Source organism: Dreissena polymorpha, chromosome 3 (genome assembly GCF_020536995.1).
Source record: "Dreissena polymorpha isolate Duluth1 chromosome 3, UMN_Dpol_1.0, whole genome shotgun sequence".
Classification (NCBI taxonomy): domain Eukaryota; kingdom Metazoa; phylum Mollusca; class Bivalvia; order Myida; family Dreissenidae; genus Dreissena; species Dreissena polymorpha.
The window spans coordinates 6014321-6086409 of NC_068357.1; the positions used below are offsets into that span (position 1 = coordinate 6014321).

The 72089-nt window shown below is 34.6% G+C and overlaps 2 protein-coding genes and 2 long non-coding RNA genes across 4 annotated transcripts; all 4 read right to left on the bottom strand.

Moving 5' to 3' along the window:
- Nucleotides 1-800: 800 nt before the first annotated feature.
- LOC127875385 (nucleolin-like) lies at nt 801-12202 on the bottom strand. The gene is made up of 4 exons (XM_052420426.1): nt 11934-12202; nt 11814-11893; nt 11049-11265; nt 801-951 (listed from the first exon to the last, which is right to left on the bottom strand). The coding sequence occupies exons 1-4, from the start codon at nt 12200-12202 to the stop codon at nt 801-803; spliced, it is 717 nt and encodes a 238-aa protein (XP_052276386.1).
- A 33290-nt stretch (nt 12203-45492) lies between these two features.
- LOC127875391 (uncharacterized) lies at nt 45493-47127 on the bottom strand. The gene is made up of 3 exons (XM_052420444.1): nt 46254-47127; nt 46026-46133; nt 45493-45572 (listed from the first exon to the last, which is right to left on the bottom strand). The coding sequence occupies exons 1-3, from the start codon at nt 47089-47091 to the stop codon at nt 45493-45495; spliced, it is 1026 nt and encodes a 341-aa protein (XP_052276404.1). The 5' UTR covers nt 47092-47127.
- A 4060-nt stretch (nt 47128-51187) lies between these two features.
- LOC127872841 (uncharacterized) lies at nt 51188-54715 on the bottom strand. Its single transcript, XR_008045804.1, has 3 exons — nt 54592-54715; nt 54338-54451; nt 51188-51315 (listed from the first exon to the last, which is right to left on the bottom strand). It is a non-coding gene; the product is annotated as an uncharacterized LOC127872841 (long non-coding RNA).
- A 1417-nt stretch (nt 54716-56132) lies between these two features.
- LOC127872846 (uncharacterized) lies at nt 56133-60209 on the bottom strand. Its single transcript, XR_008045809.1, has 3 exons — nt 60074-60209; nt 58181-58369; nt 56133-56252 (listed from the first exon to the last, which is right to left on the bottom strand). It is a non-coding gene; the product is annotated as an uncharacterized LOC127872846 (long non-coding RNA).
- Between the last annotated feature and the right edge of the window lie 11880 nt (nt 60210-72089).

The following is a 72089-nucleotide window of genomic DNA, read 5'->3' on the forward strand; positions in this document are numbered from 1 at the left end:
ATCAAAATCTTCCAAATATAGAACCATGTTTAAGAATGTCATTTTCATGCAATGAAATGATAAATCTAAAAGGCTAACGATAATATGTTATACTTTAAAACACAGTGTGATATAAAGGAACTATAAATTACATCTTTTTACAACCTTATTATAATTATATTTGAAACAAAAACTGAATTATTTACCTCATTAATTTGTCCTCGTTTTTAAACAGGTATCTATATTCTTGTGTATGTTACAAATATATGACGATGACGAAATAAAACGTTTAATATGACGTCGCGCCCAAATGGACGCGGGAAAATAAATGATGTTAACGTATTTTACACTCCCCAACATGAAATTATTTATATTTCATATAAGAACATAAACATAATAAACACATCAGTATGATACAAATACATTACAAAGACAACTAATTTAAACAATTGAATTGCAATTATCTTAAGAATTTCTTTAAATCAACAGCAAATATATACGAAGTAAGTGTTTTACCACTATTATTCAGATGGACTCAATACAACAGAGTACGAAATATTATTTCCACAAAAGTAAATCATTGCAATAAACATAATGCTACGGCAATATCAAGTCAATCAAATCAAATAGTCATTACTGTTAATTACTTACTTAACTGTATCTAGATTGAACATTCAAGCAAGCACAATTTTGTAATAGGATTTACAAATTCGGAAGTACGAGTTTTTACCACACAGCTACGGACAAGTCCATCCCGACCCTCCAATACACTGATCACCCTGCCCAAAGCCCACTCACCCTTGGGACGTTTTCTTTATTGATTAGGACGACATCTCCAGACCGAAGGTTGGTTGTCTGCCGTTGCCACTTTTGCATAGCTTGCAATTTAGGCAAGTACTCATGTAGCCATCTTTTCCAGAACACGTTAGCCAAGTACTGCACTTGTTTCCACCAACTTTGTGCTTAGACATCCTGTTTAGGGAACATAAATACAGTTACCTGTTTAAAAACGTGGACCCAATAATCGAGAATTGTAACAGTCCCTGTTCTTTACATAAAAAAGGGAAGTCGAGTATGCGGTATCGGTTACGTTATTTATTCATCCATATAACCGTGGCTACCGATTCTCTGCAAGAGAATATTTGACATTACATAAAAACCAATCAAAATCTTCCAAATATAGAACCATGTTTAAGCATGTCATTCTCATGCAATGAAATGATAAATCTAAATGGCTAACGATAATATGTTATACTTTTAAAACCAGTGTGATATAAAGGAACTATAAATTACGTCTTTTTACAACCTTATTATAATTATATTTATACAAAAACTAAATTATTAACCGATTATTGGTTCCTCGTTTTTTAAACAGGTAACTGTATTATTGTTTATATTACAAATATATGACGATGACGAAATGAAACGTTAAATATGACGTTGCGCCAAAATGGACGCGGGAAAATGAATGATCTTAACGTCATATACAGAGGGGAGGTCCAGAGCCTTGTCACGCTCGGGCGTTTCTCATCAGGCTAGAGGTAATACGGGCTGCCCCCGATTGGCTGTCCACGTGAGGTTTGGGTTTTAACTTATGGGATCTCAACGCAATGTTAACATAGGTCGCTGATTCGCCAGTTGCTATGATAGAATCATAGGCAGTCAGTTTCGATGAGAGTTTAAAGGGGCCTTTTCACACATTCTGGCATGTATTAAAGTTTGCCATTTAATGCTTTATATTGATTAATGTAAACATTGGATCTAAAAAGCTCCAGTAAAAAAATGAAATAAAAAAAGTTGCCCTCAACTGGGCTCGAACCACTGATTCCTAGAGTCCTGGAGTAAAAGTCTAACGCTTAGACCATTCGGCCATCCGTGCTAATAAAATGAGTGACGTATTTTAAACTTTATATAAGCAATCCTCGTAGTTTCACAAAATATAACGACAACAACAGAACTTTCCAAATTATTCAATCATTTCGCGTTGCAACATGTTATAATTTTCAGGTTTTTAAATCGTCAAAAAATGCATATAATGGATATTTTAGAGCATGGTTAATGTTCAGTATAAGTGTTTCCTCACAAATATCATTAATAAAAAGAAAACTTGCGATTTTGAAACAACTTTTTTTTTTTAATAAATTTACCAAAACGTGAAAAGGCCCATTTAAATGTTATAAAGTTATGACGAATTTGTGCTTATGTTAACTTTTTTTTATAAGTTATTGACTATTGATCTTTTAATTGATGGTTATTCACATACATGCATTTTTATAGAGGTATTATTTAGCGAAAGAGACTCGAACATTTTACTCGACGGAAGAAACTCCATACACATATCTGTCTCGTCTTGCATACACAAGTGATTACCTCTCTTTTGATTATATGTGTGCTTCCATAACCCAAATGCCACAAATACAAATTACATTGTGAACCAAACACTAATGTATGGGTACATTTGAAACGAAAAGTGAAATGTGCTGTGTTTTTGTTTAAATTTTTCATTTACGTTTGTTAAAGACGACAGCCTTTTCTCTCTCAGTTAACCTGCTTTAGTATAAATGTAATCAGAAATGACAACAGGTATTGTAGTCATAAGTTTAATGTATTCAGTACAATTTGTACAAGATATATTGTTTTACTTGAATATAATGTTCATCTTAATTTTGACGCAGACTTCAAGTATTCTGGTAAGTGTACTATGTACATGATATGTATATGATATAGATCTATTCATTGAGCATACTGCTAATTAATATTTTACAATGTTCCTCTAGATATTTGGATCGTAAATTGTAGGTACATGTTACAGAATTATGATATTAGTATAATCTACATTGTACATTACATTAATATGAATAGTATCCATTTTAATGTCTATTCATGTTCGTGGCAATACAAATTTAGTTTTACAACGCGTACCGCTTTTACGTTTTCAGTCAATATTCGCCTAAACGTATTGTATAGCACTACGTAATCATAGACTCTCGTGCTTTTCGATTTACTTCTAAACTTTATCATCCACGTTATCTTATCAATATGTTTCGATATGATCGCACAATAGGTCAACACACCTTGATTAGAATGACTGATAATTATGTTTTAAAAGCGTCGGATTATTGAAGAGCATACAACTTGCTCCAATAGTACTCGAAGCTTTAAATTGAAATTCTTAAACATTCCTACGTCTGTGTATATTCGGGCTACATTACGGGACAACGTTATTGGATTACAATTACAACTTAAAGAAATACAAACAAGTAATAGCTCAGCCCAAAATAATAAGCATGAGTAATGTACACTAACACGATTTTTAGCACATTTCACAAATGAGATTTAGACATAATTACTTCAGGACTTACTTTAACCAGTTTCAAATTACCATCAGAGTTGTTTTTAAAGGACAGTTATCGCTGTCTACTAAACAATTTGAATTGCTTAATACTTTTACTAGTTTTATGTCCCGTTCGAAGGCACAAATTCACATATTTGCGAGTTTATAATAATGTTATTTTTAGCCGTTTCATATGTATCCACAATGTTAATAGAAACGATCGAAATATATTTCATATTGATATATAATTGAGAATTTTAGTGTGTGTTTTTTTACAGAATACCATGAAGCTGAAAAGTATACATATTGCAAACAACAGTCACAGGTAGCTAACACTTGTTTCTGTTGTGGTAAACAACCGCATCCGAAGCCAATTCCGCAAAACCATGGTTTAAACAAATAATACCTACTCTATGATTGTATGTATTGTTTCTTTTTTTTAGAATTCAAGTAGTTCTGTTATTTTGCCTTAAATTGGTATTAGTTGTAGATATAGCTTTTTGTAGTTAATGAGCAGGTCTTTAAAGCAACAATATGATATATGTTCCTCAATTAGCGTGATTGTGAACATTCAATCAAGAACTCCTTTGTTGCGTGAATATAATTCATAATATCGTTTTCAGGTTCAAATTATATTTGGAACTATTAGAAAAGGAACATCAGAATAATATAAAATGTCAAGTAATCCAAATCACCACATCCTTAAATAAACGTTTGATATGAACTATTCCGTAGTGTAAAAGCGACGTCTTAATACTGCTTTAGCTTGTTCATCTTGTTCGGTAAGGGACAACTACTTACCGTATGAACATTTCTTTTTGTAACTTTGTACGGCTAGTTTTAACCGAAACAGTCCTTCGTATCGTTTGAATGCATATTTCAGAACAAATGCAATCCGGTCTCCTATTACATGCCTTCAATTCAAACCGATATTTGCCAAGGCGCATTACATTCAATAGAAATAGACGACCGGGTTTACATAGTTTTTTGCCATTTGTGAAGGAGTGGTTTTTGCGCTGGTAGGCTCTTTTATTTATAAATCGTAAAAATAGGGAAATATGAATTCCTTTATGCCACTTTTTCTATAAAAAAAATCGTATTTTATTGAAGATTTACAAACATTTATCTATAATCAGTGTATTATGATCATGGACCTTCAGCAATTTATATTAATAGATATGAGAATGTTAAACTCAAAGTTAAGAACTGAGACTGGAGTTTCATTGTTTGCTCAACGACTTCTTTATTTTTACTGGTGCCCAGTATTATGAGTGTATCACTAAATGTCATTTGCTTAAATTATGCGAGCTTAGACAAACTTAACTGCAAGTTGCTATATTTTTATATTTAACGGTTTTAATGTCTTGTTTTTACACACAAACTAAAGTTATTATTATACTTATGTACTACTGTCATACAGGTTTATCTAATTTATTGCAGTTTTGATTTTGTATGGTTTGTTTCAGACGAACGAAATATTTGCAAATAAATTATATACGACGCAACTCGGTACGTATGCAATTGTGTGGCCAATTTAACTTTTAGTAGAGGGGGGACTAGGCTTCTGGGACAGAACCGTTTCCCTTCCGTTTTCCTTCCGTGTCCCAGGAAATTCTATATATAAATGTATAGGTAAATAATATCTTTTTCAAGATATTATATATCCTTCCGTGTCCCAGGAAATTCTATATATAAATGTATAGGTAAATAATATCTTTTTCAAGATATTACATATTTCCGAAAGGTCAAGCTCGGTGCAGCATCCCATTCGCAAACGCGGCGGCTCGAGGACTTTTGACCACTACCATTATTCGTGAAGGCCTTTGAAAAATATTTCGTTTATATGTTTAATTTCAAAGTCTTGGTAAACAATGTCGTTTGGTTTGATCATTCCGAGTAAGAATGCCGTGGTAATAGCACCTTTGCGATATTTTTTCTCCTTCATATCACACTCTAAGTTTAACACGTATTTGTCAATCAACCTAAGTTGATCCCGTTTTTTAACGTTCACCCACTGTTTCATTGACTCTTTAATGGTTGCTTCCATCTTTTCAAACTCATCGTTTTTAGTCCAGTGCATTTTATTAAGTTCATCATGCAGTTGGACGCTGTATGTTTTTGGTATTTTAAACGTTTTATTGAATTTTAATAAGGTAGACGTTCCATCGTCTTTGTCAATAATCATACCACATTTTCCGAACCCTAGAAGCTCCAAATACCTCTTATTTTCCTTATCAGTTTCACGCTTACTACATTCTAGAAAAAACGGATAAAATCTCATTTTTTATATTAAGGATGCTTTAGTTAAATTAGTTTGATAAAGCATACATTTGCATATATTGAATACCAATTTCCTCATCAGGTGCACCTGAGCTTATAGTAAGTCTATAAAATTTATAATCATCAATAGTTGTAGAAGGTGGAAAAGGTGGTATAGAAAAAAACGTAACAGCAGAACTAGTACCATACAGCTTATCCTTAGATTGAAGAAGAATACACCATTCTCTAGCATTTTTGCTACCTTCAAAAATCCATTTTGTAATAGTTTTATCTTTTACAGCAAATATCGCAATTCTCCAAATTCTTACTGGTTCAGGACACTCAATTGTAATCGATCCTGAACCCCGAGTAGCCCACCCATTATCAGTAAGATTGTTAAAAGCATGATATGGTTTAAAAGATTGACCAATTACTGCGCTTGAAGTAACAATAAACCCAGTTACACTAACATTTCCTTCCAAAATAGGAATATATCCACTCAAACATGGCACACTTATGTTTTCTTTAGCTTTACTAATATGCTTATCAACATAGTGTTTAGTTGCAGCGTCTTGATCGTCTGAAGGATCCAATAAATTGATTATTTTGTTAGAGTTTATATTTAGTACACCTGTTAAAGCACCACCTGCTAATGGAAGATGCTTATCAACATAACTTTTAGTTGCAGCATCATGAGCATTAATAGGATCACCAACACTTCTTATTTTGTTAGAACGCATTTTTAGTTCACCAGTCATAGTATCTCCAGACTTTGAAACAGCGCGATTATCAACATAATTTTTCGTTGCAGCGTCTTGAGCATTAGCAGGATCCAATACATTGATTATATTGTGAGAATCCATATTAATATTTGCGTCAGCGGCATTTTTACCATCTCGCCTTATGAACGTATTAATGGCCTGTGATAATGTAACCCCTCCTGAAATCACTCTTGGCGACGATCCTGCGCTTGTTTTACCAAATATGTTTACAGACATTTTTATATACACATTTTTTTTAATACAATGAGTTTATTACATGTTGTAAGCTTACGCTCTCACATTGTTTAAGAATGTAAAGACATAGGTGACCACAAAATACCTCACCATCCGTTTGTACTCTTTCGCTATTATAATACACAGGATTCCTTATATAGCTGACGAGTTCAACAGGCGGTGCTAACCCATAACTGTCAAAGTACAGTTTTTCATGACCGTTTTTGATCCATGCAGTCCAGTGTGTACCATTTCCTCGCGAGTCGCATAGATTTAGAATTCCACACTCTACCTTTTTAGGGCTTTTCGGAAGTTCATCGCGAACATAGACACCCCTAAAGTGTTTAATTTTTAACTTTTTAGCGGCATCTATCAACTGGAAATTGGATAGAGGTTCGTTTGGTAAGACAACGGTATTAAAACTCATTTTATATAGTGCTATCAATGTTTTGTTTTCATTTGATTGTTTAGATACGTTACAAGTTCAAGTGGTGGCTCTAAACTAAAAGTGTCAAAGTATATTTTTTCATTACCGTTTTTGATCCATGCCGTCCAGTGTGTTCCTGGCATATTGGGATGACGTGGATAATTGTCGCGCACATACCTTACTCTAACGTTTGAGCTTTTTAGTTGCTTTGCGACGTCAATAAGTTGTGATGTGCTTGAGAACGTGCTGTATATGCGGATGTTGGGGACATCACGCCCACCCACGCTCTTAAACTTTTTTATTATCTTTTGATTGTCTGTGAGATTATTGCTCATCTTGTTTTTTTTCTTAGGAGGTAATGTCCATAAGCCATTGTATGAATACCGTCTTTTAGTATAATACGCTTATCATCATTTGCGCTAAGAGCTACCTTATTGACCGTTTCAGTATATATTTCATGCGCGTATGATCTGATAACGTTCATTGACCTTAGCACTTCTTGACGAGAAAACAGCGTGTTTTTATAATCGTTGTGTGTAATGGTGTTTCCGATAACGCTCTTTTTTACCCACTTACACTTTTTGTTTTCTTTTCCTTCATACATTTTACACGAATACAGTTTAGCTCTGAGTCCTACAAATGCCTCTATTTGTTTTCCAGCTGCCTCATCTTTGAACATTCCGAGAACCTTTTTGTTCACACCCGTTTTAATTCCGGAGGGGTGATCTTTTGGATACTCACTCGTATCAAACAGTCTTTCAACATCGTTTGAAATGTCTGCATAAAAATCTTTAGTTTTAATTTCGTAGACAAGACTGTCTGTGTCCGTAAACAATAGCTTTGCCTTTTGTCCATATTTAGCCTTGATGTAATTATAGTGAAACTCATACATTATTGTCTTGCTTAAGTCTAGAATAGACATTCCAAGATAAATGGATTTGTTATAACATAACTTGGTTTTTCTCATATGTACAGCTATTAAATTTTCATCAAATATAGTCAAGCGGTCGAAATTAACCTTTGCAAGGAGCTTTTCCGCCTGTGTAATATTATTAACCAATCGGATATCAACACGATTCTCGATGTTCTCCATTGTTTTTCCAAACACACTGTTGTTCATCAACTTGAAGAAGTCTTTTTCAAAGTTGTTAGTTGCAGCTGTTCGCAATTCAGTGTTCAAGTCAATATATGTTTTTAACCAAGGGCTTTCATCAAACTTAATTCCTCTGTGAATGTTGGTAACTCTGAGCCCTAGCTTTTCGTACTGCTGCAAGTTTTCATAATGTACTACATACTTGGTTTTGTTGTTCAAGTTTGGAATAAGCTTTTTAACTTTTGATCCCTCAGGTATAATGTTTTCAGGGGCTAATGGATAGTCATTATGAAGATCATGTAATTCATCAGGATATTCCAAGTCAACTTCTAAAATACACCCCTGTCCTTCTGTGCATGAAATGTTTTTCCAATCGTTAAGCTCATTTTCATTCATCCACTTAAACCCCCCGGTTGGAAGTGGCTTACTCATCGCGCACCCGTAGAGATTGTTAGCATCCAGATAAATGATAAACGACGAGTCTTTGCTTTCATCATAATCATCACTCATATACTTATTGTTTCCAATACCAAGACGCGTTGAACTTGTACTAACCCCACCTCGAATACCTTGCTTTAACATTAGCAACACGTCATTATCGTTTATAAGCTCAAGTTTTACCTTTGTCAACTTAAGACACGCATCCATAGATAGTCCTGGCGCTGTATAATACCATGCTGGATCTAGTTTATAGTATTTATTGCTAGCATCTCTGAAGTTTTCGAAAACGTCGGCTAGCAGCAAGACATCACTCTTTATGTAGAGTTCAAGGTAGTCTCTTATTGTTTTACAGCCAAAAGCCTTCCATACTTTGTTTGCAAATTCATAATCATCATTACAAATAGCCTTACCCGTGAGCTTTGAGTAGAATGCTTCCTTTGGGGGCAATGACGTTTCTGCGAGTTTTTCAACAGAGCTCACATAATCATATGGAAAGATGCCCTTTTGTTTCAAGAGTGTAAACTCATTACCGCTATAGACCTTAGCCAATTCACGAAACTGATCATCGGTAAGATTTCCTAATAAAGCATCCAAACTCGATTGCATAAACCTATAGGTATCGATAAACCTAATATCACGATAAATAGGCTTTTCCTGTCCTTTTTTGTTTGTATACGTGTCAACAACAAACTTCTTACAGAACGAAATATACTTTTCCTCGTTATTTGGAATGCAGCTAATTTGTCCTCCAATACTTAACTTTTTAATAAATAGATGACAGTCATATCCAGAAAGATTGTGTAGTAATACAGGAATAAATTTAGGGATTTTATACCCTAAATTACACTTTGAATGTGCCGCTCCTAAAAACTTTCCAGTCAAGTGACAATGATCGCGAACCTTTGTATAGCTATCAGTGTTGCCTTCTAATCTAAACTCGCCTTCATCACCTTCGCATATATGACATGTGGTCGCAGCATCGTATTCAGCTTGATCATCTTTTGTGAATATCATTTCCTTGGAAAATTTAAATGTGTTGTAAATATCCTTAGTGGTTTGTTCAACAGAGTTAACAAATAATTGCGCGACATCATCTGTTTGATTCTTAGCTGAATACACAACAGGCTCTCGACTATACAATGAGCCATCAGAGCATACCACGTGATAGCAAAACGCGCTAGGCGTATGCTTCTGGAACTTGTGTGTAAACGACGTCGCAGGATTCGGATTACAAGAACTTATAGGCTCGATAAACGATTCGAAGTCTGCATATATTACAAACGGAACCCCCATTGATCTACAGTAATGCTTGAAATACTCTGTGGTTCCCTCTGCTGGCATCACTATTTTCTGTGTGCTGTGTAATGAACAATATTCATTGTGTCTTTGAAGACCCTCAACTGTTCGATGACCTGTTAAGCACCTTTTACAATAATACATTTTATTGTGACCGGTTTCAGTTCGTCCCGAAGCTAATTTGTTAAAATTTTTAATCAAGCAATAATGTTTTGTTTTTCCATTTGAAATCATCAATAAATCAATAGCCTTTTCACTTTCGTTTTTACTTATTATTAGTGGGTAAATATCCTTTTCTTTAGAATCATAACCGAATATATTGATGCTCAAGTTGTTGCTTATTTCAAATTTACTTATTACATTTTCATCCACTGCAACTGGAAATTTAATACCATCCAAATTTAACGACTTTGCGTGTTCCTTTAATTGTTCGGTTATTCTTTCGGAATGTTTTACAATAGGATTTAATGCTCTCGTGACGCACCACTTGAAACATTCGTCATCTTCATTCTTTATGTTAATAATTGCCTTTTTAGCAGCCAACTCTTTCGGCAATGGAATGTATGATTTACCTTTTAACGGCTTATACGTACCGGTGTTAATTTCCAGTCTAATGACGGACTTTAGCCTCCAATTGCTTCCCTTCATTTGAAAATTTGCAAACGATTCCAAAATCCTATCTGACATTTGGGTAAATAATTCAGCAACATCAGTTCCCTCCAATACTATTTCAGTTCTCGAAACAAAGGGTATTTTTTCGATTACACCAGTTTCATGTTCCATAGAATGCCGCTCCATTTCACACACTAGCACTAGATTCATTTTTATTTGACGATGTTTGCTCATAAACTTTACAACTTCAGGTTTAACAATATCTAAAAATGTTGGAGCATCAGTTTTTTCAACCCCATCAATAACATATTGCCTTGCAAAACGTTTAAGTGCAGTTTTACTTTCTTTAATTACTATGGCACTTTCACTAATTTTAATATCACGTTCACTTCTTTGCTGCTTCTTATAGTAATTATTATAAATAGATTCGACTTCTGCTTTAAACGCATCAGCCATTTTGCTTATCGCTTTCCTTAAAGGCTCTGGTGTATGTTTAATAATCCAATCATAGCTATTTTTTGCAGCTGTCTTTACAGGTTTAACAGCCCAATCATAGCTATTTTTACAGCAGTCTTTACAGTCTTTACAGGTTTAACAGCCCAATTAAATAACCTATTTATCATAGTAGGCTTTTTAGCTGGTTCAGCCCTTGCATCCTCCCTCGCATTTTCCCATACATCATTATCCCTTGCATCCTTCCTTGCATTTTCCCATACATCATCATCACCCGAATCCTCATCGTTGCGTCTGCTCAGCCTCGCTATCAACTCAGCTTTTGTGAGCTTCGAATATCCGCACAGACCCTGATCTTTTGCGGCTTTCTTCAACTCTTTTACAGTTTTGTTATTCATTTTATATATATTAAAAAATATTTAGGTCGATTCATTTTTTTTAATGAGCATGTGTTTTGCTTATAAAAACATGACCTCATACCTCATTCCATTTACCACTTGTCCGTTGTTTCTCTTTTTTATATTACAACCAAGCGCTTTTATTGCTCGGTATTTTGAGTTATAGGTTGTTTCCTCTCCAGTTTCAACATTCGTTAATTTAACAATTACTTTAGGCGAAAACTGTATAGGTCTGCCTCGCGGTCTTTTTTCATTAGGTTCTGGTATAACAACATCTTCTCGTTTCCAATCTAGTCCGTTTTCCTTTGCAATCAACATTAACTCCATTATACTTTGATCAGTCGTAGCAGGAACGTCAATACTTTCTAGCATTTTAATTAATACTTTCTTTGTGTACTTCATTTTTTTATATAAAAAATAAAAAATACTTAAGCTAATTTATTGTTATGCTGCAGAAGGAATAGCACGATCTAAATTAGTAAATTAACATTCCATAGTATTCCTCTTATTCTTTGGGAACCCTCACCCTCATCAGCATTATCATCACCCTCCTCCTCATCATCATCCTCCACCTTATCATCATCAACAGGAAACCCTTTAGCTAACCTTTGTAGGTATGCTACATATTCTTGCTCAGCAGCCCTACGTTTCCTCACCCTTGTCATCATCCTCGTCCTCATCCATGTCTTCATCCTCGTCCTCAATCTTATTAACCTCCTCATCCTCTCGTTTGTTGGCTAGTCTTCGCGTGAATCTAGCACGGTAAAAACGTTCCCATCGCTCACGTTCCGCTGTCAAATACTGATTAATTTCCTTTTCCTCCTCGTCCCTACGTTCCCGATCCCTACGTTCCCTAAGTTCCCAGTGCAGCAGTGTCAAATATTCCTCCTTTTCAACCCTACGTTTTCGATTCATACGTTTCGTAAGATTCATATGTTCAATCATTGCTGATATAATTTTTTGCAATCGCTGCTCTGACTCTTGATTCATTTTTTATATAGTATGTTTTTATTATTATTTCATCACTATATACATTTAAGATCCGTCAGAGGTAAATTTTATCATTTGGTCGGAAATAACAACTGCGTACGCTTCTGTTTCCGCTGGCACATTCTGGTGGAATGTTGCTTGGATTTGCATCTCTACCGATGCATATTTTAACCGCTCACTTTGTTTGCTGACATCAAACACCATAATAGGAAACAGGTCTTTGAAATCCGCCGGTGTAATGTTACTCTGTGTTACCAGCGGATCCATTCCATAAAACTTTTCGCTAAATCTAGCCGCTTCATAGTAAGCTCGTGAGAACTTTTGGTTTGGAAAAGATAAGTTGTAATCAGCCTCAGGGTATCGTTGATTGTTAACAGTCACATATATGTTATTTAGATTGCAATGATCGAATATCGATGTATTTTTTGTTTGATTATTTCTGCGATTAGTTTGGAATCCTACCAAAATGTATCGCGGTTTTTCGGTTGGTGTTCTAACACTTAGTCTCCAGTTGAACGACGTAGATTGTGGAACTGTAATACTTTCACAATGTCTAGAACTGAAAGCGACGGGTAATGTTACCTTTGCCTGAATGGATTTGTACAACTGAAACTTTTCCATATCTGCAGGTAAAATATGAGGCATAAACCATGACATTTTATCAAGGCTTACTTTACCCTCATCTTCGTCATTGTGTCTAAAGATGGCATCGTTGTCAGTTTTTCTAACAAGTGCTAGCGTATGTTTAAATCCATACACAATCTTGTCATAGTCATCGCAAAAGCCGAAAATGTGTTTCAGCGGAACAACGAACGAAAATGTTCCCCTGGGGTTAGGCTTCTGAATAAGGTATGCCTGCCTGATTGCAAAGCCTGCGTTATCTGCAATTACAGCTGTTGCCGCCGTATCTTTAGTCCAAAGCTGATTGAGTCCTTGCGCTTTTGAAAAACCATCCGGATACTTTAGCATTCCAATCATGGTCGTAGCCTGTCCAGGATCATTCAACGATTCTATTTGTTGATCGGATAGCTTAAACGTAATATTAGAAAACAAATGCATAAGCCCATTGTTTGTTAACGATACTGCGTCACCGTCTGCGTATGCATCCCCATTAGCTTTAGTTAGTCTACCTTCAAGGAGTAGGTACGATTCCGCAGGATGAACAAATACATTATACAGCCCGATATCGATAGTTATGGTACCCGGCGAATTCAAATTCGTACCATTGACAGGCTCATACGCATGAAACTCATATTTTTCAATGGATTCGTCAATAGGTGCAGCTTCCGTAAAATTTAATATTTCGTTCGACATTGTTGCTATTTTAATTAGAAAATAAAATAAAAAGTTCTTAAGCCAGACGAAGACCGGATCCTGGGTTCAACCTTTTTACAAGATCTTGAATTGATATTGCATTTGCCCTTGCAGTACCTCTCTTCACCCCAACGCCGGAACCCGCAATCAAGTTGTTAATGTTTGTTGCTTTATTAGAACCCTTATTTACGAGAGACGCTAACGCGTCCCTCGATTCTTGCGTTATTTCGCGATTTTTTGGTGCATTATATCCATCAATCAAAGCTTTACTTTTGGCTATAGCTACATCTTTTCCAACATCAATAGCTTTTAAACCAACTTCTTTTACAACCGATTTTCCGGCTTCGATAGCCGTTTTACCTATTTCTGTTTTCGATGCGCTACTCACTTTTGATGCCACCGTTTTTGCGACATTTGCAGCAGTTTTCGCAGCCGTTGATCCTACCATTCGCTTAAAGAAATTTGAGACGGTATCAAACATTCCAGAACCGCCGATAACGTGTTTTTTTATGTACCTTCGTTTTACAATCATTTTTTAAATACGTAACATTAATATTTTATAATATTCTTTGTCTATTATCGCTTGTCTCAACAGTTCATCTGCTATGTCTATGATTTCTTTTTTTACTCCAGTATTACCTGCATTATAACTAATTACTCGTAATGTAAGCATTTCAACGAGTCTGTTTGGATCAGAAGGCATTAACGCTATTCCTTCTCCTTTCTTCTTGAATAATGAACTTATTTTGTGTGTCTTTTTAGGTTTTAAATATGCTTTATAGATTGGTTTAATAATTGTTCTGTACTTTTCTCCAGAACTTGATTTAACCTTTCCCGTGTCAGGATTCACAATAGCATTGGTGTTTAGTAAAATTGTTTTGTAGGAGTCAATGTCTTGTGAAGTATATTTATCGAAATCAGGGTATTTCGACGTTATAAGCTCCCAAAGTCCTAGGGTTCCATTATATTTTGTTTCTCCAACAATGATATCATCTCCAGATAGTTTAACCTCTGAATCTCCAATATAAAAAGCGCCACCTTTATCATACAGTCCAAATGTTTTATCGGTTAATTGTTTGCCTGCCATCGATCTCAAGTATTCAGTTGCTATTGAACCTAGTTCTATTAATGTTTCTTTCGGTCTTTTATCCTCTTCCGCTTGTATGCTTGGGTATTGAGGGAAAGTAATAGCATTAGGTGTTGTAGCTGCTAATGCTGCTGGCAGTGCTTGTATCGCACTTGACGTTGCTTCTTTTAACTCTCTTTGCGAATCGGTGATAGAATTGTAAAGTTTTGTTAGTTCTCTGTGTTGATCAATGTCTCCTAGCTTTTCAGATAAAGAGTCTTGACGAATTTTATTTCTTAACATAAGATACTTATGCACCATGGAGTCCCTTTTTTCCGGATCTGTTATCTTGAAAAACGACATTTTTAAATAGAAATAATAATGTTTTTAGACGTGATTTGAGACGTAATTTTTGACATACTTTTTGACGTGTTTTTCAACGTGATTTTTGACCTGATTCTCGACGTAATTTTTGACGTGATTTGAGACGTAATTTTTGACGTGATTTTAGACGTGATTTTAAACGTAATTGTTGACGTGATTTTATACGTTATACGTTGATTGAGAGGTGTTCGTCTGTTTTTCTCTCGATTTACTAAACATGTGTTGAAACGACAAAATTGCATCTTCACGTCCTTTCGCAATAATGGACTGTTTTGTTTCCTCGTCTATACCTACTCTTATTTTAGATCTTATTTCTTCTCTCATCTGATTGAATTTGTCTAGTTCACTTAGAATCAGTGAGTATTCTTTATCAGAATTTTGATCGTCTGCCAATGCCTTTGATATAAGATCACTTATTGTGTTCAATTTTGCTTCTGCAAGTGTTTAAATTTTTTCGTGTTTTTCAGCTTTCATTAATAGCTTTTTATTGGTTTGACCTCCAATGATAGACAATAGTCCTATACCTATTGCAGCTCCCTCCATTGCTATTACAACTGGTGCCGCAATGATTGTGCTCAATACTCCTATCCCCGCCGCACCTAGCACCATTGAAGAAACAACAAGAGCGTTGTCCACTCCAGCTATAACTCTCACTGCTCTGTGATACTTTTTAGACAAGTTTGCACGCTGGTCTCTTTCAGTGGCAATTTCTTTTTGAATTTCGTTTATCTTTTGAAGCCTGTATGACTGAGCAGTTCCTTCAACGCTAGTCGGTTCTGGAGCCGACGGAACGGCAACTGGTGGTAAAGATGGATATAATTTAGCGTTACTTGCATACATATCGTATGGGTTACATTTAGAATCTTTATACTCCATTTTTATATTTTTAAAGCGACTGATGTGTGACAAAGCATAAAGATTCACCTTCAACAATATCAACTGCAACGTCTGAGTTGTTTTGATTGTAACAATTATGTCGTCAACAGATTCAGCAATAATTCCATCTTGTAAACTACATCTCTTTTCCTTTAAACTTTGTTTGAGCGATACCGAACAAACACCTTGAAATAGCCGTAAACCTATTTTTAATTTAATAGGAAGTGCTGCTTTCGGTTGAATAGTTAGCGATTGCTGCATCGAAATACTCCATTTACCATACAGTGGTTTTGCAGGATGTGCACGATTCTCGTGTGGCAGCCATTTAACTGACGCTGGTGTTGGTCGTTTATGCTTGTGGATAAATTTGTGAATTGGCATACTATGTCTTTGCATTTTTATATATGTGAATATTTTTTATAAAAGCATCCCTAGTATTGGAATACTGCTAAATGGTGAATTCGGTCCTAGTAGCAATCCCGATCCTGCTCGCATGTACATTCCTTTTCCAGATTTAAGATACAGCCCCTGTCCTAACGAACTACCTTTCTTCCACGGAGCTAAATACAATCCTTTACCTGATTGTATTACTTTACAACCGCTTCCGTTTTTCTTTAAATACAAAACACCCGATCCACTAATTTTGTCGACAACTTTACTACCGGCTGCGGCTCCAACGCCGGTTAGCAAACCGGTTGCAAGTCCTGGTAAAACGCTTGACATAAGAAACTTACCCGCGGTAGCCAACATCGGCAAAATAGCTCCAATAAATCCACCTTCAACTTTTGTGTTGTGTTCTATTTGTGTTTTTGACATTTTAATCGTCACTCCTTTACCACTTTGGTACGCTTTTGTCATTTTGTTAATCTGTGCTTGAGTGAGGGCTAGAACGTGTTCTCCAGATAAATCCTCGTGTGATAGGCGAATAGACACGGGAGCTCCTGATGGAATAGCTTTTTTGATCTTTTCTCTCTGACCATCGCTAATATTTACTGGTACATTTACGAAACGACTCATTTTATATATGATTTAAAAAACTTTTTTACTTTTCTTTTATAGGAAATTTAATAAAAAGATTTTCACCACGCAAATTTACAAGTTTTCCGTTCTGGTCAGTGAGTTTTGTCTCAATTGACGAAATTGTCGACAAATTAACAGGTAAATAAACCAAATTAACTGGTGTTTCCATAATTTTATACCCAGGTCCAACCGATGGGAAAAAGCTGTATATTACGTTTTCAGTCGAATTGTTAACATATGATGAGCAGCTAATTATATCACTAGTTACTTTCAAGCTACTAATACATAATATATTGACAATATTTTCAGCCTCATTATATCCTGATGCGTATACTTCTGCATTAAAACCCAATACCGTTCTTATAGAGTTTGCAGGTGTAAAGTCTATTTTATAATCAGGTGTTATATTTAGTACTGTTCTGAGTGTGTTGTCGTTCGGCTCTAGGGTTATATCGTACTCGTCCGAGTCAGATTTGTAATGATTATTCTCCTTCATTCTTCGTTGAATGTAATCGCCTATATCATCCTATTCGTATGAACCTTCGGGAATATTTATATCATACCAATCATCTCCGTTGTTAGGGCTATAGCGAAAGTTATTATTTGAAGAGTCTATATTTGGAAATGAATAGTAGGTCTCCAAACTAAATAAGGCCATTTCATATGTTTTGTCTACATCTAGTTGAATTGGTGGTCCTAAAGAAGTACAAATTTTTGAGCTATTACCTTGCAATATAATGTAAAAATAATTTTTCGAACCGGTATTAATTCTAATTTGTTTTATTTCCGCTAACATTTGTTCTAGTACTCGTTCCATTTTATATAGATTTTTTTTAAATTAGTGAGGTATGTAAAAATAGTCAAATCCAGATCTATACTTACCATTATTATTTTTACTAGTAAGATCTATAACAGCAAATCCATGAGGACGGTCCCAGGCTACTTTACAAAAATTTCTAAATTCTTCTTTTGACATATCAGTTGAAACGTTATCGTTGTAGATGTGATTAATATTGTTCATGTCCTGTGGGAACAAACACATAATGTTTGCATTTTCACGTATTGTTTGTCTTGGAAGTTTAAAGTAGTTTTGTGCGAGATAAAAGCAGTCTACATTGCTGTGGCGTCCTCTTATGTAATAAGTTTCACATTTGTTTTGTTTTTCCAACTGAAGGTCGTCAAAAATCATTTAATTCTGTTTAGAGCTACTCAAGTCTCTAGGATCAGGTACATCATCAGACGTTTCAAAAAAATTACATTCAATATCAGCTGGCCTATCTAAACTCTTAGCAATTAATTCAACTAAAAGAGCTGGTGAAACGTCATTCTCTATTATATACAGTCTTGTTCGGCAAACAATTTCAGAATCTCTTCTTTAGGCAGCTTTTCTTTAAACGCTTTCTTAATAATTCTGTACTCCGGTTGAAATAGCGACTTGCCAAAAACTTGCAAGTTGTTGTAGTCTAACCATCCTGGTCGTAGTAAAAGGTTTAACAATAGTATAGTTTTTCCGCATCCGCTTTTACCAATAATAAGACCTCGTATTGATCTCGGTAAAAGTCTACTGTTGCATCTTTTTGAAATATCATCATTCCACGAAAGATCTGTAACTTCCATTTTAAATATAAATTATTTTTTCATGTAAAAATGTATTGCGTAAAGTGCAAAAGCAAAACTGAAACAGTTGATGTGCAGAATGTTGAAAGTAAAAACAATAAACCAATGCTTCGCGGAAAGTGCGTCGTTTGCGGTTGTGTTAAAACACAGTTTGTAAAAATGCATACTAAAACAGGAGGCGACTTGGTTTCGTCGTTAAATTCGGTAACTAGTAAAGTAAAGCTTCCGTGGGCTAAATTTCCCGGTGAAATGCATATTCCAGGAATGAACTTTGCAGGACCTGGAACTAATTTAAACGAGAGATTAACTTCAACTGGCGCATATAAAGACTGGAGTAAACCAGTTGATCGAGTTGATAATGCCGCATACCTTCATGATTTAGCTTACCAACACTTTCCAGATACAGCAGGTAGAAACGTAGCTGATCAAATTATGCTTGAACAAATGGATGCTATTAAAGACCCAACACTCCGTGAAAGAATTGAGCGTAGTATAATAAAGCCGATAATATCTACCAAGGCAAAGTTTGGGCTGGGTTATAATGGGAAAAAAAAGTCGTGGCTAAAGAAATAAAATGGTCTGATCAGCTCGCAGTCGAACTGCATAGACCCGTTGTAAAACGTTTTAGAAAAAGAATAGTCGTTACCCATGGCATTGATAACATATGGGCTGCGGATTTAGTTGACATGCAAGCTTTTGCTAAGTTTAATTATGGTGTTAAATACTTGCTAACAGTTATTGATGTATTTTTAAAATATGGATGGATTGTTCCATTAAAGAGTAAAACCGGAGTTGAGGTTGCTGAAGCATTTAACAAAATATTTAAAAACAGACAACCTCAAAAGTTGTGGGTCGATAAAGGAAAGGAGTTCTACAATAAAAACGTTTTGGCGTTGGGAGTCGAGTTGTATTCCACAGAAAACGAAGAGAAAAGTTCCGTGGTAGAGCGATGGAACAGAACAATGAAGGAAAAAATGTTCAAATACTTTTCAGCCAACTCTACCAAAAAATATGTTGATGTCTTAGATGAAATGGTCAATGACTATAACAACACAAAGCATTCATCAATCAAAATGACACCTGATGATGTAAGTGATAAAAAAAATGAAAGTGTTGTTTTGGTAAATTTGTACTCCAAACGCCCACAACAGTACGGTAAGCCAATATTTGAAGTCGGCGATAAGATAAGAATAACTAAGAAAAAGGGAATATTTGAAAAAGGATATACACCGAGATGGACTGAAGAGATGTTTACAGTGTCACAAGTTCAATATACAGATCCGCCAACGTATAAAATCACTGATTATAATGATGAGGAAATACAGGGTACGTTTTATGAACAAGAACTTCAAAAAACCAGTCAAGAGTATATAGAATAGAAAAAGTTATTAGAAAACGCGGGGACAAGTCGTTAGTCAAGTGGCTTGGATATCCCGAATCGTTTAATTCATGGGTTGACAATAAAAGCCTAATAGACTTGTAATAGTCATTTTCATACCCAAGTGAGGGTTTGGAAATGGACCTTAATCCTTTTTAAAATCTACTAAATCCATAACACGTTCATCATAAATCCAACTGTTTTTAACAGGTTTATGGCTTTTGCATTTTTTGCAATTAAATAATTTTTGTGTGAATTTTAAGTCTTGTAAAAATTTATTTAGATGCTTCTTTGGTGGTTGATTTTCAATTTGCTGAATACGCCGTTGAATCAATTCTTGTACCGTTTTGTCATCCATTTTATATAGTAAAAAAAATACTTAAGTCATTTTCATTTTATTTTTGTAAAATGCACGAATAATGGTAGTGGTCAAAAGTCCTCGAGCCGCCGCGTTTGCGAATGAGATGCTGCCCCGAGCTTGACCTTTCGGAAATATGTAATATCTTGAAAAAGATATTATTTACCTATACATTTATATATAGAATTTCCTGGGACACGGAAGGATATATAATATCTTGAAAAAGATATTATTACCTATACATTTATATATAGAATTTCCTGGGACACGGAAGGAAAACGGAAGGGAAACGGTTCTGTCCCAGAAGCCTAGTTCCCCCTCTACTACTTTTTGTACTTAAACCTTTTCAAATATATCATGTATGGACACAACTTTAATTATGACCTCCAACCCCCCCCCCCCCGCCCCTCCCCCCTCCAAAAAAAGAAAGAAACAAAAACAACAGCATAAATAAATGAACGAAAATAAATTTTAAAAGTGTGATATACACGTACACATTTAACCGAGATTTAATTTCAGAGTGCAGTTCCTTTCTTAAGACCACAGAACGTTGACTCAGCTGTACAGTCATATCGCAGTACACTTACCCCAAGAGACTTGGCATTGCTACAGTTTGCTACGCAGCAAGTAGCAAGATATATTGAGCCTAAAACAGAACTGCATACTGTTTTCAAAGACCGGGAACAACTATCTTTGACGCCTGAAGGAACCGAAATTAGGTCAATAATGACCATATTCTATGACGATCACAACACGCTTGTGATGGAAATTAATCATATTGATTTGTTTCGAAGATTGCTGCTTTGGTTAAACAGTGCACGTGTTTCCGGTTTGTTCATATTACTTGTTACGGTTTTTCTTGTTGTCAGCATTATTAAGAAAGTCGGTGATATTTTACAGACTTCCGAAATCTTGACAAAGTTGAGGCAATATTTGTCAGATAAATGATTCGAACGATTGTTTGCTACAACTGTTGTTTATTGTACTGTTTTCATGACTCATCATTGTTAATGTTAATTAGTCCTTCTTATGATCCTTGTAAAACACTTACCTATCGAGATACAACAATTTGTATTACTTACTTAGCATACTTTTCTCCAAATTATAATGTTTTTTGTAGATAATCAACTATGAGTATACTCATCGGTCAGCGTGATTAATTATTGTTGTCTGGGTATCTGAATGCCAATAAGATAATCAGATTGCTCCTTAAGGGCATATCACTTCCTTAAATGGTCAAAAGTTGGTGGGGAAATTTAAACTAAAAAATTCTTATATAAGCATTCTATATTAATTTTAGAACAATATGTACAAATAAAATAACATATATTTCAGTGATACATGCACCATTTGTAAATAAATATTTCAAAAATAGTCAATAATGACATTTTTTCACCTCATAAACCACTTTCTTCTTGGGAGTTGTAAGTCCTTATTTTTGTTCGTGTATTCATATATCCACTGACAGCAGCTGGAACCTATACCACTGTAGAAGATTATGTTAGAGTATTATTAAATATAACTCACTAGAAACACTTAAAAAAGTCTCCTTTATAAAGTCATTTTTTAAGAACAAAAGGTAAACAAATGGAGTCAAAAAATAGTTCTCTTGAAAAAGTATGGCGGGCCAGAAATGACAAATTATTAAAAAGATATATACAGAAATGTGGAAAGCATTCCAATAAATTCCCTATATAATGATTTTGTGTATATTAATAATATTTTTATGTTTCCCACGTAATACTGGGGGACATATTATTTTTGCCATGTTTTTTTCAAACAATTTTTAAAATTATCCATAACTTTTGCAATATTGAATATAGCAACTTGCTATTTGGCATGCATGTGTATTAAAGGACCCGCACATTTTGATTGTTAAAACTTCAAGGTCAATGTCATCATTTAAGGTCAAAAGTAAAATATATTGGGGGACATAGTGTTTCACAAACACATCTTCATTTTTGTTTTTTACACTGTTTCAACATGTTTCAATAAATGTTACATTACAGCAATATAAACATATTACATTATCTCTTAGTTGCAGGTTTTACTAAATTTTGTAATAATTTGTACATGCACTGAATGTATTCATTTTGTTATTCTACCATTTTGCCTTCACACTACATATACACAAATTGTAATACATGTGCACTTAAAAAACATTTTACTTTATTTATATAGGGTAAACAGCACATTACTTATATTTAAGTCATAATGAAATGCAAATTGATGATGAAAGAATACCCCACTTGATTAAGCATTGTAACATACAATTAAGGTTGCTTCAGTGATGCCACATATCCAACTTTATCATACAAGGATTAAACAAAATATGTGTTTGTCAGAAATACAATGTCCCCTAATGCGTTGTGTTGAACCCATATATTTGACCATTTAGCTTGAATGATGACCTTGACCTAGACATTTCACCAATCGAAATGTGCAGATCCATGATATAAAAATGCATTGCAAATATCAAGTTGCTATCTTCAATATTGCAAAAGTTATGGCCAATGTTAAAATTTTCAGACGGACGGACATACTGACGGACATTTCAACTGCTATATGACACCCCACCCACCGGGGGCATACACATTGTTCATACAAAGATTTCAATCCATGCAGATAGAGACCATGTCACGTCAAGTGCCTTAAACACTTAAAATAAATATTGACAAAAAAGAAAAATTGCTGTTTTAAATTATTTATACTTTTATTCCATACGTTACATTTAAGTATTGGATTTGAGCAACACTGGAGGCATTCAAATTTATCCAATCTTGACTTTGTTCAGTGTTTTTTTCAAACCATTGAGATGGCACTATCCATAAATGCTATTATTGTTTAATGTCATTTCATTTAATTTTGAGAAATAGCACATTTCTGAAAGTTGCATGCCAATTAATATATTAATTACTGATTTATCAATTTACCTAATGACAAATAAATATACCTTTTTCGCATTGTTTTCTTGTCTATATATCAACGAACTTCAACGAGCCTTCATCCAAATCCCGTTGAAGACCATCCACCTCATATGGTCTGTCTTCTCCTTTATACAGGACTTCATGTACCGCTTGTGGATCACCGTCTTTTCCTAAACAAATGCATTAAGTATTTCAATCCTTTTCCAAATACAAAAGGCATCTGAAGAATCTTCAGGATAGGTATTTTGAAAAAAAATACAACAAATCAGCATTTGCAAATTCTTATTGTCTTATGGCTTTCTATTTTACATACGGTAAAATTAATTCCTACTTGATACAATTTTGCAGCTTGATAACTTTCAATAAATTATATAAAATTGCAAGATATCCTATTGTAAGAAAATAAGAAATTGCGCATCATGAGTATTTAAAAACAATAAATCATCATTAACAATTCCTACTTTGATCATAAACTTTAATAAAATCATCGTTTTCAATATAAAAATTGATGGTAACAAAGACTTATTTTCATAAATAAGCAGTTTATTATAAATATTTTTTTATATTTTGCATACATTAGTAAACATTTTTTAATATCCTTGTTTATAACATGACAATTGGTAAATAAATGTGAAATTATTACAGTGGTATATAAAACATAATAATTACAAGCCTTAGTATACATATATGTGCTATATTAGCTTTTTAATACATCATTAGCCCTTTGAAAAGGTATTGAAAAAAGGAGATATTGGTCATTATGAAATATTTCTCTTTTAGTAACCATGTTTTCAAAGGTTGTAGATTGCAAGGCACATTAATTTGTATGCGGGCCAAAGAGTTAAATTAATTGATTAAACAATTATATATTTCTAATAATTACCTAATACTACATCTATCACTGTTCCAATATACCATTTGCTCTTTTTGGTTTCCTTATCAACAATCCATTTGTGTCGAATCTGTCGACCAACAAACTTTGCTGTTCTGCATCGACCAGTCCTTTTATTGGTGCAAACTTCCTATAATAAAATATTATTTATAAACAAGAGGGCCTGAAAGGCCCAAAGTCGCTCACGAGAGATTGAAAGGAACTGACCTGGCCTGTGCAGCCCAAAATGTCATTATAACAAATGTTCTTACCAACTTTCATGAATAGTGAACACCATGGCGGGCACTTTTTTTAACAGACCGGATACATTTTCGTACACATCCATAATATTATTATTCGACATAAAAACAAAAAATTTGACCAAGTTTTATGAAGATTGGACAATACATGTGACATAAAAAGTGCAAACAAGTTTTTTCAATAGTCATATAAGGAAAAATGCCCCAACCCCAGGTGGCCATGTTTTTCAACCAACTGGAACAATTTTTTAACTCATCCGAGATATTGTTAGGACAATTCTTGTGACAAACTTTAATGAAATTCGGACAATAAATGTGGCCTATATTGATAGAAATGTTTTACTAAAGCCATATATAGCTATAAAAGGAAAAATGCACCGCCCGCCCCCTGGTGGCCATGTGTTTAAAGCAACCCTTACTATTTTCAAACTCATGCAAGATATCATTGACACCAATCATCTGATGAAATTTCATAAAGATTGAACATAAATGTGGCCTCTATAGTGTTAGTTTAAACCTATTTATTTTAGCTCGATTGCATCTAAAGCCTAAGGCTTATATAAACGCTCTTGAGTCCGTTTCCTGGGACTAGAACCTGTTACCTCACGGTCACTAGGCGGACACCATATCCACTACACCACTGCGACCTTGAGTGTTAACAAGGCAAATGTAAACGACCCATGCCCCACAACAGACAAAAGGCGATCACAAAATCTCACCATGAGCACATTGTGCTCAGATGAGGTAAAAAAAATTGTATACATGAATAATCAGACTACATGCATGTTCAACTAATATGAAATTCTATTTGCTATCAACATAAACATTAATTGCCAAATAAACAAAGTTTGACGGAAAGACAGACGGACAGACAGGCGGACCGATCACTATATGCCCTCCTTCGGGGGCATACAAAATACATATTGGGTATAATTTTATTAAGGTTTTATTTATATATTATCAACTATTGTTCCTGCCTACTAACCAGTAGATATTGCTAATTTCAGGAATGGTTTACTATTGACTTAGAAGTCATATCACACAGGAGACATTTAAATGAGCCTTGTTCTGAGAAAACTGTGCATAATGCATTTGCTTGAAGTGTCTTCCCACATTAGCATGTGCAGTTCACACAGGCTTATCAGGGACAACACTTTCCGTCTCAATTAGATTTTTGCTAAGAAGAGAATGCATTTAAACGAAAAATGTCATAAAATTGGAAAGTGTTGTTCCTGATTAGCCTGTGCGAACTGCACATGCTAACCTGGGACGACACTTTACGCACATGCATTATGCCCAGTTTTCTCAGAAGGCGACTCAAATGGAAATTGAGAAATTGATACATATTGCTCTAATAAGCCCAGAATTGTTATGTCATAGATCTATCCTTATACCATATTGCTCAACCTAAAACATTTAGGAAATGGGCTGTCAGTTGTAGTGTATTCAAGTCACTGTGACCTTGACCTTTGACCTGAAAATCAATATGGGTCATCTGCCAGTCATGATCAATGTACCTATGAAGTTTCATTATCCTAGGCCTCAGCGTTCTAGAGTTATCATACGGAAACCATTTGGTGGACGGACAGACAGACCTACGGGCAGACGGACCGACATGTGCAAAACAATATACCCCTCTTCTTCGAAGGGGGTATAAATATAATGAGTAATTAATAATACAGACATCTTCCTACAGCGATAACCATGATTACTTTCATCATTTCTGTACATGAAAACAAGAGCTTTGTTTGTGAAACACAATTCCCACTAGGCCATACTGCGCTTTGAACCCATATATTTTACCTTTGACATTGAAGGATGACCTTAACATTGACCTTTCAACACTCAAAATGTGCAGAAGCTCCATGACATACACATGCATGCCAAATATAAAGTTGCTATATTAAATATTTCAAAATTCATAACCAAGGACAGGTTAAGCTTTTGTATTAGCACAAATACAATCACAGACAGACAGGCCGAAAATAATATACTCCTGATCAATAGATCCGGGGGCATAAAAATGATATTTTGCTGTAAGTTATTAATTACATCTTAGCAAGATGAGTTAATAAGAACCAAAAATAAATGTAATTTAGATGATTATTTGACTTAGTTACAAGGAAAATCTACAATCCACATTTAAATACGCGTACACTTTTACTAATTTTTTCAATTTTACAGTTTGCATATGAGGAATTTAATTCATTTTTATAAAAATGCATATATCAATTTACTTTTGTTGTTTTACACGTAATTTGCCATTAAAAACATAGTGACAAAAATATAAATTTGTCATTATGAACTATTTATCGTTTAGTCATTAGGTTGTCAAATGTTGCCGGTTGCAAGATACAAATGATAATACAATGTATCTAATGTAACTTCTTTTAAAGCATGGATGGTAATTAAGTTTGTTCAATGTACATAATTAAATATTTAACTATGTTACTTATATTAAATTGAAAGAATCACCAAAATTACCAAAATCTTTATTAAAAAATTGTTTTGTCAATAATAGTAAATCATAAATATATATATTATATACCTTTGGTGTTGAATTGTTATTGACATCAGTCAATGTATCATCGCATAGATGGGATGGACCCGCTGTTGGATCATCTACATGTACTACCAATTTTGAAGGTTTTACTAATGGCTTGGAAACCCTTGTACATTTTGTCTTCGTCAATTCAACTCGTTGACTAAGAATAAACTGAAATGAAGTAAATATACATTTATTAAGTTATCTATTAAAGTACTGTATTACATAATGTTTACCCTTTTCATGTTCCCGAATTCTGCATAACACTAAACCATAAAGATGAAATAATATATGAAATATTTCATTTATTTTAATAAAAATCATTAATTAAATATGTGAAATTCTGTACTATTATAAAATTCATCATATGTTGCATTGTTTTAAAATTATTTTTTTTTTAAATATGTCAGAATGTAATTGTATTAGGAAAAAGCTTAATTATAAAATTGATGTCAGTGCATAACCCAGAAAGGGTTATTTAAAAACAAATATATATATATATATATATATATATATATATATATATATATATGTATTTACAATTTAAGGTAACTTTGTGAGGGACATACATTTGTTACAAATCATCAGACTAGGACAAGCTGATAGTATTTGTATCTCCTCTTGGTATTGATTCTTCCATTGAAGCTCATTGAATTACATTATTTAGTAACTGTTGTTGAGATAGACGAACAAACAGACAGATACATATATGATACCCACAAAAATAATTTAGGGGGTAGCATAAAACATATAAATGTAGAACACACTTACCCATGGTTTGTTTGGTTGTCTAATTCCAGTGTATGTTCCCATTCTTGGGAGGGCTATTTCAGGAAGCATGAACTTCATATAGAAGGCTAGCAATTTGGGTAACATTTGCGTCTCCCATAATTTACAGTTCCTTTGTATTCGTTCAATGAACATGTCATATGGTTTTGATCGTCTTACCACAAAATCACACCACGGTTTATTTAATTGTCCTTGAATTTGGTCATAAAAGCTATGGGGTTTTTTAAGCTGAATTTTCCCTTTTACACATTCCAAACAAAAATTTGGCACTTTTTCAACAGCTTCTTTTATTAAATATGAATTTGTTTGCAGCAGATTCTTAATTTCCAAAAGACCATTAGATTCTTTTGATAAGACAATTCCATCAGTTGAAGCTGCTAGAAAGGGGTGTTCTTTACAAATTCTCAATCCAGTTCTCTGCACTTCAACATTTCCTTTAACATTTTTATATTCTATGATAGTATTGTCCTCTTGTGCCAGTCCTCTTATTGTATGGATGTTACCAGAGAATTTGGAATACAGCATATTATTGACTAAAGCTGTAGATACATTTGTGATGCGGCGAAAAATAACCTTTCCAAAGTTGGAGCTAGTTAGCCTAATACTTCTTTCTTTTTTCCACAATTCTAATTGGGATTGATTAATGCTGTTTTTTTTCAATATCGAATATTTCAGTATCTGTTTTTAATATTTGACATTTATAAAATTGGTCACACACAGTTTTAAGTTGGTCTGCTGGTACATCAGGTGAATCATCTAAATTGCTCTCATAATTAATTTTAGCTTTTTACAAGTGTTTTCCTTCAAATTTTCAAAATTTACGTTTACGTCTTAATGATTTACTTTCTGGTTTAGCCTGATATTTTGCACTTGCATAATTTTTCTTTGTTTGTCTGTGCACAGCTTCAAAAAAATACTGTCCACCTTGTTCTTTGGTTACATGTTTAAATTTTTCTACAGACCATTCCTCACCCAGGTTTTTTCGCAAAGCACCACCAAAACATCGTGCGTGCCAAGATCCTCTTCCATATCGATTCACAACCTTTCCTCCATCAAATTTTGCTCCTATTGACATCCAGCTTTCGCATAAATTGGTGGTAAAATTTCCTATCAAACGATCGCTTTTGTTTGCAATTCGATTTAAAAATACTTGCACATCCCTTACTACTTCTGTTAGTTCCACCTTTTGACACTGTTTCTTTAATGCATTTCGGCTGTTTTCCATTTCAAAATGTGAAGCAATTTCCAAAATTCATATTGTTCGTCTATAATTTCATTAAAATAATCATTATCTCCATGTTCATTATTTAATTGTTCAACACTGTCAATGTTTTCTTTTTCAATCTTCTTTTTGCAGAAATTACTACATTTATCATGAAAGCCTAAAATGTGATATATAGAGTGTATATGTCTTTTTTCAATTGTTTAGAGTCATTTTCGGAAGATCTCATTTTTATAGCGCATTTCACAGCGGTTGTGAGCCTTACCCGATTCAGTTTTGTTAGTTTTCCTTTTCCTTTTAGGTGAGGTTTTTCAGCCACAAGCTTTTCCAGGTTTGCTCTTAAGCATTTGCACGTGTGGTTTGCACATTCCAGTTTTTTTTTATACTTTTACCTCATACAGGAAATTGTTCTTGAAGTTGGGGATACACAGAACTGTCTCCATCCCCTATCATGTAAATGTACCTCAGTCCATTTGTAGATTCTGCTTCAAGAAAGCCCTGAACTATAATATCTGTTTCTATTGCCTGGGAACTTTCATGCCAGTTTTTAAAACATTGATGTGGTTTAACTTCAGTATTCGTGTTTTTTGCCCTAGAGCACTATATGCAATACATATTTCTGACACCAATGTACAATAGTTTCTTTGTTTCTGCCCCGAAAATAACAGCTACACCACCTGATGCGTTGTATGTGTGTCTGTGTGTCCTTTTGGACCAGCCACCATCACAAATGACAGTAATATAGGGGATTCCTTCATGAAAATGCCCCTTTTCAATAGCTTTACGCCTCTCTTCTGCACCAGCCTTCAACATTTCATCTTTAATGAATTTTGACCACCATTCACCAATAGTGTGTTCCAAGCTAGAAAACATATTTGATGTTAAAGGAGGTATATTTAAAGTGCTTAGTTGTTCTTGCAGGTCAGTTGCACCTCCTCCACTTGCCATAGTTCCCCAAACAGCTCCAACATTAACGTCGAAAAGTCCATTACCCTGTCTTTTACTTGTTTCCAGTTTGAACTCTTTATTACATCCAGCACATATGGCCATCAACATGCTAAAAAGTCCACTCTTGCATTTTTCATATTTAAGAGTCATGGGGCTTTCATTTTTTGTTGCAATAATAATTGCTTTGGGAACAAACATACATGCGCTGTAATGCTAGATATATGTTCTTGCAAACAATCTAAATTTATCACACGATTACCTGTCAATTCTTTCTTGTATTTATTCATTTTAAATTTCAATTTATTTATACCACTCTTTAGTAGCCTGCTGCTCTCCGCACAATTGCATCTTATGCGACGCACTACCAATTTTGTTCCACAATTATTTGTAATTGTCTCTATTTGATATGGACTTACATGTTTATCAACACAAGTTTTGTTTTTTTCTTTTATGTGGCGAAATAAAGCTGACTGTTTTCTCTTATTCTTTTGACTGTTACGGCCAACAGCTTGTCCAAACAACCTTCTATTTCTTCCATACTTTCCCTTATTCATTACAGCCATAATTAAAACAATTGTAACACACAAGAGTACACAAAAATGAAGTTTAAAGCACTAAACAATATCTTAGTCGATTACGCTACACACTGTGACACGTATGATCCACCATGCTTTTCTCAATTTTCATTCACGTAATTTTACGTTATGATACACGGTGAAACTTACCATATGTATATCGAAACATCGAAACACAAAAGAATTAAACGGTTGGTAGAAAAATGTTTATATAAGTTAATAAACGTATTTCAATGATTAACTTACCTTGATCAACAACAGGTTAACTCAGCAACACCAATTTGTCGATAACACTTGCTATTGACTGTTGTTAACATCGTCAGAAAAGGACCGAATGACATACATTTAAAAAACCCGGATGTTCGTGCAAGAAAATAAAATCTTTCAACAAAAAATTGGAAAGCAGTTATATTTGTGTTTTTTTTATATTAATTTCAGTCTATTACGAATAAAATGCAAATAGACATCAGAAAAACCTGTATGCATGATGTATTTTTCACATTTATAGTGTTTTTGTATAAAAAACAACAACAACAACATACAGAGTTATCGTTCGTGATGCGTGCGGCGTACTAATACAGTTATACGGTTGTAAAAATGGAAAACCATCGTCATGTCAATTTTTCTTCGTGTTTATTTAGGCGTCATAGCTGAGAAATATGGTGTGATCGTTCATTTCAAGGTATGCATTTTTCATAACAGTTAATTTTTTTTAAATGTGAGTAGTTTTGATGTGCACAAATGTTTGTTAGTGTCATTTTCGAGCCATGCTGGTTGGTTTACATTTTGTGATGAATGAAAAAAATGGCGATACCGAACGTCATTAGTGTGAGACGTGTTAATTAGGGGCTGTTCTTCTCAATGGGGGTAAATTACATTACAATCCTCTAAGACTTTGGTCTTTAGATATTCATTTTTACATGTGAACAAAAAGTTTGTGTCCAATTGGTCTTCAATTTGTGTTTGGACGCACAGCGATTTGGCTATTGTTTCACAGGTCGTAGAACTAATTAATGGACATATTCAATTTTAGTATGCAGTTTAATATTGTAAACTCCAGTGGTGTGTGATATATAACTAATTTTAAATCACAGGTATAAAGATAGCAGAAAAATTGGTATCCATTTTTTAAAGCATTTTTAATCATTTCAGAAAGTGATATGTACATTCTGAAACATTTCAAATTAAAATAAAAAATGATTAAAAGCAATTAATCGTACATTACAAATGGTGATTTTGGGTTGTGTTGAAATATTTGTCTTTGTGTAGTTAAACACTGAACTTCAAAATACAAATACAAAACATGTTTAAACATGTCCAAATCAGAAAAAGGCGTTTGTTTATATTGCGTTTTATTTTGTTTGAATGACATTTGTTGTGTTGCTGTTTTGTCCCTTGCTACTGTCCTTTCTTATTTTTTTTTAATTACATTATGTACAAGAAACTTGATCATTCCAGTTGCGAACGGATGTACATTTAAAGAAAATCAAGCTTTAGTACTTCATTCATACACTGCATGAGTGTAAAATATTGCCATTACTGCACATTGAATAACATTAAATTATGATACAAAATTATTTCACTTGTCTGTTATTTAAATTTCATATTAAAAAAGATTGTACACTCATATTTAATAGGAAGATCCATTACACATTCAGAACCTAGAAAAGAGATTGTTCAAAGATTGACTGCGAAATAAGCGTTCTTGTTTATTTCAAATGCGATACAAACATAAGTAAAAAGGTTTTAGCCATATGTATGTTTTATCTATGCATAAATAACGTGTACTTAATTTAAGTCTTAAGCCCCTTCATTTTAACAACAATAGGTAAATAACAATCTGGTAAATAATTGGGCATTTTTATTTAGGCAATTGAACATGCTCGAATTGATGTAGATATTTGATAGCGTACTATACTGTAAGTGTAAAAATTCACAGTCATAATACGACATTACTTCCGTTAAGTATACGAGTATTATTATATTATGATATTGCAATATCTTTTTTTATGATCATATATCACCTTACATATATCTAGTTATATGGCTAGGTACTTGCTTATTTGTAATACTCGGAAGGACGTCTTACCTTCATGAAATGTTGTTCGTAAATAAAAAGGCTAAAAGAGGTCGAGCATTCATAGCATACCACTACCTAAACGACTGCATTTACTTGATTTACGTAAAACATCAAACATCGACAAGCGGCCTTCTAAGGACCAATAAAGTGCGTAATGGTGGTTTAAGGACTTATGCTACAATATTAATGAACATTCTGTTATACATAGAATTTGACAATTTTTGGTATTTAGCTTCAACGATCTGTTGTGGATAGAAAAATGGAATTACACTTATTGGTCACAAGTGTTGTTATTTCTTTATTTGCACTTGAACAACAAGCCTATTTCAGCATAAGAACAATTCTCAAATAAGTTACTAACATAAAAAATATTGTCACACAAAGCATCAAAGGGCGTCGGGAATTTCACAGTGTAAAAGGCACTCAATTAAGTTACATGGAACGATATTTTTTCTACTGTAAATATTAATATATTGGCCGATAATTTAAAACGAAATCGAAAAAGATACTGGTATAACCATTATCTATTATTTTGTGTTATAACCCCCAAATAACCATTATCTATGATGTTGTGTTATAACCCCCAAATAACCATTATCTATGATTTTGTGTTGTAACCCCCACATATTTCATTGTTCATTTTATTTACATTGGTTTCCTTTTTTTGAAATGGCATCCGTGTGCAGTTTTCGTTAATGGAAAAGAACTGTGTAGGTTTGAAAAATTTGCTTCATCTTGTAAGCGTAATTTTATATTTTTCTCAACTTCAAGGGGAGATAATTCTGAACTTATTCTAACGTTGCTCATTTACGATAAGGGTTGAGTACTCATTGATATGAAAATACTGTAAAAGTTTTAATGTGTTTACGAATCCCCCACCCTCTCACACATATATTTCATGGGCATAATAAAAACAAAAAGTGGTTACAATAAAACAGCATATTTATTTACACTAAAATGTCCACATCAAAACAAAAAGATAACATAGAACACAAATAAAATAATTTGATTCTACTGAAGCTCGTCCCTTGGACCTCTCACATGTGAAGCGAGCGTGTAACTACTACACTACGTAACCGCTTGAAAAATCACCTTCTAACTAAGATATTAAGGTAGTGGGACCCTAATGGGTACTTTTCCAGAAACACTCTTTGTTATTATTTCCACATAGTAAATTGTATATCACAACTAATTGCAAAATTTTAAAACTTTTTACCAGCCGGTTAACTTTTTATACTTGGTTGAATACACCTACCCCTTGACTCGGTTGGGCGTTTTCTATGGATTTACCATATATCCAAAATATATAGTTTTTGTAATGGGATATACATATATTTTGACAATTTACTTAATAAACGTACTCGATTGGATATTGTTAGTAGATACAGAATGAAACAAGGGCTGTTTGTAAAAATGCATGCCCCCCATATGGGCTGTCAGTTGTAGTGGCAGCCATTATGTGAATACGTTTTTTGTCACTGTGACCTTGACCTTTGACCTAGTGAACTGAAAATCAATAGGGTTATCTGCCAGTCATGACCAATGTACCTATGAAGTACCATGATCCTAGGCCGAATTATTCTTGAGTTATCATCAGGAAACCATTTTACTGTTTCGAGTAACTGTGACCTTGACCTTTGACCTAGTGACTTGAAAATTTAAAGGAGTTATCTGCCAGTCATGATCAATGTACCTATGAAGTTTCATGCTCCTAGGCGTAAGCATTCTTGAGAAATCATCCGGAAACTATTTTACTATTTCGAGTCACTGTGACCTTGACCTTTGACCTAGTGACCTGAAAATGAATAGGTGTCATCTGCCAGTCATTATCAATGTACCCATTTAGTTTCATGATCCTAGGCGTAAGCATTCTTGAGTTATCATCCTGAAACCATTTTACTGTATCTAGTCACTGTGACCCTGACCTTTGACCTAGTGACCTGAAAATCAATAGTGGTCATCTGCCAGTCGTGATCAATGTTTCTTTGACGTTTCATGATCCTAGGCGTAAGCTCTCTTGAGTTATCATCCGGAAACCATTTAACTGTTTCGAGTCACTGCGACCTTGACCTTTGACCTAGTGACCTGAAAATCAATAGGGGTCATCTGCCAGTCATGATCAATGTACCTATGAAGCGTCATGATCCTAGGCGTAAGCATTCTTTAGTTATAATCCGGAAATCATTTTACTGTTTCGAAAGACTGTGACCTTGACCTTTGACCAAGTTACCTGAAAATCATTAGGGGTCATTTGCCAGTCATGATCAATCTACTTATGAAATTTCATGCTCCTAGGCGTAAGCATTCTAGAGTTATCATCCGGAAACCATTTTACTGTTTCGAGTCACTGTGACCTTGACCTTTGACCTAGTGACCTGAAAATCAATAGGGGTCATCTGCCAGTCTGATCAACGCACCTATGAAGTTTCATGATCCTAGGCCTAAGCGTTCTTGAGTTATCATCCGGAAACCATCTGGTGGACGGACCGACGGACCGACCGACATGTGCAAAACAACATACCCCCTCTTTTTCGAAGGGGGGGGGCATAAAAAGTGTCATTGAAAGCGAATTGTGCCTTTGATGTCAAATAATATATGCACTTATCTGGATAAAATGGCAAAAACGACAATAAATGGTTCAGTGACAAGAAACTTTAATTACTTTTTTGTCACTTGTAGTGTGATGAAATGCATGTATTGTACATATTTAATTAACACAACATTTTTTCTACACACCGAATGAATTTCATGAAGTTTTACCGTTGTTATCTCATGATATTTTACTTTAAGTATGCCTACCCCAATTTATTTTCACGCAATGAATTTAAGTATAAATTTGTATATCACTTCTTTTCAAGGGTTTTCTATTTGCTTATTAAAAGCTACAGTTATAAACCATGACATGTGAAGAAATTAAGCTAATTTTGAATTAATATTGATATAATAATACATTAATAATACAATCTTAAGGTCACCTAAAGTCCAAAGGAAACATATGAATACAGGCGCAGTTCACCACAAAATATCAAAGTTGTCCCAATATTACGTAGCATAAAGATGTATAAGTTATCATGTTTCTTTAAAAATGTAGCACACTAATATACAATTTATATTTTAATAAAACCAGCCAGATTAATGACAACTAGATGTACATAATTTAGTATCAGTATAAAGCCATTGCGTGATTTTGACTGGCCGCGTGCCATTTGAAAGCCATATTTTCTCGTTTCGTCACTTCTCGTCACTGAAAAACTGACCGATTTTAGGGACCACTTCAGATAAAAAAAAATTGCGTTTGTGACTTTTGGTAGTCCCTCATTGTTTTTAGCGATGAAAGTATCCCTAAAGTCATCCTCTCCGGAACTAGAAAATATCGCTTTCAAATGACACAAGGCCAGTCCATATCCTGCAATGTTTTCAGCTGTTGGTCGCTTTAGAGTTCCTCTATGCATCAGCATGTCTAACAATCTAATGTTCGTTTCCTTTAAGGCTTTTCATGACTTAAACAAACTAAATTATGGATTGCAGTAACAGTAAAGACGTGGGTCATATTTTCAGTAATTTCACATGTTTTAAGCAAAGATCCCATTGCTTCAACATCATCAGGAGCACTGTTGGCGTTGCAGGTTGCCTGTAGAACACGTTCTCTAGATCTTCCTGTTTGTGTTATTGTCCAGGATACGATTTTTGAAAACCGGCAAAGATTCAACAAAACTGCTTATACAATTACAAAACGTTTAAAAACAGTGTGTGTTCAGCAATGTACTAACCAAAACCGGAAAATCAAACCTGCGCCCATTATGAGCAACAAAAATGGCTCTTGGAAACTTTGCAAGCCACATCATACAATCATGTAGAGAAGTTTTAATTTATACACTATCAACACTTCCACCATTTACACGCATTATGCCATGATCATCAAAAAAGATGCCAATCACTTTCTGAGCTTCGGAAGAAATTGGCAATGTTGTCTTCACATATGTCGAGAACTTAAAACCCGTCTTCAAATGCACGGCAGCAATCTGAGTAATATCAGACATTACTGTACCTCGAACTGAACTACAAAATTAAATTCACACAATGCCTATTTCATGAATTTTATAATTCCCCTTTAAGTTTCATTCTGACGCCTTATATGATCGTTCGCTATGAGAAAAATCAATTTTCAGCACAACAAGCACATTACATATCGACAAGTCGTTGAACTCAAATTATCGCTTGTGAAAAGAATTCACCATTTATATGAATAGTTCAGAATTTTAATAAACCTATGCTCCTTCATAAGATTAATTACTAAAAGTAATGAATTTATTTTAAAAAATGTAATATTTGGAATAGCTTTTAATATTTATAATGAAAATCACAAATATTTTTAATAATGTGCCTGCCCATTGGGTTCTAACCAAAAATCTTTAAAAAAAAATGTAATTTTACCAAACTATGAACACAGTGTCTTTTATAAAACAATTATTATTAATATGTTTCATGTTCATCTGGAATAGGAAATAAGAAGACAGTTGATGAGAAAAAATGCTAAAATTTGGCACCAGAATAGTCAACAACATTGTATTAAAAGTTAGTTTTTACACTTACTCCATTTCTTTCTCATAAGCATCAATGGCAGCCTTGTTAGACGACGCAGTTGAGATTTTTTTGATGGCCTCCCCAGCACGAGCCTCCATCTTCTTAAGATTTCTATTTGCAATAAGCGTTATGTTAAGAGTGGTTAGGAAGTTAGTTACCTTCACCGGCCTGCCCAAACTGACTTTCACTGCTGAAAAGAGAATTGAACATGATATGAACATGAAAACGAAATAAGGCCGTAGTTACTTAATAATGACGTTACAATGTATTTTCATAGAATCCATTCTTATCATCATTACATTATTAAATAACATGAATGAGCAATCAATTGGATTAAACAACACAAATGCGAAACTGAATTTGAAAACTGAATATGATGGACACCGGAATGTTTCCTTATATATTACACGATAAACAAATATTCACTGGGAATGACACTTGGAATTTTAAGGGGTCTGAAAATGTGTAATAAGTCCAAAGATCAATGGCAATTGTACAATGATTGGACATTGATAGAAATGGCCGGTTGAAAAATGAAGACATGCATGCCTGTTCAAAGCTTGGTATTTACGTCAAAGCATGGCATTCCCCTGATCTTAAGATGGTCCTGCTTTCCATAAGCAACACGGTTGACTTCGCTCAACTAGTCAATCAATCTTCTTCCATACCCCCACCCACTTCTGCTTACTCTTTTCACGCCATTTAGCAAATGCGAATATGTCGTAGTGTACGAATTATTCACATAACATGCATACTATTTAGTTATTTCAATCTTAGGTTTTTAATATTAATTTGAATATATTTCTCTGGTCAAGGGGAAGCAACCTAACCGTTTAACCTTGTGCATGATTGTGCGCCATTTTCGGAGTTCGTTCTCTGCGAGGTTTTATTTCGACCAACACAGAAGCAATGTTAATGATTTTATTGCAGTTGACCGTAGTAATCGATGTTATAGGATTGTTCTGAAACAAATATTAAATAAGATAATCAAATGAACAAGAATGCATATTTTAACACAACGATAGAACAATACACATACACAAAGAGTAGGTACGGCGAGTCAAAATACAATAAACGCATTATTTATAAGGACTGCGAACAATACCAAATAATACATACATATCATAATAATATGTTAATCAATAGTTACTAAAGAAAATGGATAGTTTACCTGAGAAAATCTATACTTTTCCTCAAACAAACAGAAATACGACCATCTATGACAATTGAAAGTTATGTGCACGTGCATCACGAGCAAGGGTTAGATAACGCTAATGTAAGTAAATCATGCACAAGGTTAAACGGTTAGGTTGCTTCCCCTTGACCAGAGAAATATATTCAAATTAATATTAAAAACCTAAGATTGAAATAACTAAATAATATGCAGGTTATGTGAATAATTAGTACCCTACGACACCAGCAGGCACAAATGAATACATTCCAATATTTTATAGGCTGATTCGAGAGATATCTGCGGAAATTTGTATGCACAGCGTATAGGATGTAACACTGTACAGAATTCCGGACTATTCTCTGCATGTTCAACGACACATAGATCCAAATTGTGACCCAGTTTAAATTGATCTTTAAAATCCATCTCGCAGTCTTTCAGGGTCTGTACCCGGTCACTAAATCGTCAGGGGAAGACATAATTGAGTATCGATAAGCACAGTTTTGCTTTCAAGATGAGAGAAAAACTACTGAAATAGTATAGCGTCACGTTAAGAGGAAAATCGTTTAAGTGTATTATCACAAATGTTCGCCGTACTCGGTCGGCACGTCTTGAAATTGTTCCTGAACGCCTGAATAAGCAACCCTTATTTGCCAGTTTGCTGTATTAGCTATTTCGAATTCAATTTTATATCGAAATGCATTGTAGTAGAATATGTCATTTACAACTCGCGATGAGATTTAAAGAGACCCGCGTTATGCGAAAATGGGTCTTATGCCATATGCGCAAATCATAGCTATCGCCCAGCCAGCCTGCGCATCTATTAGTCTGGTCAGGGGATACATAATATTTTCGGATGACGCGGCTATGAAAGCGTGATTTGATAGAAAACTGCGTGCTAAATATTAACATATGGTATATTTTGATGGTGGAGAAATAAGCTTATAATAAGCCACGTGAGGACACATATGATGTGAACTCCCGTATTGTAATTTGTATCTTCTGAAACTAATGTGTGGTTTGACTGTATTAACACACATTTCATGCGGTAAATATACGACTAACAAGTGAAAACACACACACACATACACACGCGCGCAAACACACACACGCGCACACACACACGCACACGCACACATTTGTAAATTTGTCAAACAAAGATAGAATGTGTGATTGTGGTCTGTTGAAGTTGTACTGTTAAATGTTTGTGCTCATTTCAAATTTCTTTACAGAAGTACATGCTGTTAAATATAATCGATACCCTGTTTGTGTACATCTTGCTTTTTAAGTATAGTAGCTACTTTCGTCCGAATTTATTTAGCACCGCCTACCATTTTTCTGTTTATGAAAATTTTCTCTATCATTTGATCTTCTGCAGCGCTTTAATGATCGCGTTTACTCACTGTAACTTATGTAAATGTGCCTCATATGTGTCTGTGATATATGATCACTTAAATATAATATGATTGGTGGCATACTTATTCATTTATATAACTTTTTTTTTAATAAAAAATAAACTTACAAAATTGGACCACAAATTTTAAAATCTTCTTGAACAAATCCATAATTTTTGCGAAAAAGTGTGTGTTTTTTAAACTTCAGTGAAATCTTCGTTTTTTGGAAATTTTCGCGTGAATTCGTCGACGAGCATACGATAATAAATAGAAAATGTTTTATAGTTTCTTCGAAAAGTTTCTTTTTGCATTTAAAAGTAATATTTACTTAAAAGTTACGATTAAAAAACATTCACAACCAAAGTGGCATTCTTCTGAATAAGATAACCTTTCCGAGGAAAAAGTTTCGCAAAATTGATAGTGATCTAAGGGAATATAGGAAACTTACTTATCTATTTTAATCTTTTACCCAGATTATTATCCACCGACAAAGGCGGGTGGATATAGAATTGATGTTGTCCGTCCGTCTGTCAGTACGTCCGTCTTAAAAAAAAAAATAGTTAGGGCTATATATCAGAAACTATTTTAGATAACAACATGAGACTTCATAGTTGTATAGATATCAACGAGGAGAAGTGCAACGCACAAAACGCATAACCATATACTTTCTTTAATAAGACTTATTGCCATTTTTATTTTATGTAACGTTTCAGGGCGTTACCTCAGATACCATGCCATACCTAAACATGAAACTTCAATATTAATGCAGAGAAGTACCATGCTTAAGAACCATTACCCCTTACTGTCCTAAAAACGAGTTATAACCATTGTTTTTGTATGATGGAATTTGTCAAGGTTATGTTACAGATGCGATTCAACATTTAAGCATGAAACTACATTTGTGTCACCGTGTGTAGAAATCATTAGGAAGAAGTGCCATGCACCAGCACCATAACCATACACTTTCTTACCTGAGAGTTATTGGCCTTGACTGATTTTGTATGATGTAACTGTTTAAGGCTATATCTCAGATACAATACAAGATTTCAACATGCAACTTAATGGGTGTATATATATCAATGGGGAAAATTGAAATGCATCAAAACAATTACCCTGCTCTTAATTATTTTTTATGATAATACGGTATAACAAGGGTATAACAATCCATAAACAAACCTTATTTAGCGGTGGATATCAATTCTTCGAATTGCTAGTTTTTTTATGTTATTTTTCCAAGCAAACTTTACTGCAAGGCGGCAATAAGCGGCCTGAGCTTTTTCTTATCCATGTTGCTATGTATATTTTTTTAGCCATATTTGAACTTAATCATGCCTTAAAAAATAAAATTTGTGTTGCTCTGGATTGCATACAACCATATATTAATTGAAATTAAATGTATGTCATTGAATGCTATCAAATCTTAATTATGACGATATGAGAGCTAATTTTTATAAACAAGTTTACTTAATGTTTTGTGGAGAACTTTGGAATAAGTGTTACGTTTGGAGCAATTTAAAACGTCATAAGAAAGCCGATCTCAGTTTTTTCAATTTTTGTCTCTTTACCTCGTGTAAACTATATTTGTTTTGTCACACTTTTTAGCTCACCTGAGCACAACGTGTTCATGGTGAGCTTTTGTGATCGCCCTTTGTGCATACTGGATCGTCCGTTGTCATCAATTACCTGTTTTAACACTCAAGAGGCCACATTTATTGTAAAACCTTCAGGAATCTTGGTAAGTACATGTGTCCTAATGATATCTTGGACGAGTTCGAAAATGGTTACGGATAGTTTAAAAACATGGCCGCCAGGGGACGGGGGAGTTTTCCATATATGGTTATAGTAAAACCTTGTTAAAATCTTAGATTTCACATCTATTACCAATCTTCATGAAACTTAGTCACAACCTTTGTTAGAATGATATCGTGGATAAGTTCGAAAATGGTTATTATCTGTTGTAAAACATGGTCGCCACAGGGCGCGACATTTGTCCTTATAAGGCTATATGACTTTAGTAAAACTTGTTAATACTCTAGAAGTCACATTTAAGTTCAATCTTCATGAAACTTGGTAAGAACATGTGTCACAATAATATCTTTGACGAGTTAGAAAATGGTTCTGGTTTGTTGAAAAACATGGCAAACAGGTAGCGTGCCAGTTTTCCTTATATGTCTTTAGTTAAACTTTGTTAACCCTCTAGATGTCATATTATTTGTCTTATCTTAATGAAACTTAGTCAGAACATTTGTTCTAATGATATCTTTGATGAGTTTAAAAATGGTTATTGTCTAATGTAAAACAGTGCTGCCAGAGGCAGTGCATATTTCCTTATATGGTGAAATGGCTCAAGTAAAAAATTGATAGCATTGTAGAAGTCACATTTTAAGTACAATCTTCATGCAACTTGGCAAAACATGTATCCATATAATATCTTGGACGAGTTCAAAAATGGTTCCGGTTGGTTAAAAAAAAGGCCACCAGGGGGGCGGGGAGGTATTCTTTATGTGGCTATAGTAAAACTTTGTCAGCACTCTAGAAGACACATTTATTGTCCAATAGTCGTGATACTTGGTCAGAACAATTTTTCTTATGATGTCGGGTCTTAGTTCGAAAATGGTTTCGGTCCGTTAAAAAATACATTGCCGCCTGGTGGCGGTTCATTTTTCATTATAAGGCTATAGTAAAACTTTGTTAACATGCTAGAAGTCACATTTTATGTCCAATCTTTATGAAACCATGTCAGAATACTTGTTCTAATGACTTCTCGGTCGAGTTCGAAAAGTCTTACGGTTTGTTGAAAAACATGGCTGCCAGGGGGCGGGGCTGTTTTCCTCATTTGGCTATAATGAAAACTTGTTTACGCTATGTTAGCCACATTTATTGGCCAATCTACACGGAACTTGGTCAGAACATTTGTCCCAATGAAAACTCGACTGAGATTGAAACTTAGTCCTGTGAGCTCAAAAACTAGGTCACTAGGTCAACTAAAAAACAACAACATGTTAATACTCTAGAAGTCACTTGTTTGGTCATGAATCGCCTGGAATTTTCTCAGAATAGTCTAGTTACTTTTGGTCTCAAATGAGCGCATAAGGGTTCATGGCCCTCTTGTTTACGTATCTGCTCCTTGTCATTTATAAAGTAACAAATACTGTAGTTTAATACATATAAAGTGAAACTTCATCTGCACTAGCGGTAGAGGAAACCGTATTTATACAATGCGGTCATTTATGTATGTCAAGGAAACAACCGCAAACAGCGAGACAAAAACAAATGCACTAGACAAACACAAACGTTCATTAAAAACGCACACAAATAACAGAACTAAGCTGATCGCATTGGAATTGTTAATACAAAGCAACTTCGGGTTTAAATTGGTTTTTAGGAGCTCTAATCGTCATACCTGGCGCAGAACTTTTAATTAAATATTAAATTACACATAAACTATGCTAAAGACTTTAAGTTTCATTTTGTTTTTATATTTAGCGTAAGTTTAACTTTTATTATACATGTATATGTATCCGTTAAATATGTTCATAATTTTTACATGTACTTTTTTTTTAATTAGACACAGTAATATACGATGAAAAGTCTGATTTGCTCATAATTATTTACGAGTATTTCAAGAACTCAATGCCACGACATTGAACAATTTGAAAAAGAATACGCCTTCAATACGAATACGAATATTCGACTTCAAGTTACTTTTAAGTAGATCTATGTATGAGTTAAGCAACGTTTATACTGAAACAACAACTCGCAGTGTTGGTGATTGAATAAAAAAGATAAAAACAAACATGTTTGTTTATCTAGCAATATATTTTAGGTTTTAGGGCACGTACCAAAGTTAATATTCACATTACATAGAGTTAAACAAAAGTGCATAGCAAAATTTCAAATACCACTGCAAGGCTACTGACAACAAACAAGTAAGTATTGTTAATACTTAAAATCCTTATAATTTCTGATAAGTATCAACAAAATATTATTATGATTGTATTGTATCTAAGTTTACACCGATATGCATTGTTCAGTTATTGAGCTTACATTCAATACACTAACTTCTACCGACAGATATTAATGTTGATATAAACTGCTGAATCCAATCAGGAGGCATATAGACAAATTTAGCACACCTTACCTTCGCAAACTGTATAGATCAACTTCAAAATTACCAGCATAATAAAATAATAGCAACGTACATGCAAAGAAACCTATAAAATGACGCAAACGATATTTGACAGAAACAACTGCCTCAGTCAGTTTAGGCACAATTCTCAGTATTGTTAACCCTGCGGAACAGTTCAGCATATGAGAAAGCTTATAAAGACGCCTAAGAAGAAACCTAGTGATTAATAATAAAACAATTACTGAATAAAACTTAAGCGCACACTCTTCTAGCTAAATTGTATGGACGAAACGAATAAAACGCAAAGTCCTACAACGATTAACGTAAAAAGTATCCTATATCAAGTCTCCGTTTAAAACGACACACACCATTAAAGACAATTCCACACAGAAAACACTGTTTGATAATCCAATCTAGGTCTACAGACTATTATCATAACTATCCTGCACCAGAGCTCCGAATTATTGCACTACTGTTATATAAGGACAATTTTATTGAAAATCTTTAGACGATAAAGAATCAGAATACATGTGCATGCTTAATTTAAAATTATATTAATTAACACCCACGCTAGAACCACCGACATTCTATTAATCTGCCAAATTTTTATTTTTATTTATATCTCACGTACATCCAACCCGACAAAAAAGTTTAATTGCTATAAAGTAAAACCATATATCTACATCTCTAAGTTCTGTCCAAACTGTGTTTTGGGGTCAAATATTTTCTTGGCGACCTCTGGACAAATCATGTTCAGACTTGCAAAACTTGTCGCAGCGCAATCCTTCCTGGCCTTTTTCCCTAAAAACACGATGCCAACTGATGCATTTGATGGCGTATGAAATTTATTTTCAAAACATTTAAGCATATTATACAAGTATTCTTGGTACACGGTATTAGTTTAATATTTGTTAGAATACATCATCAGTTGCAATCGTGGTTGCTTAAGCATCAGCAATATGTTATGTATAAGATGTTGTGATTGTAGAAGAAGTAGCCTTTATATGAATTGTTAAATTGGTGTCCATTGTTGAAGTTGTTCTAGTTAAACATTATTAGTATAAGTAGTATAAGAATCTGTACAAGTTTAAATGCAATAGTACAAGAAGTCGAAGAAGCTAAAGCAGGAGCGACAGAATGCTGCAGTAATAGTAGCAGTAAAATCAGTAGTTGTTTCAGAAGAAGAAATAGAAGAAGTAGTAATAGCAGTAGTAGGAGTAGTAGTAGTAGTAGTAGTAGTAGTAGTAGTAGTAGTTGTAGTAGTAGTCGTAGTAGAAGTAGTAGAAGTAGTAGTAGTTGAAGAAGAAGAAGAAAGAAAGCAGAAGAAGAAGAAGTAGTAGTAGTAGTGTAGAAATTAGTAGTAGTAGTAAGTAGTAGTAGTAATAGTAGTGTAGTAGTAGTCGTGGTAGTAGGTAGTAGAGTGTAGTAGTAGTGTAGTAGAGTCGTAAGTAGTAGTAGTAGTAGTAGTAGTAGTAGTAGGAGTAGTAATCAGTAGTAGTAGTAGTGTAGTAGTAGTAGAGTAGTAGTATAGTAGTAGTCAGTAGTAGTAGAGTAGTAGTAGTGTAGTAATAGTAGTAGTAGTAGTAGTTAGAAGTAGAAGTAGAAGTAGTAATAGTATTCAATTTAGAAGTAGTAGTTAGTAGTAGTAGAAGAGAACGTAGTAGAAGCAGCAGTAGTAGTGGTAGTAGAAGTTATATAGAATGGAGTTTAGGAGAAGCAGGACAAGAAGATGATGAGACTGTAAAAGAAGATGATGAAGAAGAAGAAGGAGAACTCGAGGGGGAAAACTACAGTATGATACACTTAACAATAGTTACCTTTTATAGAACCTCTATATAAGAACGCCGATGCCTATTATCACACAGACAACAATTATGAGCACAGGAGCTAAAATGGCCGCCAATGATGCCACATGTCCCTCTTCTGAAATAAAATCTGAACATGTTTATTGTTATATTATTTTATTAAAGTATTTCATTTAAATGTACTCATGCTCTGTGTAGACTCAAATATAAATTCAAGTTACAATACGTTGACACAATTTGGTAACGATGATTTGTACATTTTAATTGTAAACGTTTACCTTTAGTTGTCGGTTTTGCGGACACATGTCTGGTGGCTGCTAAATCTAAACCTAAAAAGTGCACCAAAAATGTTATGCTCGGTCGGTGCGATGTTTTTGCGATATACGTTTTTCTTGAATTAACAATAAAGCTCACGAATGTGACAAATGTATGCACATATGCTATGCTGTGTTAAATATATACCATCAGTGTAGACAGGGTGTGGTAGCGGTACAGGGTAGCTCTCTGTATCGTTATAACCAGTTTTTGGACGTATTTCATCTTCTAAAACATAAATTACGCAGTCAATGGACACAAATTAACTATCCACAAAGTAATCGACTTGTGTTTAAGTATTTATGTTTATACAATAAGTGAGCTTGTACATTTAAATAATGTTCCTACCGAATACAGCTATCTCAGCTAAGTCAAATGTGTAGTTTGCTACCAGGTTCCCTGCAACACAATAATACTTGGCAGCATCTTTTGGTGTCGCGTTAACAATTGTTAGTGTCATTCCATTGAAGTTGTCTAGCAATTCATCATCCTTGTACCACCAGAATGTAGGGGTAGGATCGCCCGTTGCATTGCAAACAAGAGATACGACACTTCCGGTGCTTACCGACTGATTACGAAGCGATGCAATTTTTTCTGGCGCTTTGGAACAAAAAACGTTATATCCCTGTATTTTGTCAAGCCATGCAATTAAACTCGCCGCCATTATATCCACATCCACAATTGTGTGTGATCCATTTCCAACGAGACGAAGAAATTCATCCTCGAATTCCGAAATACTTTGAAGACTGTCTGTTTGGTTTGTAACGTTTACAGCCGTAAAACTTTCATACAGTGCAGCGACAGAGTGGTGGGCACAGTCCAGATATGAAACACACGTATCATTATCAAAATATTCATTGGTGACATTGTTCATTGCTGCAATCCATTGGTTGACTATCAATATTTTGTTAGCGCTATGAATCTGTGTATCCATAAAAGCGGTCGCCTCATTTGCAAGACTTCTGATATTGGTTAAAAACGGATTTGTTGATAGGTTACCTCTTACATATTCAACTGTTTCACTCAATGTTGAGATGCTTAAATTGAATTCGTTTTCAGCTACATCGGGGTCTATTCCAATGCTGTCAATGGAAAAGTTGGCGGTTATTGAGTCCATGTTAAATGATCGTACAGATAACTGGGTATTTGATATATTGGAAAAGGTGTCAGCAGATGAGTGTACCATTTCTAATAGTGATTTAATGGTGTCGAATAGAAAGGAGTGCACTGTTTGGAATTTTAAACATTTTTCATGGAATATCTCTTTCCGGTATTCGTATTCCCCAGCTGTATGTGTTGTTATATTTTTAAAGCCAGGTGTTTTAAAAACAGTATCGATAGTTTGATTAACAAACACATCAAAATGTTCTGTATCTATATCTGCGTCTCGCATCGATCGTATAGCTAGGTAAATACCGGACAGCGTTTTGTCTCGAATTTCCCGTTTCCTTCTGCCAGTTATAACATCAGATATACTCTCGAGAAAAGTTTCAATTGTGGCTTTAGCGGCATTCCAAATACTTTGCACAACGTCGTTGAAATTGATTCTGATGCACACTTGCTTAAAGCCTAATCGAAAAGCATTGATCTCGCATTGAACGTCAAATATCGGCAAATCACGTGTGGATAAATCTATTTCAAAACCACAGTTTCGAACATCTATCAGAGTCTGTATAGCGTACTTGATAACAAAATTAAGCACCATAACACCAAGTTTCACAACTTGTTTAACTGCTTCCAAAGCCAATTTTGCGCCTTCTAAATATTCTTTTGCTCCTTCTAGACCCACCTGTGCAAGACTAAGTGCACCCTCGGCAATCTTAAGCACGACTCGTGATTTATCGACAACAAACTGAGCTCCAGAAACTGCTTGTTTAGCCGCATCTAAGACAAGCATAGGAAGTCTTACTGCTAACTTTGCTAACTCCAGTGCAGCGTATGCAATTCCTCGAATTGCGTAACAACCAAAATTGATTGCTTCGCATATTGGGTTCGGAATGGAAAACATGCAACTGGTGAAATGGCAACATGGATATGGTATACTAACGAACCATATTTTCTTCCAACAAATACGACAATTTAATCCTGGAATGCAAACCCTATTACATGTTTTAATTTGGCATAATCTGTCAACCTTTCTCTGCGCTTCGGCCAAAAAGTCGATTGCATTTTGAAACGGAATTTTCGCTTCTTCCAGTTTTTCTTTGGCAACATCGAAAGCTCTAACTGCTGTGTCAAACGCAGCGTTGGCGGATCTTATTACTGTCTTTTTTTCTTCAAGCCAATTTTGAGCTACAGTAAGACCATCTTGTGCTTTAGTAAAGGCATTCTGAACATTGCTAATACGCGCGGTTGCTTCGTCTGCGAGATGGTTTGTAAATTTTATCAGTGCAGACAGGTAACTATCGGCAAAATCACCATCACCATCAGCGTCTGCAACAAGCCGACCTTTTACTCTCAGTGTTATGTCTTCCAGTAATAATTGTCTGTGATCCTCAATTGACAACTGCTTTTCATATGAAACATCAAGCTGCACCTTGAAAATTGACCACATATTGCCTTCAAGGTAAAAGTATAAACCCGTTGGTGTGATGTAACTATCAACATGACCCGTCATACCAAGCAGTGAAGCTTCAATTCGATGTATTATTTCAAATTTACCATATGTTTCAAGACTTATTGCCATTCCAAAACCAGCTCCGATGCCCATTTTGATGAACGGACATATTTTTACCAACCCGGTTTTAAGAACTCCAATAAACCGTATCGCCTTTTCGTTCTTCATAATATCGAGCCCTGTATTGTAACTGTTGCATGAAATCATCCTATTTCCCGATGAATAAACAAATTCTAGTTCCAGACCAAGTAACTGAATCCCGAACACTTTAATTTCGCCATTAAATTTCAATCCAAATCCTTCAGACTTTTTGTAGACATCTGTTAATTGGTTCATCACTTTGTCGGTTGTAATTGTGATTTGGCGTTCAATGTAGTTTAGTTCGTTTGAGAATAATGTATCATATTTATACGCTGCAAGTCGTGTGTTATTCTTTAAAGATTCAATAAAATCCATTGTGTGTTTTTTTAAGGATACAATGCCATCATTCCATATGTCGTCAAACCCTTCAGAGGCTACAATAATTGCTTGTAAGTCGAATTTGGGGGAATTCATCAATACTTGAGCAATATGTCCTAATTTCCCTACAAGTTGGTCAGCCATGTGATTGACGTCTTGCAGGTACACAATTGACTGATTAGTTAAAATCGTCGCGTACTGGAATGCTGATTTTACTGTCAGATTTATGAACGATTCAGTGAAGTTCTTGACATTGAGAACATCGTCTAATAAATTAATACTATTATTAGTGCTTATTCTTGACGTGGGATCACTGAGTAAGTATGCATGCACCTTTGCATTCACGTCCGCATTTACCAGACTAAGCAAAGGAATATCCTTAAAAATGTTTATATCAACAAACACATTAAGAAAGACACCGGATGGATTGGAGTGTGCTCCACACCAAGTTCTGTTTTCACGACCTGCAAAAATATTATAATAAAACTGCAAAATCATATATGACGGAATATTGTCGACGAATTTTGTAATCGTTAATGACCATAACCGCACACATTATAATATACCATTCCAATATATTGGACTTAATACTTCAAACATACGTTTACCTCCCAAGGATCCATATAAGTCCACAAGTGCATTGGTGCGTAACAAATGTACGCGCACATTTTTTCCGAACATTTCGAACTCAAAGTGCAGTGCACCAGTTGCAGTAATGTGTGCCCCAAAGTGCCATTCCTCTACGAATACACTCTTAAGAAGCTTTAATACAGAGATAATTAAGATTGACGGAGCATAAATTATGTAAAAACAAATCATGGTTGGAAAAACATATAATCTTTATATATTGTATAACACAAAACAGTGAGCGTCGATGGAAGAACACATATAACACATACATTTTTATTATATGATAAAGAATCACAAAGAACGTTACATTATTGGTATACTTTATGTTGTATGTAACTGTAAAAGGTCTTACATTTTTGATTGATGGAATTGAAATAAATGCGGCAGCTTGCCCTTCTATTCGTAATGGGCCATATTCCATACTTGCAGCACCCTTTATCCAAAAATTTGCTGATGCATTCACCCTGTAAAATAGCATTTGTTTCATATTCTCTCATTTACAAATTGCCTTCATTATGAGCATATCGTTTATATTTTGCCAAATTAGGTCCATAATGAACAAAAACGCATATATTGTACTTACAGATATTTGAAAAATGTGTCTTCTCCCCGCCATACAGTAATATCTGATGTGTCCACATTAATGCGTTTAGAAAGCGAGAAACCTAAACCAATTGGGCGAATTTTTATCCCGTACTGGGCTAAATATTGAAACATCGTAACGTCTTCCAAAATGTCCCTTGATTCTTCAGGTAAAATCAAGAAAACAGTATTGCCAAAGTCTTGGCAAATGTCAAGTATAATGCAGTATTTTCGACCTTGCAAGTGCTCGGGCATCGATATGATTTTGCCGTACAATGAAATTTGGAATCCTTTACCAATTTTAAACACCGTGTATAACGTTGCGTCATCCAAAGGTGCTCCTTTGCACTCCCCTTTATTTATTTCGCTTCCGTCTTCGATATCTACGTGTAGATCATTTAATCCCAGCAAAACACGACCAGGTTGACTGAAGGATAACCATTTGGGCAAAACATCTTCAATATTGTTCAGGAATGTTTTGGTAAACGAATTTTCTTGCAGAATGTCATGAATATCGCGTGGAGTAATATCAAATGACCAGCATTCGTGCCTTCGTGTTTCCTCTTCTTTAATTCCGTCATGTTCCGAAAACTGAAGAGAGCCGGAGATAAGTTTGTATGTGCTGATATCAACTTGTAAACCCGATACTGACAACGGCATTGCTAGTGCGTTAATCTCCACAAACGCAATGCCAAACGTATACTTAATTTTGTTGTTAGTTTTCAGTTTATACCACGGAGATGTTGACGAAAGAATTATGTTCAGAGTATTCCCATGGCCGCATTGAGACATTAAAATGGTCGAGCATCCTCTTGGTAATAAGTGTCGAACCAATCCATAGCGAGAGAACATGCTTGATGAGAGGTTGTCTGAACCTATTCAAAATACAAAAAAAACTTAACACTATTAACCAACCAAAACAATGTTTCGTAACAAAAACAAAAACTTTTGTTTGGCGCTGTCTTGTTTTTGTGTAAATTTTTGAAAGAATATTACCAGAGCATATATATCCATTGCTTTGCAGAGTGGCATTTCCGCTACATGCACAATGGAATGAGCCTTCAGTGTTTACACAAATGTCTTCACATCCACCATTTAAATATCCTTCGCATTCGTTTATATCTAGAACAAGAGAAATATATGTATCATGACCAGGCTGAAAATAAGGCCAAATGTATTATTATTTGCAAAATTTATTATGGTCACTTAACGCTATTTCACATAATGTAGATTGTTTTACGTCCAGATTAAGGTGAAAACCCTGCGTCTTATCATTGAAAGCATTATATGATCATGCAGATATGTGTAAAACGATATTTCTTCCAATCGTGAACTATTATACAAAAACAACGCTTCTTGACAATGTAATTTTCATTTTGTAAACTTTTCAAAGACTATTTTATGCACAAAATCTTTTCTGAACGAGCAATGTATATAACACAGTCGGCTATAAATTAATATTGATATGTTGTTTTCCTTTACATAAGTAAAATACTGCTAGGCAACTGCTCGGATCCGTTACGTTCCCGCTAAAGGTAACAGACTCTCTATGTTTCAAACAATTTATCTACCTTCAATTCTAGATAAACTAAATCAGTATTAATGGTAAGTGGATAACCGACCAAATACCACATCATTATTTCTCAGCTGGGACTTAATTCATAATAATAATAATAATAAAAATACCACATTTATATAGCGCCAATTCATACAGTATTGTGCGTTCAAAGGCGCTTTACAAAAGAATCAATTGGCAATGGCTTGAGTAAAAGAACATTAATTAAAGCCAATACTTAAAACAAATATACAAATATGTGTGATCCACTTAGATTCATGTTTTGCCCGAAAACGAAATTAGCAAACCGTGGATTCTAAGAAATTCACAAAAACTTACATTGACTATGCAATGACTCAAATAAAAGAACAAAAATAGTAGTCAATATTTAAAACAAATACAAATATATGTGATCCACTTAGATTCCTGCTTTGCTCGAAACCGAAATAAGCAAAATACGAACAATGGATTTTAAGAAGTAAATCAAACTGACATTGACTATCCTATATGCAATAAGCGTTTCTTTGTACAAAAGTTGTAAAAAAGTTTGATGTTAAAAATAATATGTTTAAGACAACAATGTTAACCGTATCCAGTATCCGTACCTGAAAATGAATCATGACTGCAGCCGGTACAGTGATTGGGTTAATTCTTACCTATCTGCTCTCAGAGCCCGGCAATATCCGCTAAAGGCCGATAGCCCATGCCGACGTTTCACACATAAAACTGTCAGTTTCACTTCATTAGGATTGTTGTTAAGTCGGTGCTCTCAGAGCCCGGCACTGCTGCTTAAGGCAGACAGTCCATGCCGACGGTTTAACAACCTGAAACCCGACACCCTAATGTGGACCCATGGACATTATCGTAACCTTCCCGTAATAGCACTCTACATTTTAAAATCGATATCAACCCGTTTATGGCAGATAATCAAATAGTATAGCAAGTTAGCAAGTGAATCAATTAACATTTATTGCGCAATTGGTAGTCATTTTTTTTCTTTTTTATTGTCACAAGAGATGTTCGTAAACAGTGATCGTAGTCAGCTACGCCGAACACGTCTTCGGTGTGTGAATAGGAATTGCAATTACTTTATTTATATGTAAATTAAATCCCGTTTGTTTTCGCATAATTGAATGCTATTGGAACAAGGGCTGTTTGTAAAACATGCATGCCCCCCTATATGGGCTATAAGTTGTAGTAGCAGCCATTGTGTGAATACGTTTTTTGTCACTGTGAACGGTGGTGGTGGTGGTGGTGGTGGTGTGGTGGTGGTGGTGGTGGTGGTGGTGGTGGTGGTGGTGGTGGTGGTGGTGGTGGTGGTGGTGGTGGTGGTGGTGGTGGTGGTGGTGGTGGTGGTGGTGGTGTAGTAGTAGTAGTAGTAGTAGTAGTAGTAGTAGTAGTAGTAGTAGTAATAGTAGTAGTAGTAGTAGTAGTAGTAGTAGTAGTAGTAGTGTAGTAGTAGTAGAAGTAGTAGTAGTAGTAGTAGTAGTAGTAGTAGAAGTAGTAGAAGTAGTAGTAGTAGTAGTAGTAGTAGTAGTAGTAGTAGTAGTAGTAGTAGTAGTAGTAGTAGTAGTAGTAAGTAGTAGTAGTAAAAATAGTAGTAGTAGTGGCAGTAGTAGTAGAAGTAGTCATAGTAGACATGGTAGAATTGGTGGTGGTGGTGGTGGTGGTGGTGGTGGTGGTGGTGGTGGTGGTGGTGGTGGTGGTGGTGGTGGTGGTGGTGGTGGTGGTGGTGGTGGTGGTGGTGGTGGTAGTAGTAGTAGTAGTAGTAGTAGTAGTAGTAGTAGTAGTAGTAGTAGTAGTAGTAGTAGTAGTAGAAGTAGTAGTAGTAGTCGTAGTAGTAGTAGTAGTAGTAGTAGTAGTAGTAGTAGTAGTAGTAGTAGTAGAAGTAGAAGTAGTAGTAGTAGAAGTAGTAGTAGTAGTAGTAGTAGTAGTAGTAGTAGTAGTAGCAGTAGCAGCAGCAGCAGCAGTAGCAGCATTACAATACCAATACTTAAGAATGATCAAATAGGAAAAGGTAACCTAGCACTGGCAGTAAATATGGGGCTCATTTACAGGTCAGATTTGGAATCTCTGCTGTAAAATGAGATTTTGAATGAATTAAAGGGGGGCAAATCTGTAATAAAAAGAACATGCATAAACCGTAGTTGTTTCCCTTGTTTGAACAATGCTAAATCCTTATAATGCCTATTTCCAGTAAATGTGACCTTCACCTGTGACCTTGACCTTTGACCTAGCGACCTCAAAATCAATAGGGGTCATCTGCGTGTCATGATCAATGTACCTATGAAGTTTCATGATCCTAGCCCCAAGCGTTCTTGAGTTATCATCCGGAAACCACCTGGTGGACGGACCGACCGACCTACCGACCGACCGACCGACATGAGCAAAGCAATATACCCCCTCTTCTTCGAAGGGGGGCATAATAATAAATAGGCCATACATTCTTATAAATAGCAGCTCGTTTTTTTAAGACAAGTGATAAATCCATATACAATACAATACATAAAACACAACATTTAACATGAAAAAAAGGTTAAACCAGAATCTTTGCCTTCAACTGTCGATTTCAAACATCGGTGTTATTACCTTTTTCGCAATGTCGACCGTTATATCCTGTTGCACAAGAACACAAATACGAATTCACATTATCATCGCATCGCCCGCCATGTTGACAAACCACACCAACGCAGTCATCGACATCTGTGGTGCACACAAGCATGTATAATAATGTATATGTGTTCATATTGAGTAAGTGCACGGAAAAATACTAGTTGTATCTTCATTGAATTGTCGTTTTTTAATACAAACGAGTGCGTGAAACATAAGTTAAATGATCTTACCTGTGCAAGAAACATTATCTTTGTCCAGGGCAAAGCCATCACCACAATTACACTTGTAACTTCCGGCAGTATTAATGCACTTTTGTGAACAACGGGAATTCCCTGTCTGACATTCATCCATATCTACAAACACATTTCATTGTACCTTGATTTTGTTCAGTTAATATTATGTTTTTAATATTTCAAGCTTGGGGAATGTTAGTTAACAATGCGATTATACAGTCCCATATCATTTATTATGATAAAAAAATTAATCTGTGTGTGAACTTATTTATATTAATAAAACAACCGTTAACAAAACTATTTTATTACTCATACCTCTACAAGAGTACTCATTCGTATCAAGCATATAACCACTGCGACACGAGCACTTGGGAACACCTCTCTCTGTAAGACAGGTATGATCACACATCCCGTTCCTAGCATTGCAAGGTAAACGAACTGAAATATATCAAAAGGGCTTTAATCACCAATTCATTCTTGAATATTAAAATAACCGTTCTATTCAATGTATAAATGTTGTTTGTGTTAAAATATATTCAATGACTTACTCTAAATCAGCTAAGAAAATGAATGCTTTTGTGTTACACTAAATTTAAGAAACAGGTCTTAGCATACAACATTTTCAAGAAGATATTAATTTTGATGGTGAAGAAGAGTTTTTCTGTTATAAATAACGATATGTCAGTAGATAATGAAGCGCATTATTGTATGTATGCAAATGTTTATTAATTAAACACAATTTTAGTTTTAGTATTTTGGTCAAGTTCCCCACGGATACTACTTCCGCACACCCTGGGTACTTTGAAGTATACTTCACCGTACACCAATTTTCAAATGATAATTTTGGGAACCCCGGTATACTAACAGGTATTCCATCTTTCCTAATTAAAAAATGTGTACCCTAAATTGTTCGTTCCCAATTGTGTGTGCCCAAATTGTGTTCGTACCCACTTTTTTTCGAGGAAATTTACTTTCAATAAAAGATTTTATGGCGTAAACAACTTTACAGATTTTCTTAGCGCCAATAGTTTTGATGAGTATTTCGGCAAGATAGTTAAAAGAAAATGGTTTCATGCTTTTTATAGGCAAATTAATATGAATTATATTTTTGAAACAACATTCAATTGTTATTGTGTTTTTACAAATAATGGATAGACATCTGTAGGTTCCAAGCATTAATGTAAAAAAAATGTATTACAAGTAAAGCAGTGATTTGCCTATTCTCTAAATCAACAAATAATTGAAAGGTACACGGCCAGGCATATACTGGTATATAGGATTCATTGATCACGATTGCAACCGTATGCTACACTAACCGAGGCCCCCGACGTACTTGCCTTATCAGAAATAAAAATGTTACCAGTCAAGGACTATACATGTACATATTTTCCGCTTAAAAATGAGGCCGCGTCGGTGGCCTCTGCTGGTACTAACCTATTTAACATTATTATTATATGAATATTTCACCATTTAACGTACATATTGATTAGAAACGATCGAACCTTCGGTATAACTTGCAAATCATGACTTACCACAACCCTTGTTGTAACCTGCTGAGCGGTAAGGGAGATTACACTGTGTACACTGTATCCCGTCTGGACTGCCACCACATTCTTGTTGTCCTTGCACACAGTGCTGGATTGAAATATGCTGGCAAGCTAAAAATGAAAAATAATAGGCCAGTCCGACATCCTGCGCATATAAGCCTTGATACATTTACATTTTGGTTTTGAAAAAACATTCCATATCACAGTATCAGATGTATGCAAATTTCCTTTAGTGTCTTTCCATTTTGCGTGTTTGCCTGTCATATACAAATTGGATTATAATCAAACGTAATTAGGTATATTAACATTTACCACTTACATGCAAAACAGACTTGATAGGAACTTGACTTTTAATTAGCTTGAGTCACCTTGTTTTCGAAACTTAATTTAGAACATGAAAACATCAAATTGCAGTTATGTCCTTTTTACATAAATATATTTTTTAATGGAAAAATGATGAAACACGTTCATTTATGCATTGATTGGCGAAACATTGTGTTGTTAATAAGGTTCGCATAAATGTACATTTATACATTTATATGAAAACTTCCCATAAATGAGAAAAACTAGCATTCGCCTATGACAGATTTGTCAACGGTTGCAACATATAGTAAATCGATACAAGAGAAATTTACCAATATATGTTTTCGTTACTGCGCATTAACGATTACGATCGCGTTATGAAATAAGCATGAACACCATGCGAGGCACCAACACGAGTTGTAAGATATTAAATATTGAGTAGATACAACTGGAGCGATCACTGACAGTTATAAATATCCCCACATACCGCTTTTTAAATTGATGTAAAGTTGTTACATGGAGAAAAAAAATGGGACAGGTAATTCCTAAATAATCCAATGCCTTACTTCTTGTTATTGGGTATAACAAAACAAAAAACAAAAAATAAATAAACAACCGAATCAGTTTTGACATGGCGCTGCCAAATGCAAAAATAACTCATAATTTATACATATATAATGTACACAATGCGTCGAATGTCATAGGAAATAATCATCTTAAATATTATCCCAAATGTGCATATTTACTGCTGACTGTTCTAAGTATTAAGAAAAGTTTTGATAATATAAAAAAAACAATAAGTTTATGTCTGTGCTTATAAAACTTTAAAGTTTGTGCACGTAGAGAAATTTAACTTTATATGTCATCGTAAATTTATCCCTGTGTAATCGTAGGACTGTCTGTCGAAAGAATATACTAACCTGTTGATTGGCAACTTGTTTTTGGCTTAATTCTAACTGAATAGAAAAAATCATTAGGATTGATATTGATTTTCTTTCGACGATAGTCGTTTAATCGCTAAACAGTCGTTCAGAAAACCATCGCGGCAGCCATTTTTGTTATTTCGAATGAATGCGTTTAGTCACGCCATCATGTCAATTGGGCTGCAAAACATCTACGGACAATCTTTCATAGATCGATGCGGCAATTTAAATTTGCTGAGAACTACAAACGTGCTTTAATAAAAAAAGCTAAAATGAAATATTTCGAATCTCTTAGAGAAAGTCATACAAAAAAACAAATAAAAATAGTGAGTATGTTCTATCGTTTTTTTATTCAAAATATCTATTGTAATTTTGAAAAAAAAGAAAAGAAAAATAAGAACAACATTTAATTCCGCTTTCGTATGCGTTTTCGATTATTAATTTAGTTTTAAGTGTTCTCAGGTTTAGAGCTTCTTTACACGGTAAAACACTTATAGTATTAGCTTTCTTTTTACTAATAACATCATCTTTATTTATTGGTATACAGAATAATATTGTTTCATCAAAAGCGCTCTACTGCGCGTGCTATGGTTTGCATAATTATGTGACGATTATATCATTTTATGCATGCACGACATCAAAACGTTCCCATTCATTAGTTTATTCTGACAACTACATTTTTTTCAAAACAAAACATAGGGGTACATTTGTTTCAGTGAACATGCATCGTGAAAAAATAAACAAAAATGATTACAATTTGCATAGATTTATAAATGTGTGGATATTTAATTTAAAATTATATAATAAGATTACCTTCACAGCACTCTCCAGTCCTCCAGATGGGACAGGAACAACTCGATTTGTAAATCCCGCCATTGTAGCAAAACTCGTTGCAAAAAGCATAGTGTATCTCAGCTATAAAAGTACCAAACGAGCACGTCATTCCTTTCACACCACCACCGCAGCTGTGCGAACAACTGCTCCAGCTTACACAGGCACATTCTAAGAATTAAACATAAGCATGATTACCGAACACGAGTATAACGATGCCAATGCTTGTTGTTTTTATCCTTTTTAGGCTTTATCATGTATGTTTAAAGTGTTTTAAAGGGAATCACGCAGGTTATATAGGTGTAAACATACATTCGTATATACATATTAGGCAATTAGGATCCTTCCCTCTGAACATAACCGTTTAAGACAGGAACAACGTTAGAATGTGGTGTGACGATTCGTTAAATAAACACGTATTACATTACCCCATTTTAAAAGCCAAATGGTCCTTTCTAACAATATTTTTTCTTTAATTTTCACTACATTCAAAGACGTAATAATGTCCAACAACACAGCTATTGTACTAACAGACTGTCCGTAAAAGTATTTATTTAAAAAACAATAGTTCGGATCTCTAAGATATGGAAAACCAAAACCACATGTTTCTGAAATCATTTAGAAATGCAACAAGCGCTTTCTTAAAAGGAAATATTGTATATAGTACGCTCATCCTTTCATTTTACAAACCGTTAAGAAACAAATATATAACATATCACTGTTGGATTTGCTTTTTACCTAAAAAAAATGAAAAGTAAAAATAACTAAGGCAATGAAAAGCTTAATTCTTTCTGAAATCTAAACAATATTAAGTCGTACATAAATGAGTTTTACTTAAACATAAACATTAAGGTAAACACATAATACGCAAAACAAAATGAGGAGTTGGCGACAAAAATGTTAGCAAAAAGTAAAAAAAAATAACTATGTTGGTTCAGAACTTATAACCGACGATCCACACGAAAAAATGACAGAATATAACGCTTTAACCTGCACTTAGAGTAAATTACTCTATCCACCTTGTTTTATATATTGATACAGGACAAAAGATAATGGCGTAAAATAAAAACATAACAATGGCTGAACACACCGACCTAACGTTATAATTTTTTTATCTCAGAATAAATATTTATATTTTATAATATAGCGAATCGTACCGGCCAGAGCTCCAGATAAGGATTTAGTCGAAAGGGTATGTTACCCCCTGATATTATTGTTAAAGCATAGTTTACTCCTTTGTTTCAGCTATAAAGGGTACTTAGGAATATTGAGGGGTATTTTCTAATTCCATAGATAGCGGACATATTACATGGCGTGTTTAATCTAGAAATATTCTTATTTGTTATTGATATTAGAAAATGCAAAGGAAAGACGTTAAGATGATGATATGAACAGACTTTCTTTAAATATTCTTGCAGGAGCCGCTGGTCGCTTAAAACGTCCCTTTTTTAACCACAAACATGATGGGCCACCATAGTGATTACAAGCTTGTTTTGATTGACTTACTTTTGATTCAAAGGTTAACTTATACTTAAAACTCAACTGGATTATTGGTTAAACCAGTGACGCTTTTTATTCGATTAAAAATACGTACCAAGATTTATATTGCGTAATGTTACGTACCGGGCTGATTTTTAATGCGTTTTTTTATTTTTTCAATGCGTACTTACGCAGATACGCATCTTATCTGGAGCTCTGGTACTGGCAAATATTTGACATTAATTATTTTCAAATTCAGCTTTGTTTAAGGAGCTGCCAGTTTGGGCTCGTTTAAATGACAGAGTGCCTATAACAGATCAGATTATAAGACAACGAAAATATATAGTTATGTTTTAGCTTTTCTATTATGAAAACGCTATATAATATATAACATACCTGCATATTTCGCTAAAGTCACAACAATAAAAACTATGTTTACAAGCATTGCGGTGTTTGCGTTAAAGCTTCGCAAATTATTATTTTAATTTAAGCAGTACATACTTCATGAACAGTTTTCAAACATTAATCACCCCATGAGTGACTGGGTAATTTTGCTACAACTCTTGATATATAGACAGAGTTTATGACTATCGACGCGTATGTGAGGCTAACTTGAGCACTCCTAAATGTTGTGAAGTGATTAAAGCTGCATATGAACGGTTTTTATCATAAGTATTGACACGTAATACAGCATTGAAGATTTTTAGCATAAATTGAAGAAATATTTTTAACTAACTTTTACTTTGCATTATATTCGCATACGCATATTATCAAACAAACATATGTATTCAGATCTTAACAAATGTATTTATCTCAAGAGAATAAAAGTATAAACACGCATCCAAGGCAATTTGTGTGCAAGTTCTGTGTAAAATATTTGTTTGAATTATAACCATGAAATGGGGGCTGAAGAGTGGAAAAAATGAACAGAGAGTGGGCAAAAATGTCGCATAGCTTCCTGGTTAAAGCGAAACTATATTACAATTATTCATGTGAAATCGTACAGATGTATTTACAGGACCTTGACTTTTGGATTATTATCAACCTTTAAATGATATTAAAATATAAAAACGTTATTATAACATGTACATGAACAAATTTAATATAATAAGATTTTTAAAACAAATTTAAATTTAAATTTATTTTGACCATCTGGCCTTTAAAAAGGGGACTTCAGAGACAACTCAAACAAAATCTGTTTGTATCAAAGACTTTGTAATCTGGTAGGCACGAGCACCGGAGTGACAGGGTAAAAACAAACTTTGATAACACGGTTGGGAAGAAAAATAGTATGAACAATTATTATAGATAATACATGCAGTAATGACGTTGAAATGCAAAAATGACAAGGATAACACCAGACCTGTGTTTGTGTATCGCAGAATAAAAAAGCATGTATAAGTTTATATAATTGTGATGTCAAAGTATTTCCTTTTTTTCTAAACTTAGTATTTTAGAAACAAATATTCAACATAGTCCCTTCTCGATTGCGTAGTCACTTAAACATTTCTGTTAGGTGTGCTTGAATCTAATAAGGAAGTTTTCAAACGTGGTTACGTAAAATTGTTTTAAAAGTTATCAGTTCACCTGCCAAGCCAAGGATTTTCGACCGATATCTTAGTTTAATGAGTATACAATTGACATAAAAAATAACATAATCTGTAAAAACCTAGCAACACAACTTTAGATGAGCAAGTTATTCATATTGTTGGTCTTTATTTCGTAAACAACGAAAATTGAAAGCCAGCGGTTTGTATGTGTATCCGTCTCCACATCCTGAATGTTTGAATTGTCAGGCAACTAATATTCAAAATCAGACAAATTATATTGTGTCGCGTCATGAGATTACTCGACCAAATGACAAACAATACAAACATTCAGAAAAAGAATTAAAGCCGTTCTTTTTATGTTGCAAAGTCGGCTACATGTCCAGGTTGAAGAAAAACGATGTATAAAAATGATGATAATTATATAAAGCTCAAGCTTGTTCAATATATATTTTATGTGTGTCCAATGGAACGGAAACTTATGAATACCTTTGACAGATGACCATTTAATGAACATGTCTGTGAAATTATTTATAAATCTAAACATACATTTGGGAAAGTGTTTTTATACATATTTCTATCTTTAGATTTGGCGACCATATTCTGCAGTGAAGCGGAACCATAAGACAAAAAATTGTATTTGATAGAGGACCCTCAAATGGAACATAAGTGTAAATGTTCAAAAAGATTATCCAAAACAAAATCAGAAAATATGACAGGAATAAAAAACTCTGACGCACATTGTTAACGACATAACGCCCGACCTCCCGCCCACACGATTGTCCGTTTTTTATATTTCAATTGCATATCGTAAAACTATGTTAGCTGGAAAAAGCCAGAAAATGATATAGAGAATAATAGGTCGGTGCCGAATAAAGCGAAGTTTATTTTGCGAGGCCTAGAAAATCTGAACCCCGACCTAGTATTCGATTTATCCCATCATTTTGCTTAGTCGTCAATTATTTCTCTAAAAATTGAAAAGAATAAATAGAACTACACGGAAAATCCCAAAGTTATTTAAAGCAAACATTGTTGTATTATTTTATTCGTGCCGAGCCTAATATATTACAAAAAGATCAGGCACTATCATATCTTTACGTCCCCGATTTTAAGAAATAATGAAAAAATACTAAAAAACTGCAGCTTAAGCTGGAAAGAATATGACTTTTGTCGTTTGACGTGTTAATAATGACGTCATGATTACGCGCACTTAATATTTGTAAAAAAATGTTGTTTTTTTTTGCTTTTTGTGTTGCATTTTGTGTTTTAAATATATAACATCTTGGTATCAAATTATTTGTTTTGTTGAATCTGATTCGATTTTACTAAACATGATTACTTTTTAGTTGATTCCGAGTAATATGACCATCCTCCACACATGACTGATATAAGAGTCCGCCGCGCGTGATAGCTATATTTCAGCATTGCCGAAATAAAGGAAAATATATTCCACAGTGGTTTATTTCAACAATGAACGTCTGATAATGGGATAAAATGTAATGATTTTTAGTAAAATCGAATCAGATTCAACAAAACAAACAATTTGATACCAAGATGTAAGATATTTTTTTAAAGCAACACAAACAGCAAAAAACATGTTTTACAAATAGTGAGCATAAGTGCTCATGACGTCATTATTATACCGTCAAACAACACAAATACTATTTATTCCCGCAAAAAATTCAGCGCTGTAGCGTTTTTTTTTAATTATTATTTCTTTTAATCGGGGACGAAGAGGTATGATTAACAGACAAACAGGTTACCTCATGATTTGTTTTAATATATAAGGCTCAGCACGAATAAAATAACGGCCTCGCCGTTTTAATATTCTAAGCCTCGCCTGTTATATTACAAAAAATCAGGCAGTAACCTGCTATTCTCTTTATTACCAATAAGCCGAGCTGTAGGTATTTGAAGAGACATTCTTTGATATGACGCGTTTTAACGTTAGTTTTACCAAATGACGTCAACATGAGTTTCAGTTCATTGCATAGCATTTATTCGTGTATTTCTTTACGTTTGCAAATCTTCAAGTGAAACATTTTCCATTTTTATATCTGAAATAAAAGTCTTAAAACATATTTCTTAGATTTGGTCTAGTACGTGTGGAGAACATACCATCTTACGTCTGTACCATGTTCAGTACCGTAAGATTCTCAGTAGCAACAATGGAATTCAAAACATGTCAATAACTATGTTATTTAAAAAATAACTTAATAGTAAATTTCTTGAAAAAAAAATATGTTTAAACAATTATACATCTATAGGAAAACAGTCAGCAGTTGGTCGATTGTGATGTTTGCTTATGTTTTATGACTGTATTATTATGTATTATTGTACTTCCCGTGACCATCCAATGTATTTTGTAAATAGACCAAAAATAATATTAAATGGTTCGATGTTGTATCGTTATACCTCATTTTCATGTACTTCAGCGGGCAACATTTAGTGGCAACGTTTCTCGCTACCGCAATGTCGTCGTAGCGTAGAGATATAAAATAGAACAACAGAAAGCCAGAATTGAACGAAATGTGAAACTTAAAATGAACAGTGCAGTGTCACAGACGATGCTCACGTCGATCTACTGTTTTTATTTTAAAAAAATATGCAACAAAGCGTCCGTTTATTTCATTAACAAATCCATAGATTGTCGTTTCACGCGAACTGTGCTAACCCTTGAAACGCGATTTCTTTATAAATGGCATGTCACTCGTTTTTGTACCTCCAATAAGCACTATTGTTTTCCAATGCAATTTTATAATGTGGGTCACTTCTACTTACGATGAATTATTTTTATATAATTATGCAGTTATTTATGCTAATTATACAATACACACTTTGTTCATACCTTATATAAATTCATTCTGTGATATTCGAACGATATGCTTCGAGTTTAATACGCTTGTGTGCTGATTTCAATCTATGCGCTATAGGAACTTCCCATTAAATAAATATAGCTTCACACGCTAAATGGCCCAACCGATATTTCTAAAACAATTAAAAAGAATGGTAATGAAAATTGTTTCTAATGTGGTCAAAAAAGCAAATACGGCTCCATTTCAAAACACATGGATAATCCTTTGTTACGTAACAATTCTCATCAAATGCAAGTTATATGACTCGCCATTCTAATCATATATTATTGTAAAAATAGACAACCTATTATGGTCAGACACGCCATCTTATTAACATAACACGTCTAAAGTTAGCTTAAAGCGCATCTATGCGCACCGGGCTGAACAGAAACGCGACTCTTTTCGATAATTGCCGTGACTAGTCAGAGCGTTTTTTTAAACGGAGCTCTATTTGTTTCTGTTAAAGGTATCTAAAATTATCGAAATCGCTATCCAAATCAGTTTTAGACATCGCTGTTTAATGAAATCTCAGCTTCCAAACTAAAAACTATCGCGACCTTTGTAAATCCAAATGTAGTCAATTTGCCTAATATTATATTTGGCTAACTCAATTAATGCATGGTCTTCACTTTCAGTTTTGTAAACGGAACAAATATAATTTACATTGCAGTTGGAATCCAAGTTTTCCTTGCCACATTCTTTTTCCAGTTAATATTTCTATAAAACATGTTCGTCTCGTCAAAACTTTAAATATTTAATTTTACTACGTTTACTATGAACATTCAATACGAAAAGAAATAATATTTAATGTAAAATGACTATATATCGATTACATTTGCGCTATATTAACACTATTGGTGATAAATAAACCATGTACTTGCATTCCAAATGCTTTTTTTCAAGCTTTTAAGTCAATATACTGTTAAGTGCTCAGTGAGATTATTAAACACGGTACTTTGAAATCAAATATTGATTAAATGTTATATTACGCTAGTTTGGGTATAAAATAAGACAATTCGAAATCATGAATTGTGGTCATCATTTCCACATCTAAAATCAAAAATATTTTTTGGCTGACGTTCACGTTTAAAGGAATATAAACGATTGTAATGTCATTATAACTTTTTTCCAACCTTTATTCAACACAGGAATAAGAACAAGGAATGTTAAATAAAAATGTTAAACGACCCATCTACGTATTAATTGTTCCTAATTTTTTGTTACAGAATCAAATTATGCGGCTATGTGTGGTATGAACACATTTAGACACAATATTGGCGATTTCTCAATAGTGTACCAGAATGAGTTTTCGACTTCTCAAGCGAAACTACTTTGAAATGGTATAAAACTTTTATTTTGTTGATTTTCTCGTACCATTTCTTAAGATTTTTAAAATAATTTTCGTATTCATCAACGTTTTATCTGTTTTGAAGAAAAAGGAAGCTCTAATATACTCGCTAAATTTGATTATCTCTTCTGTGGAGTGCTGGGAGAAAAACTACTTTTAACTAAATGGATATCTAAAATTTCGACAAAACCCATCTGCATTGAAATGAAACAACGTCCACAAATTAATTAATTAAAATTTGTTAAGGTGTTTATTTTAACTTCTCTCACTATGAATTTACGTTCAATAATACCGCATACGTCGTCGATTATTTCTCTTTCAACTGTAAAGAAGCAAGCAGCGTGTTATATTTATATCAACTTCGCCGCAGTTATGCTAACACTATGGAAGTATTATTCCTTCAATACGACAACTCTGACAAGATTCAATTCAAACCTAACGATTTTCTTCTCTTTATCAACGCATTTCTTAAAAGCATCTTTAGTCCGATTTATACACTACAGCCGTGGTGCATAACACTTGAAAAAACGCTGTTTACAAATTGTTTAGGAAAGACTTTCTAGTACAATGAAGATAAGTTGATTACCAAATACACTGTTTGAGCTGTATTAAATTTGTAACCAATCGGCTATTATTCAGTCTAAGTAATAATTTGACTGGCAGTAAGTAAAAATTTACTTTTCCTCCGAGTCATAATGAAATTTTCGTAGGCCATATATGTTATATGTTTGAAATTATTATTTTTAAAAAGAATATATACCTTCATTACCAGTAACATGCATGTACATGGTTTGTCCCGTTTTAGACATTATTTCTGGGTGAGGTTTCGCGGGCCTGCAACTTGTACAAATACCACTTTCGATGCTTTTTCCGGTTCCGGTTTAGAAAAGACACGAAAATGTAAATGTAAATAAAAATGGAATAAAGTCTAGTTATCGGTGTTAAAACTATAAATACCATGTATGTATAATGGGTATGGACTTCTGCAAGAAGAGCAAGTATGGTACTTTGTTTGAAAAATGAAACAGAAAATTAAGTATTTAAAAAAAAAATTCGCCGGTTGGGAGTTGGATTTATTTGAACGTGTCAGCAAAAACCGGTTTATATCATCGTCCTAGTTGGCAGTCATTTCGTCACGCATGATCAAACCATTGATGAAATCTGCGACCAATGATTGACTGCGACAAAACGTAGCCAATCTACCTCATATGTTAACATTTATATAGGTAATTATACCAGTGATTAAATTACACTCGTATATCCATCGCAAAGTGCAGCGTATTGTGTTTATAACAATGAATACATGAATAAAAGGGGCGTTTTCTTCCACAGCAAGTGAAGAAGCGGCTACTGACAGTAGTTTTCTAGAAACGTCACTTTTTGAATCACCCAAGGAACCTATACAAAGCAAAAAATCTAATAAAAAGAAAAAGACTGTGACAAAGTGACATCTGGCCAGAAAATTATGACACAATTAAATCCGAGCAAACCGTTCAGAAACATCATGTATTTGAAAGCGTCGGGACGAAATAAACTCTAAACTTTGAAACGTTCTCACAAAAGGCGATACAGACATAATACGAAACATCATAAAGCAAACGCTTGAATACCTCAAATAGAAATATCTAGGATTATTTGTGAAACAAATTAAAACAATAGAAAGTTATATGGTTGACCAAGCGAAAGAATTGGCTTCGCTCAAAGCTGCTGAATGAGAAAAATAAGGAAATAGAAATTCTAAAAAAATGCAACGAGTCCTCAAAACAAACCGTTGAGGCCAGTATAAATGATCTTGAACAGTGCAGACGCCGGAACAGTATCCGTTTATCTGGTCTCTCAAATGACGCCGAAAAACAATTGTCCATTGAAGTAATTGAGCAAACGGTGAAAATGATGAGCCAACATTTAGACATTCATCTTGAAAGCAAAGACATTGGTGTTTCACACAGGCTCGGCAAGTAAATTCCGAACAAGAATCGACCAGTTAGTGTTAAATTTGTGCGACGGCAAACGATAATTGACGTCATGAAGAAAGCCAAACTTCTAAAGGGCACAAAAATATACATAAATGAAGATTTAACAAAAACAAACGCGGAGGTGCTAGCAACTTTGCGCCTCAAAGAGCCGGGCCGTGTCGAAAAGGCTTAGTCTTACGAGGGCAAGCTGTTTGTGACGTAAGGGCAGTGAGCGCAATGAACAGGTACAATTTTATCAAAACCAGAACTGGCTTAGCAAGCCGTGGCCAATGAAAGAAACCACCACATACGCACAGAAAGTATCGTCTACTTTATCGTAATAAAATTCGCATTTATAAATCAATGACTTTGTACTTCTTTATACATACAGGTAGTAATAACTAAATTTAAACGTTTGATGATTTGAGTTATTAATGGGATTATTTCATTTTTACGATCATAATATTTAGTTTAGAATGCGAACTTAGTACGTCTTATAATTACATATTTTTCCTTGTTATTTGTCAATGTACCGTACTTCCTGTGTAGTTTTTGTACCTACCTTCATATATACTTACGTACCTACCTTCTGGCTCCTTCCTCAACCTCCTTCCACTCTTGTGTATATTCCTATTTACCTGCCAACTTATCTATATTGCATACGCAGCTACTTAATAATCGACCTGGCAGTTTGCTTACCTCCTTTAGCAATCACCTACCTACACAAATGCTTTCCTGCGTACGTACTGTCACATTATCCACATTCTTGCGTACTTACCTAAATACCAGACTATCTTAGCACCTATTTACCTACCTGTTATTCCTATGTAAATGTCTTCACACGTACTTTTTAACATTTCTATAATTATATTTAACAACTTATAATTATTTGTACTTACCAACTTCATGGCATTTATACCATGCTGCTTGAATATATTTAAATGTTAAGATCACTAAGTTCGCTACCGCCCTTTATGCATGCGTTATAATATAATTATAGTGTGAATTTAGTTTTGATTTGAATTTTTACCTTACACAGGGTTTTCACTATTTACCTTGAATGCATTTGTTTTATTACAAAATATTAGAGTATATATAAATAATATTTGTTGTCTCGAAACTTCAGTTACTGATAAAAGTATAAAAACAAAAAGGCCAAGTGATAATGTGCCGGATGGGCGTTTAGGGTTCTTTCGACCCACACGTTGAAGTTTCTAAATATATTAAGATTAAACATCATAAATATACATGTTAACAGCATGAATCATATGCAATGAATGCCATTTGAAATAAACATTCATGCACACGGATGCGGTTGAGTGAATAAACTCATGCGTGACAAGCCAATTAACGTATACAAGTGTTAGTAAAAAGAGTTCAACTTTCTACTGAGTCTCTACATACTGGAAACTAATCAAATACTACAAAAGAACGCTACTAATCATATTTACTGTTAATATCTACTTTGTCCAATCATTGAACAATGAGAGGAATGTTTCCTTTAAAAATAATTTCCTTCCAAGCCTGTTCAATATCATTCAGAATAAATATTTAAAAAATAAATATATTTAAAACAATGACAATTTAAATACATCTATAATACATTTGCCCTCTCTAAGAAAATGTCGTCCTCGAAATTATAAAAATCAAAAACCGCTTGTTAAGCGAGGTTTGATTAATCTCGTGATAAAAATATCTATGAAAGCATCGTTGTGACAAAAATAATGACAATCAACAATATAACCGTTTTCGTTTGCAACTGTTTATTTTTTATTTGAAAGCAACGACAATTTGACAAAGAAACACATAATGCAATAAGTTGTATTTTAATACTCAGAAGTGAATGTTAACAGTTTTGTATCTTTCCAATACAAATCCACACATGTTTAAACTTATCGGTATCACTGTACTTAATCATTATTGCAAATACATAACAACACCGATCACAATTGATACTCCACGGATATAAACCACGCCGGCCGACGGGTCTGACGTTGGCTGCGGCGCAGTGGTATCTCCTTCCGTTTGGAGCGTCGTTTATCTGTTTCCACTTCCGACCCGACTGCTGGCTGTCTTAATTCGTGTTCTCTGCGCGTTCATCCATGTCCGTGGAGGATTCGTCGGAAACCTCAGGCGACGAAACACGCTGCACTTCCTGTATCGGTACGAAGGCACACGGCAGCAGATGATTCCGATGGACGGTTTTAATGCCCACATCGCCGTTTTCCTTTTGAATGCGACAAACGGGAAAACTTAAATTAGGCTGATCTAAAATAACGTAAAATGTCAGAAGACCATATATCACTCAGCGTGTGTTTTCCCTTTTTTTCCGTTATTCCGAAGAAGACACCTGTCAACCGCAAGTCATTTCGCCTCTTGTAGCCTGATGTCGTAGCGTTGTTTAGCCTTATTTTCCTTTTCTAGAGCGCATCGGTTGGCGTATTTGTATGCGTCGGCTATAAAATGTAGCTCATGTTGTCGCATATATTCAGATGGCGAGGCGCCACCAACACGTTGACCTAGAATGCCCAGTACAGCGTCAATGGCGAGCCGTAGTGTCCTACTAAACATAAGGTCGTACGGGGAGTATCCCGTAACCTCACATTTGGTTATATTATATGCGTGTACCAATGTTGAGATTGCTGATTTCCAGTCGGACTTTCGCTCTGACTCTAGTGTGCGCAACATTTTGATGAGAGTTTGATTGAAACGCTAACATTGGCCATTTCCCTGGGGATGATATTGGATGGTACGCGTGCGTTTAACACCAGCAATCTTACATAGTCTCTGGATTATTTTCGATATAAAGTTCTGTCCACGGTCAGTGCGTAGTTTTTCGGGGAACCCATAGTGCACGAAGAAATTTTCAAATAACACTTTTGCGGTTGTTGGAGCGGTCTGGTTTTTCGTCGGGAAGGCTTGAGCGTACCGCGTTAAATGGTCGGTTATTACAAGTACGTTCTCGTAGCCGCATTCGGATACTTCCAGTGACAAGTAGCCAATGCATAAGAGTTCCATCGGATAGTTTGATTCAATATTGACAAGCCCTGTTGCTATGGTCGGCGGGCTTTTACTTCGAAGGCATCTCCCGCACCTGCTAATCCACAAAGCAACGTTTGTCGCCATCCCTGGCCAACAAAAGCGTTCTTTCAACAGAGACAGGGTTCTATCACGGCCCTGGTGGCCTAAGTCATCGTGTAACGCACGGAACATTTCTTGGCAAGCTGACTCTGGCAAAACAATCTGATAACTGCGATCCTCTTCTTATGAAGTGCGATGGTATAAAACACCATTGGATATATGTAACTGTTTAAAATTCCGTAAGTACTTTTTCACTGCTTCCGGCTGACATTTATAGTCAACCATGTCGGGAAAACGTCCGCCTTCTACGAACGATTTAACGCGAGAAATATCATCATCCGCATTTTGACCGTGTGCCCAGTCATGCGTGCTGAATGCCTGGCACTTTGTTTAACTAAAACATTACAAACCCTTAAAATCCTAAAAAACTCAGGTCCAGATAAAATCCCTAGCAGAGTACTAAAGGAATGCTGTACAGAAATATCCCCAATCCTGACTCTAATCTTTTAAAAGATTGGAAAAATCCCATCTGATTGTAAACATGTCGTGTCGTTTGTCTGTGAGTTTCTCGGCAATCGGTGTATCGTCGAATACATGTGCCGCGAGAACAGCGCGTTAGACATTATTTCCCACCGAAACGGTATCGACATGTCTTGACAACACATCGGCGTCAATATTTGATTTACCACTTCTGTAGTTTATACAGAAATTGTAATTTGATAGTGCAGCTTCCCATCGGAAACCACACGCATCCAGTTTTGCGGTAGTTTTTACACATGTTAGGGGGTTATTATATGTAAGAACTTCAAAGGGCACTCAATACAGATAGTCATGGAATTTCTCCGTGACTGTCCACTTGAGAGCGAGAAATTCCAGATTGATCGAGTGATAATTTTACTCTGACGGTTTTCAACTTCTACTCGCATATGCAACCACCCGTTTTGTACTGTCGTCCTGCACCTGGTACTAGAAGGCTCCAAGAACATTCAAAGATGCGTCCGTGTGCAATATGAACGGCTTATTGTTATTGGCATAGGCCAAAACAGGCGCCGTACATAGTTTGCCTATGAGCGTTTCAAACGCTTTTTGTTATTGTTGACCCCAAACAAATGGACGTTTTTCGACTTTTTTTCGTACCCAGCCAACAGGTCGTTTAATGGTCGAGCTATTTTAGCAAATTTTTCCACAAATTTGCGATGATAGCCCGCAAAGCCTAAGAAACTTCTCACTTCTTTGATGATGGTTGGCACTTTCCAGTTGCGAATGGCTTACGTTTTGGATGGGTCAGTTTTGATCCCTTCTTCGCTCACCTCGTGCCCAAGGTAGGTAACTTCCTTTTTCAGGAAGTCGCATTAAGATACCTTTAGTTTAAGGTTATGTTCCCTTAACCGTTCAAAACAGACTTTGAGACGCAATATTTGGGACCGTAAGTCGGGACCAATGCATGCCTCCATAAGCCTCTGAAACTTGAAACTTGAAACTTGTTTATTTGCTTAAACGCCAATTACTATGAAAATACATATTCAATGGCGTTTAACAATAAGCTGAAAATAAAATAAGTTAAACAATATATAAATAATAGACCAATTATAAACCTGGTAAAAGAGATGCAATCGGGGTTATATA

Excerpts from the sequence above, each read along its gene's own strand:
- LOC127875385 (XM_052420426.1), bottom strand. The coding sequence starts at position 12,202 with ATGAATCGAAAACGTAGGGTTGAAAAGGAGGAATATTTGACACTGCTG. Across the intron at positions 11,894-11,933 it reads GATGACAAGGGTGAGGAAAC|GTTAGCTAAAGGGTTTCCTG; the intron begins GTAGGGCTGCTG and ends ATACCTACAAAG. Across the intron at positions 952-11,048 it reads AAGCCTACTATGATAAATAG|GATGTCTAAGCACAAAGTTG; the intron begins GTTATTTAATTG and ends TTCCCTAAACAG.
- LOC127875391 (XM_052420444.1), bottom strand. The coding sequence starts at position 47,091 with ATGGTACACTCATCTGCTGACACCTTTTCCAATATATCAAATACCCAG. Across the intron at positions 46,134-46,253 it reads AGCTGAGATAGCTGTATTCG|AAGATGAAATACGTCCAAAA; the intron begins GTAGGAACATTA and ends TTTATGTTTTAG. Across the intron at positions 45,573-46,025 it reads TTTAACACAGCATAGCATAT|TTTTCCCCCTCGAGTTCTCC; the intron begins GTGCATACATTT and ends ATCATACTGTAG.